The 72,089-nt window shown below is 28.1% G+C and overlaps 5 protein-coding genes across 7 annotated transcripts in view; 1 reads left to right on the top strand and 4 right to left on the bottom strand.

The window, feature by feature from the left end:
• Positions 1-16,395: 16,395 nt before the first annotated feature.
• LOC111316052 (uncharacterized) lies at positions 16,396-17,696 on the bottom strand. Its single transcript, XM_022918061.2, has one exon. The coding sequence runs from the start codon at positions 17,503-17,505 to the stop codon at positions 16,507-16,509; it is 999 nt and encodes a 332-aa protein (XP_022773796.1). The 5' UTR covers positions 17,506-17,696; the 3' UTR covers positions 16,396-16,506.
• Positions 17,697-47,576: 29,880 nt separating this feature from the next.
• LOC111316832 (Pectin lyase-like superfamily protein) lies at positions 47,577-52,171 on the top strand. 2 transcript variants are annotated; one of them, XM_022919001.2, is made up of 5 exons: positions 47,577-48,462; positions 49,500-49,620; positions 50,240-50,414; positions 50,859-50,929; positions 51,050-52,171. In XM_022919001.2, exons 1-5 carry the CDS (start codon positions 48,013-48,015, stop codon positions 51,676-51,678), a joined length of 1,446 nt encoding a protein of 481 aa, XP_022774736.2. In that variant the 5' UTR covers positions 47,577-48,012; the 3' UTR covers positions 51,679-52,171. The 2 variants fall into 2 exon arrangements, with proteins under 2 accessions (XP_022774736.2, XP_022774737.2); XM_022919002.2 differs by lacking the exons at positions 50,240-50,414; positions 50,859-50,929 and having other exon boundaries at positions 47,878-48,462.
• Positions 52,172-52,506: 335 nt separating this feature from the next.
• On the bottom strand, positions 52,507-53,457 carry LOC111316833 (photosystem I reaction center subunit N, chloroplastic-like). Its single transcript, XM_022919003.2, has 3 exons — positions 53,073-53,457; positions 52,843-52,968; positions 52,507-52,740 (listed from the first exon to the last, which is right to left on the bottom strand). The coding sequence occupies exons 1-3, from the start codon at positions 53,376-53,378 to the stop codon at positions 52,651-52,653; spliced, it is 522 nt and encodes a 173-aa protein (XP_022774738.1). The 5' UTR covers positions 53,379-53,457; the 3' UTR covers positions 52,507-52,650.
• Positions 53,458-55,415: 1,958 nt separating this feature from the next.
• MYB69 (myb domain protein 69) lies at positions 55,416-56,675 on the bottom strand. The gene is made up of 2 exons (XM_022918335.2): positions 56,504-56,675; positions 55,416-56,403 (listed from the first exon to the last, which is right to left on the bottom strand). The coding sequence occupies exons 1-2, from the start codon at positions 56,658-56,660 to the stop codon at positions 55,652-55,654; spliced, it is 909 nt and encodes a 302-aa protein (XP_022774070.2). The 5' UTR covers positions 56,661-56,675; the 3' UTR covers positions 55,416-55,651.
• A 14,979-nt stretch (positions 56,676-71,654) lies between these two features.
• Positions 71,655-72,089, bottom strand: part of LOC111316831 (GDP-mannose transporter GONST1-like) — a 10,603-nt gene continuing 10,168 nt past the window's right edge. For both annotated transcript variants that reach the window (XM_022918998.2, XM_022918999.2), the window contains one exon: positions 71,655-72,089. This exon is cut by the window's right edge and continues 18 nt beyond it. In XM_022918998.2, the coding sequence (XP_022774733.2) occupies positions 72,049-72,089 (41 nt within the window). In that variant the 3' untranslated portion in view covers positions 71,655-72,048.

The raw sequence follows: 72,089 nt of genomic DNA, 5'->3' as shown, positions 1-72,089 counted from the left end.
CAACATGATAATTAAGAAAGATAGACACTAAATTGAGAGGGCCATACATAATGAAGGCTTTTTTTGGTGAGGCATTGATTTTGGCAAAAATGGATGGAAGTGATTTACCTACTCTGATAAATTCAGATGCTATAAAAAAATATTTTGCTTAAAAAAAAGAAAAAAAAAAGAAAAAAATGAGAAAAAATGACATATTTAAGCTAAAAACCTGCAAAAGGTAGCTTAAACGTGGAGGAGAAGCATCATCAAGAGAAAATAACATAGGGGCAAATATAATTTGTTGAGCTCTGAAGAATCAAGGAAGTCATCTAATTCAATTTTGGAAAAAAAATCTAGGAATATTTGGTTCATGATTATCTACTAATCATTACTTGGATACCTTTGTTTCTACCCAAACACTTTGTTGTTATGTACTTATTATCAATTTAACAAAATATGTTTAACACCTATCCATTATTTTATCTCATTTGATATCTTTGTTCACCTTACAAATGAATATGAGAAATGTATGACTGCATTTTGTTTGTCTTGAACTTAAAATAATGAAAAAATAAACACGAAAAATTTTAGTATACTTTTTAAAAGTTGACAAAGACAGATGAAAAAGGATGAGAAAAGCATGTTACAAATTTTTGCAAAAGAAAAATGTTGTTAAGGAAGAATACAATGGTAGATGATAAGAATAGATTAGTCATATGGTGATTGTTAGGAATTTTGATAAAAGAAGTAAAAGGCAAGAAATTTCGAGAGCCTTTTTACCATAATTAGAAATGAATAATTTTGATTACATTACACGCATTACATTTAGAGCATTTAGTACATGCATCTATGAACAGTTATAATAAGAACAAGGATTTTTCATTCCCTAGTAAAAATAAAATTATGGTCTTCGAGTAAAAATAATAATCAAACTAAAGATTTCAAAAGCAAGGAGTTTGCTTATTCAAAGATGAAAAATTAATTTCGAGAAAAGATAATTTTTAAAGTTATGGAGCCTCTGCTTATAAAAGCTTTATCTAAGATGAATTTTTAAAGCTATTGAGCATTTGCTCAGGGAGCCTTTTCTAAAATGAATTTTTAAAGTTGTGAAGCCTCTGTTTAAAGGAGTCTTTTCCAAGATACATTTTTAAAGTTGTTAAGCCTCTGCTTAGAGAAGCATTCATTATCAAAATCCGTAAGTCCTTCAAGTAGAACATTTATATTTTCAAAAGTCGTTAAGCCTTTACATAAATGAGCCTTTTTAAATTTTCAAAAGTTGTCAAGCCTCTGCTAAAAAAACCCTTTTTAAATTTCTAAAAAAAAATCAAAAAAGGGATTTTATGCTTAATGTTTCTTCTTTTTGAATAAAATAGTTCTCTGTTTGTCTCTCCTTATTCTTGATTCTCAAAAATATGTAAAAGGAGGCAGCTGTAGACATCATTTTATTTATTTTTTTCTTTTTCTGGTAGCTTTTCTGTCAACTGTTAATAGTTGCACTGTCAGCAGCTCTGACAGCCATCTGTAGCTGCACTGTCAATAGCTTTGACAACCACCAGTAGCTGTTCTAACAGCTAGTGATCGCCCTAATCCTAGCTTTTTTTTTTTGCTCTATAAATAAAGCAATGAATCCAGTAACAAAAAAAAAGGAGAGAAGGCCTGTAAAAAAATAGATAAAAAAATTGTAAGATTCTAAAAGAAAAAAAAAGCTTTCTGTGAAAAAAGGGAGGAATCAGACACCAAAAAAATATACATAATCCTTGGAATGGGATCTCAGCGTAAAAAAAATCCTTTTGGCCAAATCTTCTAGGCTAGATTTACACAGTTCAAGCCATTTTTTTGTAAAATTAAGCTCAGATTTGTGTTTAGGGAGGTCGAAAGGAAGATTTTTTATGATTTTGGGTTTTTTTGGCGATCAATAGACAACAGTCGATGACCACCGATAATGGACAGCATGGCATAGCAATCATTAGACTCTTGGTTTCTAGAGAGAAAAGAGAGCATCTAAGAGGAAAAGAGAGAAAAAAAAAAGAAGAAAACTAAGAAAAAAATTGATTTGGCCTTTAAATAGGGCTTCACAATGACGTCTTTTGGGCAGAAGAAAAACATCATTGTTTTAACATTAAAGGATCCGCGGGTTGATCAGAAACCCAAACCAGGGTCCGCTACTCGACTCAGTAACTCATTCTCCCTTTGACTCCTAATCAATCTAGCTGAACTGGCCCAAATCAAACCAAACTGGTATCAATCCAAAAAATTGACTAGACCAGCCTAGATTGACATTGATTGAACCGTTGACTGGTGTGGTTCAAGTAAAAAAAATTTTTAAATTTTTTATTTTATTATTTTAAAATTTATTATTAGTATTTATGCATATTAAAAAGTTTAAATTTGTTAGAATAAATTTTTGTTAAAAAAATAAAAATAAATAATGAAATACATAATTAAAATTTTTTATAATTTTGTTAATTTTTAAAATAAACTTTATAAAATAATAAGAAAAAATAAGAAAAAATGTAAGAAAAAAAGAAAATTTTATTCGACGATAAGATTCAAAGGTGCTCTGAGTAGCGATACTTATGAAATCTCTAGATGAAAAGATTTTTTTTAAATACTACCAGTGTATTAGAGTATTTATAAAAAATTTTCAATACAATAAAACTTTTTCTTTTTTTATAAAAATAGTAAAGTAAAAAAATTAACTAATTTTTTAAAAATAAAATAAAAAATAAGAAAAAAAAATTATCTAAAGATGAGATTCTTAAGGTATTCAAAGTAGTAATGCTTTACGAAATCCTTAGGTGAGGAGATTTTTTTTAAATATTACTAGTGTATTGCAATATTTATAAAAATCTTCAATATGATAAAATTTTCTCTTTTCTTCAAAAACAATAAAAATAATAATTTAATAAATAAGGCTAATAAAATTCCTAAAGAAATAATAAAATGTAAGCATTAACATATTAGCATTTTTTTTGCATTACATGCACAACATGGTCTTTACAAAAAATAAATTTGAATATCCAAGGATGAGATTCTAAGGTATTCCGAGAAGTAATACTTAATAAATCTCTAGGTGAGAAAAAGTTCTTCTAATGTTACCAACGTATTGAAACATTTTAAGAATTATTTCAATACAAAGGTTCTAATTTATTTTTCTTGAATAAAAAATGAAACAATAAATAATAAAAGGTATTAAAAAAAGAAAAAAAACTAAAATTTTAATAAACAAAGGAAATTAAAAAAATTATTTTTAAACACAAAAAATAAGACTATTTTGATAAAAATCAATGGATAACATGTAATTAATCATTACCGTTTTAAATGGGTATTGTGGGGGTTGTTAATCATTTCCTACACGTAACTAACTCTCAGGCCCAAATTGGTTTACAAACCCCAAAATTGTCCTTTTTAATAAATTTTAAGATTTTATTAAAAGGATGTGTTTTAATAGGTGACCAATCGCACCTAACTAAAAAATATTGGTGGTGACTCTCTTTTTTTTTATTTTTTTTTTAATTCGTCAGGCAGACACAAAATTGTTAAAACACCATATAAAAATAAAAAAGCTGTACCATAGAGAAATGGCTATGACGTTACAGTTTAAGGGTAAAATAAGACAATGCCCAAAATAGATACTGCCAATATAACTGGTGTAGGTAACATAACTCGAAGTGAAAGATGTTACACTTCAGAAATGTTAAAAAAAGTAAAAAATAAAAACCAAAGGTGGAGAAAGAGAAGAGCAAAATGATGATGTAGTGATTCTTAATAAAAATGTCAAAAGCCAACGAAAAAAAAAAAAGCGTGTGAGTTTTTAAAGCTAGTAAAGCATAGTGAATATTCTATTGTAAAGTAGTTAAATAAAGTGCCAGCTCGAATATCATTGTTGAGACTGTTGTTGAACTCTGAACCTTATAGTAATGCATTGTTAAAGGTGTTAAATTAAGCTTATGTGACACATAATGTATCTGTGGAGTATGTGAGCCATTTAGCTAAAAATTTGATGGTGCTTCACTATGTAGCTTTCAGCAACGATGAGATTCCTCTGAAGGAAAAAAAAATACCAAAGCTCTACAAATCACTATCAAATGTATGAGCCATATCATAAGCAAAGTCTTCATTAACAATAGCTCTACAATCAACGTCATGCTTATAATGAAATTAGTGAGATTGCCCATTGATATATCCCACTTAAAAAGTAACCATATGATTGTTTGAGCCTTTGACGGGACTAGACGAAAAGTCTTAGAAGGTGTTAAAATACCTTTGCAACTTGGGCTATGCATGTTTAACATACAACTTCAGGTGATGGATATCTCTTCATCATATAATTGCTTGTTAAGGAGGCCATAGATCCATTTGGTAGGTGTTATTCCCTTTCCTTTACATCAAAATGTTAAATTCAACATGAAAGGTCAACTTGTAATTATCTTTGGGAAAGAAGTTTTGCTGGTGACCTAACTTATGAATGCCCTATATATAAAAGTTGTTGAAAAGGCATTGAAGTGCTCTTATAAGTCCTTCGAGGTTGTTAATACTAGCTACTGAAAAAAAAGACCTAAAATATGTCTACCTTGTTTACAATTGCCTCTAAGATCATGGTCAATCATGTCATTAAAATGGGTTGGTATCATAAGGTTGGACTAGGTAAAAACTTACAAGGAATAAGAGAGCCTTCAATGATCATAGACAATAGTAAGAGTTATGGTTTGGGGTATGAACCAAAAAGGTATGAGGAAAAAAAGATGCTGGCAAAGAAAAGAAAAATAGAATGGCAACTCTAAGAGGTTAGACACAAGAAACCATGCCAATGGTTATTCTTCATTTTTACAACATTTGTAGGCTCAAAAGGTACATGTACATGACTCAAATGAAGCTTTGAAGGAAGAGCTTGAATTAAGTATGGAGAAAGCCTTTGCTAAACTATTCATCCAAGCAATAGGCAAAGAAAATGAAAAAGGCCAAGATCAAGAAATATTGGTTCACCTGTATCACCTGTATCCTCCAAGCCATAAGTTAAAAATTAAAGTGTCATTAAGATGCTTGCTGTCATTGAAACCAGTTCAATGTTTCCAAATAAATATGAAGATAATAATGATAATAATCAAAACTTTGATTTTGAAATCCCAATTCATGTTAATGAACATGATAAAGAAGATGAATTTTAAATATTACACTTTACCCTCTAATCTAATGACTCTAATTGAACAAGAGAATAGACCTATTAAACCTCATCAGAAAATCATTAATTTGATAAGTTTATGTAACGATAAGAATAAAAAAAAGTTAAACTTAACATATTAATTCATTTAACTGATAGAAAAAGGTTAAAAGATCTGCTCTAAGACTTAGTAGATATTTTTGCTTAGTCTTATCAAGATAAGCTAAGGCTCAGCACTAAGATAATAGAACATAGGCTACCTTAAAGTCAAAATGTAGACTAGTCCAACAAAAATTAAGATAAATGAAACTTGAAATACTATTGAAGATTAAGGAAAAAGTAGAGAAATAGTTTGACGTAGGTTTCTTACAAGTGACCAAATATTTAAAATAGATAGCCAATATAGTGCCTATCCCTAAGAAAGATAAGAAAGTTTGTTGGTTATCATGACTTGAATAGAGCTAACCTAAAAGATAATTTTCATTTGCCTCACATTGATACTTTAATATATAATATGACTAGGTATTCCATGTTTTCTTTTATAGATGGCTTCTTAAGTTACAACTAAATAAAGATGACCTGAGATGATATGGGGAAAATTACTTTTATAACCATGCGAAGAACTTTTTGTTACAAGATCATGTCTTTTAGATTGAAAAATACTATGGTTACTTATCAAATAGCCATGATAATACTTTTTCATAACATGATACATAATGAGATAAAAGAGTATATGAATGATATGATTACGAAGTCTTGTGAAAGAAAGTCTCATGTTGCCAACCTCAAAAATTATTTAAAAGTTTGAAAAAGTTTTAACTCAAGCTAAATCCATTTAAACGTACATTCGAGGTTAAGTCAGGGAAACTACTAGGCTTTGTGGTTAGTAAAAAAGGAATTGAAGTAAATCCAAACAATATACGTGCTATCCAAAACTTGTCTCCTCCAATTACACCAAAAGAAGTTCGAGGTTTCATGGACAAATTGAATTACATCTCTCACTTCTTCTCTTAGCTTGCCTTTAAAAATGATCTTTCGTTAAGTTTCTTCATAAGAATAATCTTGGTGAATGGAATGAAAAATGCTAAGAAGTTTTTAATAAAGTCAAATGGTACTTGTCAAATATTTTGGTGTTATTGCCACATATTCAAATGAGGCCATTAATCTTATATTTTTGATAGTATGCAAAAAGTCAATAGGATATGAGTTAGGGTAACAAGATGAAATCAACAAGAAAAAATAAGCCATTTACTATTGAGTAAAAAGTTCACAGAATACAAGTCTAAGTATTTTTTATTAGAGATATGTGTTATGCATTAGCTTGGACAGCTCAAAAACTCAAATAGTATATGTTCTATCATACCATTTGGTTTATAGCAAAATTAGACTTAATCAAGTATATAATCGAAAAGCTTTCATTGTCTAGAAAGATTGTAAGATGGCTAGGTACACTCTCAGAATAAAACATTGTATATGTGAGCTAAAAAGCCATCAAAAGAAGTTCAATAGTCAAATTAATCATAGATCATGCTATTGAAAATAATGAGCCAATGATGCTTGATTTTTTTTATGAAAATTTAATAGCTATCTCTCAACTTTATGAGGAAGAGCATAGTGATAAATCTTGGAGAATGTACTTAGATGGAGCTATTAATTCATTGAAACATAGAATTGGGGTAACTATGATATGCCTGAGCAACATTATTACCCCATTACGGTGAGATTGAACTTCAATTTCACTAATAATGTTGTTAAATATGAGGCCTGCATTATGGGCTTCCAAACCACCAAACAGAAAAATTAGAATGTTTAAGGTGTATGATAGTTCAGCTCTATTCATTTACCAATTGAAAGAAAAATGGGAGACAAAAGACTCAAAGCTTATTCCATATCAAAAATACATCTCAAAGCTGATTAGGCAATTTGAAGCAATCTAGTTTAAGCACTTGCCTCAAGAAGAAAATTAGATTGTTGATATTTTAGTTACTTTGGCCATAATTTTTAGGATTAATACCAATACTAAGATTTAATCAATCAAATTCGATGTCAAGGTTTGCCTACGAATTGCTCTAATATTAAAGAAAAAAATGTTAGGAAGGCATGCTACTACGATATCTTACAATATGTTAAAAATCAATAATATCTAGACTAAGCAACCGAGAACAATAAGAGAGTTATCAAGAGGTTGGCGATAGGTTTTTTCTTGAAGAGGGATTTTTTTATAAAAGAGGCCATGATCAAGTGTTATTGAGATGCGTAAATGTAATTGAAGCAAAAAATATTCTTGATAAGGCATATAATGAAATATGTAAGAAAATAGCAATGTACATACGATGGTGAGACAGATCATGAGAGCTGGATACTATTAGTTGATAATTAAAAATGACTACATCGATTATACTTGAAAAAATAATAAGTGCCAAATCTATCCTAACAAGATCCATGCTCTGTCTACTATATTATAAAATTTGGCACCACTATAACCGTTCTCTATGTGAGGCATAAATGTTAGTGATCTTATCACCTCGAAAGCTTTAAACGGACATAGATTCATTTTTGTAATGAAAGATTACTTCACAAAATGACTAGAGACAGCCTCATATGGTGAGATAATCTATAGATATAAACTCCTAAAAAAGATCATTTTTTATAATGCCAATAACCTAAATAATAAGATGATGAAGGATATGTGGTCTTAGTTTAAAATCAAGCACCATAACTCAACACTATACTATTTAAAGATGAATAAGGTAGCCAAAGCCACAAACAAGAATATTAAGAGGATTTTGAAAACGATGATTGAAACCTATAGAGATTGGCATAAAAAGTTACTTTTTGCCTTGCATGCTTATCAAATATGAGTACGTATTTCTATTGGTGTAACCCTATTTTTCTTAGTTTATAAAATGGAAGTTGTATGGCCAATAAAAATGAAAATCCCATTTTTTAGAGTCTTAAGAGAGTTAGGTTAAAAGAAGCTAAATGGATCCAAAAACACTGAGCAAATTAATGTTATTGAAGAAAAGAGGCTCATAGCATTGTGCCATGGTTAGCTATATCAAAAAAAGATGATGAGAGCTCATGATAAGAAGGTCTAACCTTGTCATTTTTTAGAAAAGAAGTTTGTTTTGAAAGGAATTCTCCTAAGTTAGCATGATTATAGAGAAAAGTGGACACCAAATTAAAAAAGTCCTTATGTTGTAAAAAAGGCTTTTTCAAGTAGAGCACTAATCTTAGCAGAGATGGATGGAGATGATTTGACCAATCCTATAAATTCTAATGTTGTAAAGAAATACTTTGCTTAAAAAAAAACAAAATAAAAAAATAAAAAAGACTCAAATCGAAAACCTAAAAAGACAGTTTGAGTAAAAAAGGTGGTTTACTTTGCTTAAAAAAGAACAAAACAAAAAAATAAAAAAAGAACTCAAATCAAAAACCTAAAAAGACAGTTTGAGTAAAAAATGTGGTTTATCTAAGTTTGAAGAAATCCCTAGAATAAAACTATTTTATTATTCTATATTTTTCTTATGACAATACTAAAATTGCTTAAAAATATATAGGCTAAAGATTAAATATTCTCAACCTTAAAACCTAATATTTTCATACATTAAAATAACTAATCAAATAAGTAATTTACTTTCTACACATAATAGAAAAATATCTAATATATTTGGTGTAATTATCTAAATCACTTCTTATTCTAAAAATAAGGGACTTAACTAAAATAAATAAAGTCAATCGATCAAGTAATAATGAAGATTAGATTTTCACACTCCTCCTCAAGTTTAGTGGTATATGTCAATCATGCCTAGCTTGGACTTCAGATTTTTGAAGTTGTTTCAAGAAAAAGCTTTAGTGAGTATGTCTGCAATTTGGAGGCATGTGAAAGTATAAAATAATCTAACAGTTCCTTGCTTTATCTTTTCTTTGATGAAATGATGATCAATCTCCACATATTTAGTCCTATCATGATGAACAAGATTCTTTGCTATTCTTATGGTAGCTTTGTTATTGCAGAATATCTTCATGGATTCTTCTGCAAAAACCTTTAAGTCCCTTAGCAACCTTTTCAGCCAAATTCCTTCACATTTGCCATAAGACATAGTTCTAAACTTAGCTTTCACATTACTTCTACCACTACAGATTGCTTTCTGCTTCGCTAAGTACCAAATTTCTCACACATAGGTACAATGACCAGTAGTTGATTTTCGATCAGTAAAAGATTCACCCAATCAGCTTTAATGTAAATTTTAAAATTTTGACATGATGTTTTCTTAAAAAATAACCCTTTACCAGGACTCTTCTTTAGGTACTGTAAGATTTAATACACAGCCCTTAAGTATTCCTCGATTGGGTTGTTCATGAATCTACTTGCCATGCTAACTAAAAAAATTGATATCTTATCTTGTATAAAAAAGGTAGATGAATTTCTCAACAAGTTTTTGATATCTAGCCTTATCTATTGGTGGACTTCTTTCTTCTATTCCTACCTTATTCATTATGTCCACAAGGGTGTTAGCAGGTTTGCTTCTAAGCATTCCAATTTCCTTTAGTAAGTCTATAACATACTTACATTGTGAAATAGAGATGCCATTCCTTGAATAAGCTACCTATATGCCAAGAAAATATTTAAAGTGTCCCAAATCTTTGATTTCAAATTCTTTGGCTAAGAGGTTTTTTAGGTTGCTAATTTCTTCCACATAGTCTCTAGTAAAAATAATGTCATCCATATAGACAATAAGAATGGTTATTTTTCCTTTAGGTGAATGTTTGACAAATATGGTGTGATCAATCTGGCATCGTGAAAAATCATACCATTTTTCCACCTTTGTTAGTCTATCAAACCATGAACGTGGGGATTATTTAAGACCATATAAAGACTTTTGAAGTTTACATACCTTTTTTGAATTGTCCTAGTTTTTTAATCCTAAAGGAATTTCCATGTAAACTCTTTCTTCTAGGTTGCCATTAAGAAATGCATTTTTGACATCTAGTTGGTGGAATGGCCAATCTAGTTTTGCCACCAATGATAATAACACCCTAATTGAATTAAGTTTAGAAATTGGAGCAAATGTCTCTTCATAATCAACACCATAAGATTGAGTAAATCTTTTTGCAATAAAGTGAGTTTTGAATCTGTAAATATTTCCATTAGCATTATGCTTGATAGTAAAAATCCATTTGTACCTAACTGGATTTTTTTCTTTGGGTAATTCTGAAATCTATCATGTTTTATTCTTTTTAGGGTACTGATTTATTCTAAAACAGCCATATTTCATTTTAGTTGCATGAATGCTTCATAAATATTATTGAAAATCTACATATTATTTAGTGTGGTAACAAAAGCTCGATAACTAGTTGATAAACCTTCATAAAAAACTACATTACAAATTGGATGTTAAGTACATAATCTCATACATTTTCTTAGAGCAATCGATTGACCAAGATCATCAAAAGATTCAATTGAATTAGATTTAGTAAAAGTGTTACCTGTATTGGTTTCAATTATCTTTGGAATCCATTCATATTCTTGGTTTTTCTTTGAAGGTGTACATTATCCTAGATTTTTTTTAGTTTTAGTCTTCTCGAATAGGCAATCAATTCTTTATTTATTTTCCCTTACGTGGATTTCAGGCTTAGAAGATCTGGTTGGATGTTTTGGACTAGAAACAAGCTTGGGGATTTTGGTTGGATGTTTTGGACTTGAAAGGAAATTGGAGAAGTGTTTGGTAGTTTAGTAATAGGATTTTTCCAAAATTAATATTTTCATGTGATTGGATTCTCCCCCTGAATAGCAGTTATAGGAAAGTAAGGTTGATTTTGAAAAAAGGTAACATTCATGGAATGATAGAATTTTTTTGTTACTAGTGAGTAACACTTGTATCCTTTTTTATTTGGTAAGTATTTGAGAAATATGCATTTGCTAGATTTGGGATCTAATTTGCCTTGGTTTTTTTGGCTGGTAATAATAAATACAATGCATCCAAATACTTTAATATGAATAGACAAGATAATTTGATGGTGAAGATAGAAACTGAGAAAAGATTAAAAAAGGGGTTTGAAATTTCAAAACTTGAAAAGGCATTCTATTTATAAGATATATAGTGGTAAACACAGCCTTACCCTAAAAATACTTAGGTACATAGGTAGCCATTGTAAAGGATCTTACAACTTTCAACAAATGTCAAATCTTTCTTTTAGCAACACCATTTTATTGAGGAGTATCGACATATAAGCTTTGATGAATTATACCATACTTTATTAGATATGACCTAAGGATTGAATTGTAGTATTCTCTCTCATTGTTGGTTTTCAACACTTGGATTTTAGTTTTGAATTGAGTTTGGATCATATTGTAGAAGTTTTGGAATAATTAGCCCACTTATGATTTTTCCTTCATAAGGAATACATAATTAACCCTAGTGTGATCATCAAAAAATGTGACAAACCATCTAAAACCAATAATATTATTTACTCTGGAAAAACCCCAAATGTCATTGTATATCATTGAAAAAGAAGACTGATTAGGATATGTGGTATGGGTTTGTTTGGATAGTTGGCAAACTTCACACTGAAAATTGTTAGGATTTTTATTGAATAATGAGGAAAACAACCTTTTGAGGTACAAAAAGTTTGGATAACCTAATCGATAGTGCCACAACATGATATTACTATTTTTATTATTACTAGAGGATGAAACCACACAAGAGGTCTTTTGATATTGTCTTTCAAATTTTTTAGCTCTTAAGATATAGAGTCCTACACACATCTTAGCTTGCTAATCATCTTTTTAGAGTCCAAGTCCTAAAATTCACACATAGTTGGAAGAAATTTAGTAACACATTTAAGGTTTTTTCTAAGTTTGCTTATAGATAGTATATTACAACTTAGATTTAGGACAAACAAAACAGAATCAAGTGGTATCTCTTTAGAAGTAATAACAAAACATGTACTGGTCACTTATGAAAATGACCCATCAGTAATTCGAACTGTGAAGTTTTCATGACATGGATTGTATTTAGTGAATACAAATGCATCCCCAATCATATGGTTTGAAGCTCGTAAATCCACAATTGATGAATTTTATTTCTTTAGTTTTACACTCAAGACACTTAGAAAATTACCTTTTTGTGCTAAAAACCTATTCCAATAATGCTAGCTATGGGGTTAGAGGTAACTTCCAATGTCAGGCTCTCTCTTCCATCGACCATGTTGAACTTCAAGTGAAATTTTTCAAAGGTTCAGATCATGCTCTGATACCATGAAGAAATCTCTAGAATAAAACCATTTTATTCTTCTATATTTTTCTTATTACAATATTATAATTGTATAAAAATATATAGGCTAAAGACTAAATATTCTCAACCTTAAAACCTAAGATTTTATGCATTAAAACAGCTAATCAAATAAGTAATTTACTTTTTACACATAATAGAAAAATATCTAATAGATTTGGTGTAATTAATCAAATCACTCCTTATTCTAAAAATAAAAGACTTAACTAAAATGGATAAAGTCAATCAATCAAGTAATAATGAAGATTAGATTTCCACAAAGTTGAAAACCTAAAAGGGTGACATAGGTAAAGAAAGTATAACATCAATTGAAAATTGGCTAGCATGAAGGGTAGTGTAGTATAATGAGTTATGAGGATCATGTGGTAAAGTTATTGAGAAAGAATCAAAGATATGTTGTGATGATAATCTAATTATTTATTTTGGGAGCTTTTGTCTTAAGTATCCATCTTTGTAATTTTTCTCGTTTACATTGTCTAGTTACTAGAATTGTCCCCTTATTTCTTTTCAAAGAAAAGATATTTCATTTTTCATTTCACTCATTCTCTTTTTCTCTTAATGCTAATATTTCATTTTCCATTCAATCCCTTCTTTTTTTTCTCTTAATGCTTTACAATGAATAGAAGAAATATGTACATGCATTTTATATGTCTTAAAATTAAAATAATGATCGATAAATGAATAATGACATGAATGATCTTTACATTACATTGAAAAAATTGAAAGTAACAAAGGCATAAATGAAATATTCAAGACTTGGTAAGGGCACTAACTTTTGAGATAAAAAGGAAATGTTTCAAAAAAAGAAAGATAAAGGTGTCAACATTGAATGAGAGGGATTGTTAATGATCGATTTGGGTTTTTTTCTCATAATCCAAGACTTGAAAAGCTTGGAAGCCAAAGGAAAAAAGTCTTGTGAATCTATGTACCACAATTGGAAATGCATTGATTGACATATGCATTACATGCATTACGTTTAAAACATCTAGTGCATGCATATAGAAAATAGGGATATTGCAAGATCCAGCATGGAGAATGCAAATATGAGGTTAAGGAAAATGTTCAAAGAAGAAATCTAAATTCTCGATTAAGAAGAAACTTTTGAGGTAAGATTCTAATTTTTGAAAAAAAAAAAGACATTTTAAGAAAATCAACCATGATTAAGAAAGGTTTTTCAAAATTTTAAAGTTGTAAAGCCTTTGTTCTAAAAGATCATTTTTTAATGTTAAAAATTATTTGTAAAACCTTCGGACATAATCTCTAAGTTCTTTGGACATGATCTATAAAACCTGTAGACAGGATCATCAAAACCTCCTAGTATCATCCTTATTTTTTTAAAGTTGTGAACTTTCACTTTGAAAAAGCCTTTAATTTTTAAAGTTATGTGCCTTCACGTTAAAAGAGCCCTTATTTTTTAAAAAAGTTATGTGCCTTTGTGTTAAATGAGCCTTTTTTTTTTTAAGTTGTGAGCATTTGTGTTAAAATAACCCTTAATTTGTAAAGTTATGTGCTTTCATGTTGAAGGAACTCTTAGTTTTCAAGTTATGTGCCTTTATGTTGAAATAGCCCTTAATTTTAATAGTCATGTGCTTTTGTTTTCGATGAACCTTCCTCAAAAAATGGAAAAAATGTTGAATAATTTGGGCTTGAATGTAAGGTATATTTATGTCTTTGCACAATTCCTATTTCATAAAAACTATGCAAATAGGGCTAATTGTAAACACCCAGTTTAGTCTGAAGCCTAAACCAATTGAGCTTATATTCGATTCAAGCCTAGTTATTGAATTTTATATTTTTTATATATTTTTATTTTTGTTCCTTACTTTATCCTTTTATTATTACTTTTATTGTATTATCATATATATTTTAAATCTTATTTATCCTTTCTACTTTATCATTGTTGTTTATCTCTTTAGTTCATTTAATTATTTAATTTCATTTATCTTGTTTCTGAGTTTTAATTATCTAGCTTTTTAAAAAAAAGGAAAAAAAGATAAAATCAAAAATTAAAATTTTTATTTGGTTAAAGTCTTAATAATCTCAGGAATTGAAGATAAAACTTTGAAGATAATGCATGAGTTTTGAAATTCAATCCTATTCTAAAATCTTATCTCTGAAGGATTTTTGACTTTATATAAAGTAAAGGCATATAGTGAAGGAACACATAAAACACAGTAAAGAAGAATGAGAAATTAAACAGAGCAAGAAAAATTAGGATTCTGGTTGCAAGAGTGTATGAAAATTATTTTTTTGAAATTGGAGAGTACTAGAATAAGAACAATGTTGGAAGGTCAAATTTTGCAAAAAAGAACTATTTTTGCAATTTTTTTGGAATTTTTTAGGTTTTTTGAATTTTTTGATTGAATTTTTAGATGAAACTAAAACTTTATGGTGAGATTTTGGTAATGTCCCAAGAATTTGGTCAAAATTTTTAGTTTTCGACAACCATTCCTACAATTTAATGACCAAACGCAAATTCTGGCAAAACTCTATGAGATTTTGATGACAAAACCTACATCCCGATGAAGTTTTGAAGGTCTGGCCTTTGGTTTCTTTTCTAGAGAGAGAAGTAGAAAAAATGAGAGAAAATGAGGAAAAAGATATCTAAAGAGAAAAGAAATTTTTTTAGCTTTAATACACAATTGAAACGACACCCTTTAGTGCTTTATTAGACCAAAGAATTCATAGCTTTAATACACAAAGCCAAGCCGTGATCCAAGCCACATAACAAGCCCCCAAACTGAATTCTATTTTTCAAGCAAAGCTAGTGCCAAGATGAGTTAAGCCGCCAACATTTCTTTGGTAAATTTTTTATTTTTTTAATTTTAATTTATTTGTTTAATTTATTTTATTTAAATTCTAGTTATTTTATTTGATTTTTCTCAAAAATATGTTTAGAATAAATCATGAGTTCCACCATACTATTGAAGGATTTTTGAGGATTTAATATGTGTTTCAAATTATGAATCTTACCAAATTATTGGAGGATTTTATAGTAAAATTTAATTAAAAGTATCTTGAATAAATCTTACCAAACTATTAGAAGATTTAAATCTTAAATTAAATCTTGTCAAACTATTAGAAAATTTAATGATTTTTATAAGGAAAATAAAATTTTCAATCTTATTAAACTATGAGAAAATTTAAATATCTGAATTAAATCTTATCAAATTATTGAAAGATTTATTGAGTTTTGTGAAAAAATAAAACTTTCAATACTACTAAACTATTGGAAGATTTAAATCTTAGAGTTAAATCTTATAAATTATTAAAAGATTTAACGATTTTTTAAGATAAATTTATAAATAAATTTTCAAATAAAAATTTTATCAAACTTTAAGAGGATATGCATCAAAATAAAATATTACCAAACTACCGGAGGATTTTATTGATTGTTTTTAAAACTAATTAACTCATAAAAAATACATTAATAAATTTAACGACCGAACATTTTCAAAGTGGGAAACCAGTTTTCATGATACTCTTGAGGTGAAAAAATATCTTTAAATTGCTATTAAACTATTAGAATAATTTTAAAATTAATTTTCAATAATAAATTTACTCGGAAAGATTATAAACATGTTTTAAGGTTTAGATAACACAAAATCAATTAATATCATCCTTCGGATGTGCATTGTGAGAGTGCTTATACCTTTTTTACATATAACTATATTTTTGGACTTATTCCTAATTTCGTATACTAGAATTTATCTTTGAAAGATATCCAAATCAAGTTTAAATTTCTTTTTAAAATGAGACAAATTCAATTAGGTGACTAATCACACCTAAATAAAAAAATTTTTTAATTAAGACTCCTATGTTATGTCTAACGATAGATTCACAAATTTATACGTTATAACAATTATATTTCATGATTTCATTTATTAATTTTTTATTATATCAATATATTAATTATTAATGGAGTTGATACTTTAAGTAAATGACATTATAGAACGAAAATTGAAATATTAAATTTTTAACTTTTTTATAAATGCCAAATTGTAAAAGATATGTAATCTAAGCACCAAATTACAAGGTAATCCTTTATTTAACAAAAAAAAAGAAGTTCAATTACACATGAAACTGCTCCAGTTGAATATTCTTAGCTTTGAGAGGAACATACTCCCCAAGATAAACCTCGAGATGATCGGCTAAAGAAGACTTATCGATATTTTCATGGTGATAGGACTTGCAGACAAAATAGATCACTGTTTGAGCAACAAGCCCGAACAGAATAACCTTGAACAGCAGCAAAAAGCAAAGGATTCCAATTCCAATTCTGATTTCAGTACTTAACGACCAGGCAAGAACCACACCACTCTCGAACACCAACTGAATCCCAACAAAACATAGAATAAGAACAAGAAACACGGCCACCGCAACTCCCATCTTTCCGTTTATCAACGCCTTACTTTTCTTCAGGGCTTTGATCCCATAAACATCTTCCAACACTGAAACAACGCTCGCCAAATGCCAAACCAAGGAGATGTAAACGAATCCTGCTAAGTATAAGATGAAGAGAACAACAAGAATCGCAACCTCAAGGCTGCCGAGTCCCAGAAAAGCAACCGACAAGAAGAACAAGACACCAGCAATAATGTTGTAAACCAAAACGATGGCGAAACTCCATAGAAAAGTGACAATAAGTCGTTTCCAAACCTTGGGTACCACACTGATGACCTTCTTGAAGGAGATTTCCTTTGCTGTGTAAATGCATGCAATTGTATAAACAACAGCAGAAGTTGAGAGAAGTGAAAAGATGAGAAGGAAAGTGAAATATGCAGCTTTGAAAAGCCAAAAAACAGTCCATTCGGATGATATTATATCAGACAGCTTAGCATATCCAGGAGTTCCAGCTTTGGTATAATTCAGGGTGTCTTGGTCATTCAGGATGTTCATAAAAAGGAGCTGAGAGATTTGGATGTGAGCTAGGAAAATGAAAGAGAGAGGGAGAATAAGGGCTAAAGTTATTTGGCTGAAGATTTTTCTCCATGAAAATATAATCTTCAAGGATTCTTTCAATATGCCAAAGAAACCAAGAAATTGAAGCTCTTCCTGCTCTCTATCCATGATCAAGAAGGTTCTGTTTTTTTTTCCTTTTTTTTTTTTTTTTTGGGGTGCAGAAGAAAATGAATGATGGAGAGGGAAAGCTTGTGGCTTGATAATGGGTTGTTGGATATATTTAATAAATATATAATTGACCTTGAATTATTTCTTAAGTTCTGCCCTCTTCTCTCGAACTAAATTACAAAACTTTTTTGGAGTTTTTTCTTAGATATTACGGGGAAAGCATTTAATGCAATGGGGAATTCATGTGGAAAATTAGTGGCATGATTCACACCCTTGCCACTGTTACAAGAAAATGAAACGGTACCAATCATTTTATTAATTATATTAATGGATATTAAATTATATTAAAATATTTCATTTGATATTTAAATTTTAAAATTTTTAATATAATATTTAAATTATAAATTCATTAATTAATGTAAGACTCATTTATAATGTAATTAGTTTCAAATAATAATATATGATGATGGTATTCTAAATACCATTTTAGTAAACAAATTTATATAATTTAAATGTTATATAATCTGAATGACTCAATTAAGTATTAATATTATCATATTTTACTATCCAAGATATGAAAAAATAAAATAAAAACCCGATTATACCTTTATTTACTTAGAATTTACAATTTTGCCACTTTTCTTGAAATATTTAAAAACCAAAGAAAGTAAAAATGTGTATAGTATCTATGCTAATTTGACACACACACATACATAGGTATATATATAAGTCCATTTGAATGTATAAAAGAGAAAGGATCCATAATTATTGCTTTCGTTTTGTTTTTATTTTTCCTTTTTGACTTTCACTAAATTTAAATAAAAAAACTATGATCCTTTTTTTTGCCAATAAAATTGTGATTCCAATGTATTTTACATAAAATTTAATCTTTTTATAAAATTAATAGTTTATGATTTTTTTAATGCCAAAAGAATCATAAAAAAAATAAAAATATATACTTGAAATTATCAAATCTTGATCATTGTAACTAAAATTTAATATTTATTAATAAATTATGTGATTATTGATAAAAATATATATTTTTTATATTTAAAATTATTAAAAATTAAATTCTGATCATAAAAATTATTATCTAAAAAATAGTTGAGTAATCTATCAACATATTCCATACAACTATTGTCTAAAAAAAATTTTAAGTTTTCAAAACTATATAATTTTGAAACATACAAAAAACAAAATAAAAATATTAACAAGAAAAATAATATTAAGATTAAAAAGGGATATATGGGTATATTGGTAATTGTGGTTGAGAGTGGGCATCCTTGTAGTTGTGAAGAAAACACATCAGTTCATTAAGAAAGCCGAGGGAGGAAAGTTCTTGGGGGATAGTAAAGGTCGACTTGAAGCGTCTCCTTGGGATTTGACTCCGGAGTCAATGCGCTCTCGCTTTTCAGTTTTCCCCCATTCGAAGAAATGAGCCTTATTGCCTAATCGCTGCTCCACCAATCAAGCGCTCAAGGCCAAGGCCTAGGCCTAAACTTATTCAAATTCTCAATGTGTTTTTTGGTCAAAGGTCAACTAAATACCTCGAGCATGAAAATTAATATTAATTAGTTTTAAACATGTGCAATGCACGGATATACAATTACATATAAAAAATTAATTATAATATAACTAATAATTTTTATATAAAAATAAAAATTTTGATATAAAATAAATAAATAATAAATATTAAAGATCAATATATAACTAAATTAAAATTTTAAGAATATTTTATAATAAAATTATTTATCATATTTACATGGAAATACGTATTAAATATCGTAATTAGTATAAAATTTTTAAAGATAATAAGTCATTATCCCAACTTTATTTAAAATTTTTTTGGTAAGTGTATTATTTTATCTCTTTATATATAAAGAATACATTATAACCAAAATTTAATAATTTTGATCTTCAAAAAACTCTTAAAACTATAAAAGCTTGAACTGTACATGAAAACAATTTTCTGCTTATGATTTATTGTATATTTGTATTATTTTAATTCAAAAAATTAGATCAATAAAAGATAATTAAGCAATAAATCAAGTTTTGGACATTGTCATGTTAAAAACCAATAAAATAGCAACAAATGCAATTCAAGCTAATTAAACCAAGAAAGAAATAGAAACCAATCCAAAAAAGAAAAGCAGGATATATAATTGTAATATTAATCAAGACAAAATTGAACAGAAATGATAGTTAATTTGACAATTTTGATCCATTTTGTAATCAAAATGAAAACATTTATATTATTAAATGCGATCATGATAAATGTGATCAGGATTTTAACTCTCATATAATGGAGAGTGACTCATTAGTAACTATTTCTGAAATCACAAAAGCATATTATATGCATAATTGGATATGAATTTTTAATATGCTAAAATTGACTTTATCTTGTGCATTTTGTTAGTTCATTCATACTAAAAGAATTGTTTATTTTTTAGCACACCACATAACTAAGATTGAGTGTGAGATTAACAACCAACATACCTAGTTGGGGTCACTTCTAAGCTTGATTTCTAAACTCATGCTTCTTGATGTTAATGAAAGCTACTTTTTTTTCATAAAAAATTAAGTGAATAAAAAAGAAATAATACCAACTACCAAATATGATAAAAGGAAAGCATCTATGAACACAAAAGCAAAAAAAATTAACTTGATGATCAATATTCAGCATTGTTGTTAGTGTAATGAACAGTAATTGAGAAATTAAAAGAATAATGTAACTTGACAAAAATATAAAAATGAAAAAAAATCAAAATCAAAATAATTTTTTTCTTAAGAAATTATTATAATTGTATGACAAAAATCTACTTAATTATAAATTGATACATTTGGAGATTAGCCTCTTAACATTCTTAGCTTACATGATTCTCTATTTATAATAAGAATTATAAAGTCTCTTATAAATTAATTGAGAGTAATATACGTAGAGTAATTATAATGGATCATTAGAGAATATATTTTGAAATAGTAAATTATGTTAGTAAATATGTGTGACTGCAATTAATACTTATATAGAATGAAATATAAAAAATATGTTTGTAATTAATTGGGCCTTTTATTTTAAGTTTGAATTCTTAGCGTTGTATCATTTATATATTCATTACATAAATTATTTTTTAATTAAATACTAAAATTACGGATATCAAATAGTCAATGCTTTTAAAGTATATTTTTTATTTATGGAGTTCATGTTTAGTGATTAAAATTAAAATTTGAATTTATTTGAAAGTGATTTAAGATAATTGAATTGTAATGCTATTATAAAAGGCAATAATATTTGATATTTATAAGAAAATAAATATACCTAATTTAGTTAAACTAAATATCTTTTAAATTAATAAAATTTATATGAAAACAAATCAAAATAATTAATGCAAGACATATGGCAATTGTTCAAGACCGTCCATATGTCAAAAGAATAGATAATCCCTATTGATTTTTTTTCCTTTTTTGTTAAAAGCTTTGACTTTTATATATTTATATAAAATAAAAAAGTTACGCGCTGGAACATGCTTTCACTTTCACATATTTAATTTAAAAATAATAATATAATAAATTAAAAAACTAATGAATAAATTAAAGGAAATAAAATAAAGAGTATTATAAAGTTTAAATTAGATTATAGTTAAAAATTAAGACCTTCATGTGGCATTTTCTACATGGGGTCTTGCCAACTTCTGTCGCATTGGCTACAAAGGGTAGGGTGTGTAGATTGAGGTATGTTGTCCAGCATGTGGAATTCAAAATGAATCTTGGTTTCATGTTTTCTTTGCATGCTGTTACTGTACTATGTTCTAGAAGGATGTGTGAATATATGTGTTAGTTTTGTGCAAATTACTACATCATTGAATCATGACTTTTGGTATGAAGTTTGGATAATGCTACTTAATATGATGGTCTTGAGCTTTGTATGTATGTTATTTGGATGATTTGGAATAATAAGAACCAATGCTTACATAAAAGGGAGATATGGTATGGCTAGGGTGCTATATAAGTTAGTAAGAAGGTTGGTGTTTGCAATAGCTAGTGCCAGGGGTGGCAACATAAGATGGTAAGACTAGAACATAAAGACAAGCATGGCAACTACCTCCATTAAATGTTTTTAAGCTAAACATTGATGCTTCCTATAATTTTCATGAAAAGGTAATAGGATTACAATTGATTGCTTGAGACTCCAATGGATAGATACTTCTCTAATCGATGGCTTGATTAGATAAGGTAAGTAGCTCACTCCAAGCAAAAGTTAAAGTTTTGCTTTGTTATAAAATATTTTCAAAATATAAAAATTGATTAAGTAATAACTTAATCGAAGAGAAATCATGTTAAGTTAATAAATAACTTATAGCTTGGTTTTTAAGATTAATAATATAATTCTAGACTTGAAATAATCATTTTTAAAAGGCTATTGTTGGTAACTGCCCATAATGGGTGGGTTACATCCCATGAAATTAACTATCCAAGAAACTAAATGCCTTGGGTAGTTTATTTTCATGTCATGAACCTGCCTTCGGCAATTACAAAACTCTTTTAAGGAAAAAAAATGTTGCTCATCTCATTTTCCTATATAATAATGGCATTTAGCCATTAAGAAAAAGTGATGGGAAAAGGTTTCTCACAAAAAAAAATTAAGAAAAAGAAAGAGAGAAAGTAATCGGGCAAGCATTATACAACTCTTAAGAGAAACTCTTGCTTCGGTCTATTGAAGGACTTATACTATGAAAATGAACAATTTTTGTATTATGATCTTGTCTAACAACTAGTAATTTAAGCTAGGCTTTCACTTCTACTTTGGCTAAACAATTATATATGATTATGTTCATATATATTGCACGAATTTATCTTTCATTGGTATTAGAGCCAAGTTGGCTTGTGTTTTGGTTTCTTTGTATGTTCTTCATAAACGAAAACATGATATGTTGTTGCATGCTTGCAAACATCCATAGGAGTTTATATAATTTTTGTATTCTTGGTATAATTAATATTGCTGTGATAATTCTTGAAATATATAAATAAAAAAAAAAGGAAAAGTCATTGATGTTTTGCAATTGTTGGATCAATTATTTTTTGATTTTTAGGTAGGGCATCCAAATGCCTTAAGCAAAATAAAAAAATAATTTATTTTTAAAATAGAAAGCAAGCATTCAAATCCTTATCTAAAGCATTCAAATTCTTTTTGTCTTTAGAAAATATTCTTTAAAAAAGTTTTTTTGTCTATCATTGACTCTGGGATGTCAGATCACACGAATGATCAAGGTGAGTCTTAATCATTTTTTTTGCTTATGTTGACTTATGACTTCATATTTTTTTCTCATATGTTGTTACAAAAAAATCATAACTATTTTTGTAAGGATTCCCATTGTCATGAGGCCACAAGCACAATTTGTAATAGTTATAAGGCTGATGGTGAAATTAACGCAATATCGAATGGATCTCAATGATGATATTGAGAGGTATATCATTAAAGTCAATGGCATGATCCAACAATTGATCTGCTGTGGCTACATGTAAATTAGAAATAATCATATCAAATATGAAATGATGATGGGTACACTTTTGACTCTTAGACAAAGAAATCTTCTTCAAGATATTTAGATATCTTTGGAAAGTGATCCTAAGTATGAACATTAACTAAGGATTTTGTAAAGAAATATGTGAGAATGGGAGCAAAGAAGAGTGTGACCCTTTTAGTCTACCTAAGTCTCCATAATGGAAAACACAAAATTCCTAGATCTCCATGAATGGTAATGTGAATGCAAAACAATTAGAAGAGTTTTTAAAATCTATCCTTATTCTTAGACAAGTTATTCGGAATGATTAGGAACATGTTTAATTAACATTTAGTATGTATATCTTTTTAATTATGAACATGTTTTTGGATTCAAACTATGTTTTGTAAGACTTGCTTGTGTGAAATCAATATATATGTTACTAATTATATGTTGCTAACCTTATGGTTAGTGGGAGTTCTAAGTAATTGATTTATTCTATCTTAGAATTATTGACTTTGCATAATGAAATAAATTAGTGATAATCAAACACATTAAAATGGAATTTTGAAATAAATTAATGATAATCAAACACATTAAAAATAGAATTTGATTGCTAAATAATGACCTTTTGGTTTCACTTTTATGTGAATAATTTTCACTATTTTATTTGTGATATTGTGGTAGAATGAGAAGTGTGCAATGCTAGGTATTAATTAGTGTATATGTCTCTTGAATGTAGAATTATAGTTTGAAATGACTTTTACTTCTAAAAATATTATTATTGAGTTAAACAAGGGTAAAAAGCTAAATAGGGACAATTATGAGATTTGGAGTATGAAAATCTAGTATGTAATTGAAGAACAAGAGGTTCTTATGTTCTAAACAATGCCTTTGATGAACTTGAAAAAGGAAATTCTTCCTAACATAAGAGGGACCGAGAGGTGTATGAGGCCTATAAAAAGAAAAATTCTATTGCATGTATTATGTTGCTTAGTAGTATAAAGAATGATATTATACGCGAGTTTCAGTATCATGGAATAGCCAAAAAGATGTGGAGTGTCTTGAAAGTAAAGTTTGGTTTAACTTTGGTTATCAAACTGAGACAGCTTACTATTAAGCTGGACATATACAAGTGACCTAATCATAATATAAAGTAGTATGTGAGAGAAATGTCAAACATGATAAGCTAGCTGAAAGAAGCTGGTCACACTCTGACAGATGAATAATAAGTTTAAGCTATTATTTATTGCTTTTCACACAGCTGGAAGCATATAAAAATGCATCATACCTATAATGAGAGTATAAAGACTTTCAATGATGTTTCCTATCATCTTCAATGAGAAAAAGATCATATGGAAGCATTTAAGCCTAGTGTTGATTTTATATAGCATTATCTAGTTCAAAAGAAGCTTTAAGCACAAGCCATATGGTGAAAATAAGGAGAAAGCTCCTAAGAGGCCAAAAGGTGGCAAAATCAACAAAGGACAATGTCCAAAGGCTTATCCTAAAAAGAACAAATTGAGAGTCAAGTACTTTAACTATGAAAAAATAGGTCATTTTGCTCGTAAATGCAATGAGATAAAAAAAGTACAAACCCTTAAAGCATTTTTATGTAATGCTAAAATTATTATGTTTGTTTCTAATATTGTTATGATGACTAAATCACATCTTTTGTGATTGTAAACTTAGGGGCTATAGATCATGTAGCATGACACAGGAATGCGTTCATGAATTTTTATTGGATTTCACATAAAACAAAATGGATTTATGTAGGAAAAAATTCACAAATTGAAGTAAGGGAAATTGGCATTTGCAAGCTATGCATGTATGGTGGAAAAACTTTTTTCTTACATGACATACTTTTTGCTCCTGATATTTAATAAAATTTGGTTTCTGTCATTATTCTTTTTAGTTTTGGAATTGTTTTGAATTTCAATAGTGCTAGTTTGAGTTTGTATTTGGATACAACTTATTAAGGATCTGATTATTTGTCAGATGATTTTATTGTATTAGATGGTCAACAAAGAATAGATAGATTAGCAAAAAAAGATTACTAAGGTCTAATGAGAAAGTTAATTTAACATTATGTGAAAGTTGTCTAGCAGGAAAAATGATAAAAAAATCATTTGGTAAGGGAACTAAAGCTAAAGTTCCATTTCACTTGATACATTTCGATATTAATGGCTTAATAATGTTAGGTCATAGAAAGAAGGTCAGTATTTTACATGTTTCGAGTTCGTCTATTTAATTTCTTACCAGTCTGAAGCATTAAAGTGCTTTAAAAAGTATGTGACCTTGGCAGAGGATTTGTTAGACATAAACATTAAGACGTTAAGAATGGACCAAGAATGCAAGTATTTGTTTGATCAATTCAAAAAATTATATGATGAAAAGAGTATGATAGTTAATTGACAATTCCAAAGACTCCATAACAAAATGGCATTATGAAAAGAAAAATTCAGACTATTCTGGAAATTATGAGGTTTACAATGGCCAAAGCAAATTTGCCAATCACCTTGTAAGGTGATGCATTATTAACTACTACCCATATACTCAATAAAGTACTTTTCAAGTCAGTTACTTCTACATTTTATGAATTATGGATTGGGAGAAAATTTTATCTTAGTAATTTGAGACCTTAAGGTTATGCTACTTATGTACAAGAAACCACTCATCTATAAAGCAAGCTAGGCCTTTAAGGTAAAAAGTGTATATTTGTAAGATACTCTGAGCATTCAAAGGGATACATTTTCATAATTGAACAGTCAAGTGGAACTATAATTGAATTTGAATATTATAATGCCACTTTTTTAAAAAATGAATTTCTAAAGAAATGTGAGATAGATTAGGAAATATATCTTTACAAGATTGAAGAACCAAATGATTTGTTAGTTTCAAATCAATTATTGCATGTTTCTAAACAAGGACTAACAACATCCTATCCAAGTGAGAGCATGACTAAAGATGATGAATTTAGTGAATTAGTTTCCTAAAAATCATAATTTAGGCAAAACAATGGTGAAAATATTCCCCGATGTCATTTTGACATAAAAAGGGAAGTGTTCTTCATTACCCCATAAGATAAAAAAGAGCCAAAAAATGTTAAAGGTGTTCTATCATTTTTTGCAAAAGAAAAGTGGATAAAAGCAACAAAAGAAAAGATGGAGTCTATGAGATCAAACTATGTTTGAAAATTGGTTGATCTTCTTAAAAGAAGCACAGTGATTTGGAACAAATGGGTTCTTAAGATTAAGCACAAGTCAAATAGGTCAATTGAAAGAATAAGGCCTATTTGGTAGCAAAAAAGGATATTCAATAAAAGTGCATTGACTATGAAAAAATTTTCTCCTGTCATAAGATTTACCATGATATGCTTAATTCTAGCCATTATAGCTAGTTTAGATTTGGAGTTACATTAGATTGATGTAAAAATTACCTTTTTAAATAGAAGATTGGAAGAAAAAATCTAAATAAAGCAACCTATAGGTTTCATTGACAAAGATCGAGAGCACAAAGTGTGTAGGCTATTAAAATCGATTTATGGTTTTAAACAATCTTTGAGGTAATGGTATACTATATTTCATCAAGCAATAATTTCATATGATTTTATCATGATTGATAAGGGTTATTGTGTGTATGTCAAAAGGGATAAAGATAAATTTGTGATCTTATCACTTTATGTGGATGATATACTACTGGTTAGCAATGATAAGGAGTTATACTAAAGTAAAAACTTGATTGTCTTCAAATTTTGAAATAAAAAGGTATAGGGAAGTAGCTTACATACTTGGTGTAAAAATCATGAGAGATCGTTCCAAGAAGTTGTTAGCTCTTTCACAAAAGTAATACATTAAGAAAGTTCTAAAACGATTCAATATGTAAGAATGTAGGCTAATAAATACTCTTATAGAAAAAGGTAAAAGCTTTAGCTAGAGAATATATCTTAAAACTCTATAAGAAAAGGAATAAATTGTAAGAATTTCTTATTCTAGTGCTGTTGGAAGCCTTATGCATGCTATAATGTACACAAGGCCAGACATCTACTATGTCGTAAGCTTGGTAAGCAGATATTAACCCAATCCAGGTTAACTCCGCTTGAAAGTCATTAAAAGGATATTAAGATATGTAAAAGGCATTGTGGATTATTCTTTATGCTATCAAGGAAGTGATCTATATTTGGTTGGCTGCATGATGTTGATTAGGAAAGAGAGTTAGTTAAAAAAAATCTACCTCTGACTATATTTTCTTATTGAATAATGGGGCTATTCCATGGAGTAGTAAGAAATAAACTTATATAGCATTATCCATAATGAAAGCTGAATTTGTATAATTTTTAGCAGTAGTTTAAAAGGCTATTTGACTTAAGAGATTCTTGAATCATTTGAGATTTAGAAAAGATAGTCCAACTTAGTATTGTTGAATTGTAATAGTCAAGCTACATTCACATTCATAAAAGATCCCAAATATTATTCTAAGATTAAACATATAGATATCAACTATAACTACGTGAGAGACATGATTACATGAAAAAAAGTCAACATTCAGTACATCTTTACACATAAGATGATTATAGATCCATTTATTAACCCAATACCTTAAGATATGTTTAAAAGCCATAAAAAATCTCTATGATTATGTAGATGTTTATGTACATGTACTGATTGAACAATTCTATATGAACAATGTATGATATTTTCCCATTTGAATTGACTTATATTGAATACAATTAATGCCATTAAAGTTTGGCACTTTGTTTTGATATGCATGTACACACTATAGGTATATGTACATATATGATATGATTTGAAAGGTATGTTGGACAAATGATTGACCTTCTCAGACAAGTAATCACCTAAATGGTTTGGCACTATAGAGATGAGACTAGTTTAAAGTTATGGATTAAGAACCCAAGCTTAAAATTAAATTGTCTTGATAAGAGATCAGAATGAGGTCATTCGATATTGAGATTTGTGACCAAAAGTGAATAAACTCACAATTCACTTTGTTTGTCATAATATTCTAGGTGAAAGTCCTAGTGATTATATGAAATCAAGTAGAGTTACAGACTCAAGTTAGATACTAGGAGTATTTAAACCATCTCTTGTACAGTATTGATATATAAATGATGAAAAATATATATTTTTCGAGAAAATGAAAGTCATACCGTAGCATGTGTTTCTACCACATACACATTATTTGACCAAAAAGGATAACAAAATAATGAATCTGTTACTTGTTGTGTGAGACCATTAAGATTGAAAGATCTCATGTTTAGTACCCTCAAGGATTTTTAATTATTTCTTAAAGTTTTAGTTCAATGTTAGCTATCTTAAATTGTTACCAATGGTCATGGATAATTCGATCTAATAGCATATATCTGGATAGCAGTTGAGTTGAAATTGAGAGATTTTAGAAAAAGAAAAGATCATTCTGGTGTTACATTTAGTTATATTCACAAGTTGATTAATTATGTTTGAAATGTTGAACATAGTTGTGAATAAACAAGCATATCATGTAATAAGATAAAAGAGATAGTGAGAAACTTGAAAAATAACTGAATGAATCTAAGGTACTACATACTTACTCTACTTGTACTTGAAAGTTATTATACATACCTAACAGTTGTATTATAACTAAAAGTGATTATAAACTCTTATATGTACCTAACAGTCATATAGCAATTGAGCTCTTGAAGTATACTGGTCACACAACTTATTTCCTTGTATAAACCCTATGAAAAAAATAAAGAAACCATTTTCGAGATCATGAGAGTTTGGCACCCATTATATGTGAGTATGAGATGTTGGTAACTGCCTATAATAGATGGATTACATCCCATGAAATTAACTATCTTGGGCAATTTATTTTCATGTCATGAAACTACCTTAGACAGTTTATAAAACTCCTTTAAAGAAAAGAAAATGCTGCCCATCTCATTTTGTTATATAATAATGACATTTGGCCATTAAGAGAAAAGTAAAGAAAAAAAAGGTTTTTCCCCAAAAAAATTTAAGAAGAAAAAAGAAAAAGCAATCAGGCTAGCATTATACAATTCTTAAAAGGAATCGGGTAGGCTTCGATGTGTTGAAGGGCTTATGCTATAGAAATGAACAATTTTTGTATTGTAGACTACTACGACTGGATATATGTTCAATCGATTTCAAACCCTAAGACTGTTATTGTTTGATAGTCTTCTAGAAAATTGTATGAGATTATAGTAATTAATTGCAAGCAAAGAGGAGTCAATTACCTTATAAAGGTCAAATGTGAAGCCTTCCTGGAAATTGAAAGAAGTCAACTACTATATAAAATAGTCAACTACTCATATGTCAAATGCATATTATAAGATGAAAGGAGTTGATTGTTCTAAAGAGAAGTCAACTACCTTACTTCAAGAGGTATTTTGAAAATTGAAAATGCAAAAAGGTAATCAATTGTATTCTAGATGAAATCAACTACTCTGTGTGAAAAGTTACAATTTCTAGAAACCCAAAAAATGGTTTCTCTTTATACGAAAAGACTAATTATTCAAATAAACAAATATGTTTGTAATATTTTTTATAGATATATTTCTAATAAAAAAAGAAGTGATATTTGATTAAAATAATACAATAAAAAAGTTACAACCTTAAGATTCAAGTGAGTTCATTGATATACAACATAATTGAGTAATAAGTCTCTTCTTTCTCCCAATCCTTTCTCAATTAAATAAAAGTTTTTTTAGCATTATTTGCTGTAAAAAACCTTATTGAAGACAAGATATTTCTATTCTTATCAACGAGTATTTAGTAGTTTGTTTTTAGTAGTGCAAAATAAAAACAAACAAGGCTTCATTATAGCTTTGAGGCATTTTGGTTCACCCTTTTTGCATACTATAACTAGTTGTGACAAAATTAACTTTAAGGAAAGTGACATTTGCAGCACACTTTGAAGTCATTTTGTTCATAATTAAATGTCCAAATTGTTTAACTCCAACTACACAACAAGAAGGCTACAAAAAGTTCATAAGGTATCAAGACATTCAAGTATCCACAAGTTGTTTTTTTTTTATAGCATTGTACACACTTTTTATTTAACATGCTATGGGGTTTGAAAACAATCGTGATAAAGGTTTACCTCAAATAGTAATGAAAAGTGACTATTTACTGACTATAAAGGAGGTTAATAGTATGAAAGATTTTTTTTAGGAGGGTAGGAATTTAATTGCAACTATTAAGGATATTGCTATGGGTTTTCAATGCTATGGGTTTCAACATGTGTAAAATGACTAACAATGTTGCACATGATTTAGTTAAACTTGTATGTTAGGTAGTGGAAGAATGTTTTTGGTGAAAATCTATTTCTTTTCTTTATGTATTTTTTATATCAATTATAATTAATGAAATTGTGTTGTTTCTAATCAACACAAAAAGTAAATGAAACAAGAAAATAAAGAAAACAAAAAAAAAAAGGTGAAGAACACTAAGTGAAAGTTTGAAGAATAGCTACCTTTTTGTCAAAAACTAATTTTTTAGGGCATCATTTTCCTTTTTATCTACTCATACAATAACGTAGCTTACCACCAAAATTTTTTTTTCATCTTTGAAAACTCGTTTACTAAAACAAATAAAAAGCATTTCAAGTTAAAAAGAAAACCTAGTAAAAATTATTATAAAAAAATCCAAGTATCATTCATTAAGTATAATTAACTTACCAATATTTGACTCGTTTTCAATTTGATCACTGTAACACCAAATTAGACCTATTGTCATTCTTTCTTCCTCTTAATTTTCACTAAAAATTTTGGCAAAAAATTCAATTGGTAAATTCTAGACAAATCATGATAAAAAGGAAAAAAAAACATAAACTAAAAATATAACAAATAAGAGAAAATAAAAAAGGGGGCTGAAAAATCTATATTGATTTGGGGAAAAAAAGAATAGGTTTGAAATTTTTTGTGATTTAAAATTTGGCAAGAAAGAAATTTGTTTCATTGTAAAAAAGACAAACAAAAGAAGGCTAATTAAAATAAAAAATTTTTTAAAACCATAGTAAAATAAAAAATCAAAATATTCAAAAAAAAAAAGACAAGTGGCATTTTTAGGTTCACTAGAATTTAAATAACAATATACTTTAAGATTTGAGATAAATAAAATGAAAATTTGTACAAAAACTTAAATGAAAACTTATTTGCTATCATCAACACTACACTATCACATTATATTCATCACCCTAAATGTTGATATTAGTGTTGTATTTAGGGGTTGACAGAAAAATGCAATCTTTGTATTGTCCTTAAGTTGTTGTTTGTGAGGTTGACAACCAATGTTAACTTTGTTGAAAAAGAAGAAGAAAGAAAGAACTTGAATAAGACATTTCTACAAACATTATCCCAAAGTACAATGTCCAAATGAAGAAGAAAATGATTACATTTCAAATTCTTCTTAAAAACACTTGAATCGAAACTAGAAAATGAATGAAAAAGAAAATTGAAATTTGATTTTGAAAGGATGTAAAGTTGTATGAAAAATGAATGTTTGTGCAAGTTATAAGCCCCAATTAGTCTTAGAAACACCTTTTCATCAAAGGATACCTTTTGGATGAATAATCATCTTTTTTAGGAAAAAATATTATGTCTAACGGACATAATTTTTGAGTTTTCAAGAAAGGCATTCAAATGCTCAAAATGAGTATTTAACTACCTTATTTATATTTCCAAATAGAAGAAAAATCCTTATTGGGCATTCAACTCCTAAGACAAAAAATTTAATAAAATGAATATTAATACAAGGCAATCGACTCTCATTAAAGAACGACATTCCATTTAATTTTTCATCTAAAAGCTTATTTCACACTCCTAACAATCATTGTTCAATATATATGTATACTATATGAATTAAAAATATATGCTTTCATTTTAATGAAATAATAAAACACTTTCTTTGTTGACGTATATAACAATCTCCCACTTATTACCAAAGAATACATAAATATGCAATTCTAAAGAACATGAAATTTGGTAGGAATGGCAACAGAGCGGATATCCATCATTTTTTAGATATCCGTATCTGAATCCATTTAATATTTATAATATTTGAATTCTTTTAAATATCCATTTAAGTTTAATATCATTATCCAAATTTGAATCCATTTAAATAAACACTATCCATTTAAAGATCTAAATCTGCTAAAATATTTGTTTATTTAAATTTTTTGTCAAAATATAAAATAAACAAGAATTTAATTTAAATTTTAAGTTCACTATTAATTATTAATAAATAAAAATTATTGTTTAAGATTTGAAACCTTCTACAAACATAAAATTTTATATATTTTACATATGTAAATGGGTAACAGATTTGAATATCCATTACTATTCACTAAAATTATTATTCATATCTACTTCAAAAACATTACGAATAATCCAAATATGTTAATTATCCATTTATAACTATATGACTTTGACATAAATGAATCAAATAATGATGGATATTCATTTATTTATTACCCATTACCATCCATAAAATTTGGTTCTTTTGCAAGGTATATGTTTAAATGTGTCTATGGTTTGAACCTTTATATTCAATATAAGATACAAGAAAACATATTCATACCTTACACTAGTTCATGTGTTCCTCCGAAGGTAGCACAATTCAATATATAGGCTATTGCTAAATCATGTGTTAGCAAGTATTATAAAATAAATTAAAAATAAGCAGCCTTTCAAATCTCTATTTACACAGGAATACTTATCTAGAATGTTCAGTAACCTCATTTTTTTACTTCACACTTTACTAAAAAAAGTTATAAGTGTACTAAGGACTTGTGTCTAACCATATCACTGTGGATTATCAATGCATCTAGATATAGGACCTTATAATAGAATAACTTTATAAATTCACCTCTACTATTCTAAGAAAGATGTATTGTGAATTTCATATATTTCATATATGAATTTTTTAGATAATTCAAGATTGAAATCATGTAATTCTCATGCATAATATATTTTTCCATTAGGAGATTATTTTTTTATTTTAAAGGATTAATTTCCTAAGTGACAACATTGAAATAGAACAAAAATTAATCAAAATTATCTTTTAGTAACTAGAATTAATCTCATACCTCTCATAATTTTAGTAATTTTATCTCCCAAAAAGGGTTTAGTAAAAGCCTCTGCTAGAATTTAATTTGTATAAAGCATTTTACCTACTTATATCACATTATTATTTCTCGTAACATTGTGTTTTGCTACATTTAAATGATCTTTTAATTTTAGTGTTTTGTATTATAACTTGATTTTTCTTACATTTTCTTTTGTTTAAAATACCTTTCTTTCCATTTGTTGAATTTTAAGTAATCATCAACGTCATTGTCAGGAACAACATCTTTAAGCTTCCACTTGATGTATTTCAATAATATAATTCATGTAGAATAAATTTTAATAATAAAAAATAAATTTCAAGTAGTCAACATCTTTTTTTGTATTATAACATTATAGTTATAACTTATCTTCCTTTAAATTTATTGATCAATAAGTCAGAAGGAAGATTTTATTACAACACTTAAAGTTACATTTTAACAAATAACATATGACATGTTACTCTTGAATTTAATCATTTACTAGTACTCATCATTTCTTACTTTCCCAAAGTGAATTTTTAGTTAATATTATAATAAACCATGTCATCTACATTTTTCACTACATTAATTTGTTTGCAAATTAATTGTCTTTATGAAAATTATACAATTTTGTGGAGAATTTATTTTCAACATACATTTCATATAGAATTCTTTGAAACTCTTATCAATCTTAAACTCAACATTTTTTAAAAAATGTTAGTAACATAATTTCATATAAAAAGAGCACGTGCTTGATCATGAAATGATAACTTTGATGAAGCGATACTCATCATAATATAAAGCATTATGATGAAAAAACTTTTACTCATGAAAAATACTTACCATGAAACAATAAATATTACAATATAATTATCAAGTTTAATCATATATCTATAATATCATAATGCTTGTATATCTTCAAGTTAAAAACTTAGTTATGTACTAATTCATAGTTATTAATTAAAAACTATAATCACTAATATCAATATAATTCTTCTTGTCCTATTTGATTTCATAGTTTATAAAACATTAAACATATGCATTTTGCATCAAGCAACTATGAAATATTCTAAAATAATTTTAGAACATTTATTTATTGAGGTTATAATCAATGATTAACAAGATAAAATCACTTAAGAATTCATATTAGCAATAAGATAAAATCACTTAGCAATTTATCACATAATTTATACTATCAAGTATTTATGCAAGAAAATGATATTATATGAAGTATTAATGTCATGTTAAAGTTATATAGAAATTCGTCATCATATTTCTATAACATTATAAGCATATATAATTAGTAAATTTTATTCAAAGAAAAATGGATAATCATTGTCATTGCCTTGGAGTCCATTCACACACCAAATCATTTTTTTTATTTTCACACAAATTTTCATATAAATGTTATTTTTCAACTTTTTCTTTATCATTTTACTTGAATATGATTTTTTGATTAAAATCAAGTCATGGTAAACTGAAGTTTTAACCAATGAAAATTCAAAAAATATATGCATCATCTCTTTCAAAAAGCTTGAATCCATGATTTTAAAACAAATATTAAAATCACTAACATGTAATTAAACATTCAATTATAGATATAAATTTATCTTACTATCATCATATAAATTAGTGTAATAAAATAATTGCATACTTTTGATGTACCCAAGAAGATTTTTATACTTTGTAATGTTTAGCTACCACTTTGCTTCTTTATTATTTAACTTACTCTTGCTTAAGTTCAAATTTTGTAGAAGACAAAAATCAAATAATTAATCTTGTGACATACCCAAACCAATAACAAAGATAGAGGATGACTAATTTCAATTTTTGACCACCACTAAGATAATTATTCAAGATATCTTTATCAATTTTAGTTTTATATCACAAACTTGCTTTGTAACTTTTATGAAAAATTTTCTTTTTCATAGATTTTTGGCTTGATTGCAAAAGTCACCTTTTGGGGAAGACTATTGTCCTTAAATTGTTGAATATGAAGATTGACAGATTAATGCAATCTTTGTATTATCTTTAACTTATTCTTTGTGAAGGCGACAACCAATGTTAACTTTATTGAAAATTTTAGTTTTTTTATTAAAAGAAAAACTGTTTGGATGAAATAGTGGATACCATTATAAGCAAATTTAGAGAACAAATTATACAATGTATAAACCTTCCAAAAAAAAACCTTCACCCTACATTATAATAAGACTATCACATTATACTCTTCAAAATAGTAAGTTCTATAGTTAATTATACAAAATTCATCAATTAAAATGTTGTTATTGATCAAAGAGAAAAACTAAAATATTTAACCAATAAAGGAAAAAGAAAACAAGGTGACAATGAATTACGGGAGAGATGAGGGATAGATTATTGATGTTTGGGTGATTTGAAAATCAGTCCAAAGACTATTATACTAATAAAAATCATCAACAAAATTGAACCAAAGATTATATCTCTTTTTTTATGCCACATAGTGCTTCCATTGCCATTAACATTAGTCTAAATCCTCCAATCTTTGTCTTTAATGTTACTTAAGAACTCATAACATATCACCATTTGACATAGAGTATCACAAAAACAAAATCTATAATTATGAAATTATTTTCATTGATTTTTAAAGTTATGCCCAAAAAAGAAAATCTTTGCAAAAAATATATATTGGAAAATGAGTTTGAAATTAAAATTAAAGGGAAAACTATCTCTTATTTATTTTAAATTTTAATAAATCTATTTTTATTTTTATATAAATCTTTTTATAGCAAAAATAGTGAAATAATTTTAACATGTTCATAGTTATATCTATTTGGATTTTGCTCAGATTATTGAACAAAATTTTTAGATTTTGAGACTTGAAAAATAAAAATATAAATATAATCTTCGAGACACTATCAAACTCCAAATTAAACTATGAAATGAAAAGTGAGGAAAATAATGCCAAACTCATTTAAGTATTAATAGTTTAATTGGAACTTTGACATCACAGTAATGAATTAGTATCAAACTTTTAAAAAAAATTAGGATTACTTAACACTTAACAACAACCATAAGATTAAGTTGATTGTTAAGAAAAGTTTTATGATAATAAATTGGATAAGTTGAATAAAAAAGGGTTAAATATTCATTTGGCACATTTACTATACAATTTCTATCAATTTGATATCTAAAAAATATTAGAAATATTTTGAAAACATGAAAATAATATGATTAAGTAAAGACCTAATCAAAAAAGAAACCATATTAAGCTATTTAATAGCTTAAAGTAATGTTTCATGGTCAATAGTGTTAGCTTTGAATTGATAAGGATTTTGAAATGACAAAACCAAAATTTGCTAAAATTAAATTAAATTGATTTGAACTTAATTTAAATATTTTCCTAGCCCACTAGGAAATCTTCAAGGATATATGAGGTTAGTGAGCTTACAACAATTAATGCTAAGGTAGATTCCCTAACCAAATTTGTAGAGTATTTACATAATAAGGTTACACCTTTAGAGTCAAGTCATAGTCATTCTAGGTTTACTTATACCTATAATTTCTTCGCTATTTGTGATGTATACATGGTAAAACATCTGAGGGAGTCATGTTTGAGCACATACCCAAAAAGTATCCACTATTTAGGATAGACCCTTAGGCAACCTAATAATCTTCATGTTTTTATATACGATCCAAGTTGGAGGAATAACCCTATTTAGTCTATCCAGTCTATGCAAATATCACAACAACCTCAATACACTAGACTACTTTATGCACCAAGTTTTTAGCAATCACCTTTTCAAAAACAACCTTCACAACACCACATACCTATATATCCATCTATGCCAACCCTTAAAAAAAAACCTTCTGTCAATGATCTCTTAGGTATCATGATTAAAACTCATATCTCATTTATACAAACCTAAAACACCATGTTCCAGAACCATAACACCATGTTTCAAAATCAGTCTGCATCCATAAAGAACTTAAAGACCTAGATTGGTCAAGTAGTGACCCTTTTTAGTACCAAACCTTAAGGCACCTTATCCAATAACACATAGATCAACCTTAAGAAAAAAGAGAAGAAGTATGTAAAGCAATCACATTTAGGAGTAAGAGACAATTAGCTAATGGCTAAGGGCCGATAGGTTTTCAGGATGTGGCAAATGAAAAATCTAATGATGATAAGCCTAATAGAGACCTAGTTCATAATAAGGAAAAAGACAAGAAGAAGGATGAAGGTATAGTACTTGCTCCTACTCAATTACCACATATACCTTCCTCTAGTGCTATACCAAGTTCATCTAGGCCTACTCCTCCTAAAGTTAAGCCACCCAGACCTTACATTATTTTCCTTTAGAGGTTTGAAAAGCAGAAGAAAAAAAAGTAATTCTTTAAATTTTCTTGAAGTGTTTAAGAAGCTACATATTAATATCCCATTTGTAAATGCACTTGAAAAGATGCCTACCTATACAAAATTCATGAAGAACATTATCTTTCAAAAAGAGATTGGAGAATTATGAGACAGTTGCATTTACTAGTGAGTGCACATAAGTGATTCAAAGATGATTACCTATAAAGCTTAAAAATCCCAGAGCTTTACTATTCCAAGTACTATAGATAGTATGTTTTTTAATAAAGCCTTATGTGACCTAGGTGCTAGCATTAACTTGATGCCTTAGTCCAATTTTTAAAGATTAGGCATAAGAAAGGCTAAACCCACTTTTGTTACTTTGCAATTGACCGACAAGTCATTGAAATACCCTAAAGGGATTGTGGAGGATGTCTTGGTTAAGGTAGAGAAATTCATTGCACCTATTGACTTTATGGTTCTAAATATTGAGGTGGATTATGATATTTCAATTATTTTAGGGAAACCTTTTTTAGCCACTACTAAGACTTTAATTGATGTGCAAAAAAAGGAATTGACCATGTGAGTTCAAGACCAGAAAGTTACTTTTCATGTTTTTAAGGCTTTGCCATTCCCTGATGATACTGATGAGTACTCGAATGTAAAGGTATTTAGTGATGTGATTCATGTGTTTTACATTTAAAGCACTCTATTTTGCATTTTCAGGACTCCCCTTTAGTCAAGGAAGTATAGGACATGGATTTGAGTGATAATGATAATGATATATTTGTTAGCCTTGAATTGATAAAACATTTTGAAATGACAAAATAAAAATTTGCTAAAATTGAATTAAAATTATTTAAACATTATTTGAATACTTTTTAAATTTTTAATCTAGTCAAAAATATATTTAAATTCATTTGGCATGATTTAAAAATAAGATTAGGTAAAGTAGCATAGAAGGGATAGATCCACTCACAAGAGAATTGATTGATTTTTTAGCCAAAAAGGATTTTCTGGCAAATTTCATAAAAACCAATCAATCCCTTCTTTGCATAGATCGATAAGTTCTAGGCTTTTAAAAATAGTATCGATTCCCTCTTAAAGGGATCGATTCTAGAATTTGAAAAAAGATCGATCACCCAAATTAGGGGATTGATCACCTGAAAAAAGGATCGATTAGTATTAAATATGGATTGATTGGTTATGCCTTTATATGCAAAAATCTGCTTATATCTTTACTAACCTAATCGATTTCCCCCAAGAAGGGGATCAATCCCTTTGTGCCTAGAACGCTTGCAATGGTTATTTTTGTTTGAAATTTTACAGAGGCTCCAAACAATTAATGCAAGCAATAGCTATCTTTTACTTTCAACATATAAATAAAGGTATTCCACCATATTTGAAGTAATTTAGAGCCAAGAAAGTTTATTATTTCCATCTACCATCTTCACTAAGCATTAAAGAGCATATTTGTATGAGAAAAGTGTAAAAATTCTCGTTGTATTATATTTTTTTTTGATATTCTTTTTAATCTTAATTTGTACTTCAAATTAGCAAACATTCAACCTTAAAAAAGTTCTTTGAGTTTGCAAAACACTTCAAAAAGTTGTATTGTAAAGTTGTAAGCTTCAAAGGAAGGATAACCCTTAGGAGATTATGTAAAGTTTTAAAGAGCTACGCTGTAACTTTCAATACATAGTGAATTGAATTCCTTGACAAGTGAGGCAAAGAGAGAGGAAGTAAGTGCCTAAAGGAAGGGCCAAATTTTTATAAATTTTGATATTTGATTTTCTATCTCTATCTCTTGCCTTTAATATTATTAATACTCATATTTGTTTGTGTTTACTTGTTTAGAAAAACTTATTTATGATTTTTGTGCTTGTTGGATCTTGAATTCACAAAAATTTATTATTAACCAATTCACCCCCTCTCGATTTAATTTAAGTCTTTGAGCTAATAATTGGTATCAAAGCTAATACTCTTTTTTATAGGTCTAATAACCTATGATTGATCATAAAAATAGCTCAAAGAAGTCTAGTGATCAATGTGAAACAACCATCCTCAAGCTACAACAAATATAATGGGTAATAAAAAATGTCTCATGGCAAATGAAATGATTGCTACATCTCTTGAAGACAAAGGTCATTCAATTGTAAGACCTCCTCTTTTTGTTGGTGACAACAACTAATATTAAAAGACTAGGATGAAATTGTTTATTCAAGCTAATGACTATGAAGTTTGGAGGGTTATTATAAATGTCCTCAAATTCTAATAAAGATGATGGATAGTAAAGAGGTGGTCAAGCACGAAAGTGAATGGAATGCTAATGATATGAAGATAGCTCAACTCAATGCCAAAGCAACGCATACACTATTTTATGCATTAGGGCCTAGTGAGTATAATAATATTTTTTTTGTGTGAAAATACAAAAAAAATTGGGACAAGTTGGCCATCACTCATAAATGTACTAATTAAGTGAAAGAAACCAAAATTGGCATGCTTATTTATGATTATAAGCTATTCAAGATGAAATTAAAAGAAACCATTAGTGAAATGTAAAACCACTTCACCAACATAATTAATGGTTTGAAGGTTCTTGAAAAGACTTACTCAAATGTAAAAATGATGAAGAAAATTCTAAATAATCTATCAAATAGTTGAAAAGCCAATATGATAGCCATTGAAGAGTCCAAAGATCCTCATATACTCTTTTTGGATGAACTCATATGCTCTTTCCTTACCTATGAAATGAAGCTTAAAAAAGGATAAGAACTAATCAAGAAAGGTCGTATTGTTCTCAAATGAACCTTTTAAGAAGATGAAGAAAATTTTGAACAAGATAAGGTTGATGAAGATGAAGAAATGACCATGTTTGCAAAATGGTTCAATAAGTTCATGAAGATGAACAAGTTCTCAAATAGAAAAAGACTACAAAAGCAAATGATCAAAAAAATATCAAGTAAAAGAGAAAAGATCAAATTGTTTGCTATGAATGCAACAAATAGGGTCATATCAAATTTGATTATCTTTTATGGAAAAAGTAATGGTTGCAACATAAAGTGATAGTGACTTCTTCGATGATGAATCAAATAAAGAGAAAATAGTCAACCTATGTCTCATGGCTCTTAATGAGTCCAAGATAGATGAGCATTGCTCTAAGTCAAATTCAACCCAAAACAATCCATGGTATCTTGATAGTGGATATTCAAAATACATGACCATAGATAAAGCTCAATTCAAGGATTTAAAGGCTAAAAATGTAGGAAATGTTACATTTAGGGATAACTCTAAAGGCCAAATTGAAGAGATTGGCTCATTGGTAACAATTCTTCTACTACTATTGAAAATGTTTACTTGTGAAAGGACTCAAGCATAATTTACTTATTATTAGTCAATTGTGTGATAAAGGATTTAGAGTTGTATTTGAATCCATTTATTGTTAAGTGATTGATATCAAGATTAATAAATTTATTTTTATTGGACATCGTCAAGGAAATATTTATGTGGTGTATTTGGATGATATATCTTCTAAAAATGTTTGTTTTATGTCTCAAAAAAAAATGAAAGATAGATTTGGTATAGAAGACTTAGACATGCAAGTATGTATGTAATTTCAAAACTTTCTCAAAAAGATTTGGTTGTTGGTTTACCAAAATTGAAATATGAAAATGACAAGTTTTATGATGCATGTGCTCAAAGAAAACATAAAAAAATCTCTTTTAAACCTAAAGATTGTATTTCAACTACTATACCTCTTTAACTACTTCATATCAATCTTTTTTGTCTTAGTAGGATAATGAGCCTTGGTGGAAAATAATGTGTTTGTTATTTTTGATGATTTTACTAGATATACATGGTTTCTCTTCTAGCATTCAAAGAATGAAGCTTTGGAAAAATTCATCACTTTTAGCAAATAAATACAAAATGAAAAAGGTTATTCAATTTTTAGCATTAGAAGTGATCATGGAAAAGAATTTGAAAACCTTGGCTTTAATGTGTTTTATAGTGAAAATGGTATTAGTCATAATTTTTTTGCTTTTAGAACTCCTTAACAAAATGGGGCAGTAGAAAAAAGAAATAGAACTTTAGAAGAAATGGCTAGAACAATGCTTTGTGAAAATCATTTACCTATATTTTTTAGGCGGAAGCCATAAATACCTCTTGAAGAAAACTCCATTGAACTTTTTAAAGGAAAAAGGAATAACATAAGTTATTTTTATCCTTTTGGTTGCAAATATTTTGTCTTGAACAATAGAAAAGATAATCTTGAAAAAGTTGATATAAAAAGTGATGAAGGTATTTTCCTAGAATATTTTTTGAATTCAAAAGCCTATAAAGTCATTAATAAAAGAACATTAGTTGTTAAAAAATCTATACATGTTATCTTTAATGACTCTAATCCACTTCCAAGAAAGGTATCACTTGATGATGATGATGTAGGTACAATTCAAGAATAAATTAATGATGCTTCACATGACATTGAGGAGAACACTCAAATAGAGGATGATAAGTTTCTAGAGGAATCATAACAACTAGAAATTGATATTTGTGAGTAATGTTTTAATTGGCATTAAAATTGTTACAATTTATAATTAACCAATTTACCCATTCTTAATTTATTCAAGTTTTTAAGCTAAAAAATAAAAATGATTCTAGACTTAAAGAATCAATGCAAGAAGGCTTACTATAAGAGTAGTCAATTGCCTTAACAAAAGCAGTCGACTGCCATGGTCATGGCTATAGTAGCAGTCGACTGCTATGAATTCCAAAAAGGTACCAAGGTTTCAATACAAAACTTAACAAAAGAACAATCGACTACTACCTTAAGCAATTGATTGCTATTGATAGAATTGGTTGCTCTATCAATTACTTTAAGTTTTGAATATTCTGAAATTTAGAAAAGTCGGCTGCCCTAAAGCAATAATCCATCACCTTATTTTGTGAAATGTTCTGGAAAAAGAAAATATAAAGAGACAATCGATTACCTTTAAGGAGCAATTGATTGAGGTAGTGAAAAATTATAATTTTCTAAATTATGAAAAAATATTTCTATTACAATGAAAAAAAATTATCATTCAAATGAACTAATATAATTTTAATGATTTAAAAAGGGATCTTTTTTATTAAATGAAGTGATATTTGATTGAAACAATACAATTAAAAAGTTACAACCTTAAGATTTAATCTTTATAAATAGAGATTATGAGTGTTTATTTGGTAGTGATTTTTTCAATAAGTTCAAGATATAAACAAATTCAAAAAACTGTTTCTTCTCTCTTTAACTTGTTCAGTATAAAGACTTATTTCTTTGACATCATTTTATTATAAAAAACCCTATTAAAGATAAGGTATTTTCATCTCTCATCAATGAGCTTTTAGTGGTTTGATTTTTCTAGTGTAAGATAAATCATACATAGCCTTTATTGTATCTTGGAGGCATTTCGACATATCCCTTTTGCATACCATAATTGGTAGGGATAAAACATACTTTAAGGAAAGTGGCATATGTAACGCGCCTAGAAACCAATTCATTAGTTTTTTAAAGATTCCAACTTAGGTTCAACCAAGGCTTGTAAGGGAGACTAAAACAGAAGATATGAATATCATCATCAACTAACAAGTTCATGAAATTGCAAGTCTGGAAACTAACAGAGAATAAAAATTGTCAATTAGATACTTGAACTTGTATTCCTTCCAGCAGTTTGACCTTACTATAGTTAAGTTGCTGACATAATATGAATATTCAATAAAATATTGACACATATAAAAAATGTTCAGTCATCACTACATCATCTATTGCCATATTAGAAAAAATAAAAAATAGAAAATTCTTTTTAAATTTTCTAAAAAAATAAAAAATAAAGAATATATATGAAAAACTTTATAAAAAATCTAAAAAACCAAATCCATAATAATTTAAAAAAAAAAAAGGGAAAAATCAGATAGAGAAAAAGGAAAGAGGGAGAGGGAATGAAGGATAGGAGAAAAAGCGAACGGAATGAAGGAAAGGGAAAAGTGAGAAGATAGAAGGGAACATGAGAGAGATGTGGAAAGAGACCAACACTGGTGTCAAACTAGTTAGCATAGGGCAAATTGTATTGATCTTGGTTTATTCACTAAAATTGAGATATGTGCTATATAAATAAACACATATACTTTTGGAAATTAATAAGTATTAATCACAATAATTCTCTTAAAAAGTCTTTCTCATAAATTCTCTCTTACCTAATTTTTTTATATCTACTTAAAATTATAAGATTTGGAGTGTGAAAATTTGTGTACACTCTATTAATTGTTTCATATATAAAATATAAAAATAAAAAAAGTTATTCAAAAAATAGAATAAAAATTATATTATTAAAGGTTCGTGATAAAAAATCTATAAATTCATATTTAAGAATTTAGATAAACTTTGCCTAAAAATTAAAAATATATCCATCATGGCTATCACAATTGTATTAACCAACCCCTTTAACGCGTCGTAGTTTCATGTATATAAATAAATAATAAATGTATAGTAATAAATTATGAGAAAATGCCTAGTAGTTTTAAACATAGTTATCAAAATTGAACCAGATCACTAGTTCAACTAGGTGAACCGATGAATCAATGTTAAAACCGATCTGATTTTATAATTAAATTAGTTTTGCAATTAAATCGCTTTAAATTATTATGAATCGACAATTTACATAATAAATTAGTAAATCAGACTATTAATTTTTTTAAACCGGATTGGTTTAATATCAGCTAATAAGTTTAGATAAAATAATTTAATTAAACCTTTATATTATTATTTCATCTAAATAAGCTCCCCAATTCTTATTTTTTACTATCAACATCCTTGCATCCTTATATAAATGATATATTGGCATATTTTGCGACATGTGGATAATGATAGAATATTGTAAAAAAATTTTATACATGTATAAAAATAAGTAATTTCAAAAAAAAAAATGATCTAACAAAAAATTTTGTTAATTGATACCATAATTCAAAATAATTATAAAATTAATAATACATAAAATTAATAAAAAGTAAAATGTTAATAAAAATGATTAATTATTTGACCATGATCGAAAATAATTAATAAAAGAAAATGTACATATATAAAATTAATAAAAAAATTTACATTCATATAAAATATATAAAAATGATTTTAATTTCCTTTTTACTAATTTTCATATAAATATAAATATTTCCTTTTTATTAATTTTATATATAGATATTTCTTTTTTATTACATAAAGATTAATTATTATATATTAATAAATAATATTTATATTATAATAAATATAAATAATAATTATTTGTACTTATTTATTAGTTATTATTTATTATATTTATTAAAATATAAATATTATTTCTAACTATTAAACTATAAAATATGATTTTAATAAAATGTTAAGTAATTTTATTTCTAACTAGTAATTAATTGTTCTATGAATTTTATATTTTAAAATTTATAGTTTATGATATACCTTAAAATTTATAGTTTTATGGTTGAGTTATTAAACTAAAATTTTAGTTAAAATTTTGAATTTTAAATTTTTAAAATATTTATATATTCTATAATTTTTTTTATTAAACTAACAATTGACCCATTGATTCAGTGATTAAATTATGGACCCGATAATCTGAAATATTAAATGATTTAATATCCAATTCAATTTTGATAATTATAATTTTAAAGCGACTCTTAATATTTAATATTATAAGGCCACCTTCTTTTCAAAAATACATTATAATGCCATATTAGAAATGTCATTCATCTATTAAATAACATGATAATATCGCTCGAAATACAATAATGTCATGTCAACATATTATTAAAAATTATCAATTGAATGATTAAAAAAGTATTTATTAAAATTAAATTAAAATTTTTAATAGTTTAATAATTTTAAAAATATGATTATAATTAAGTGACTAATAAAGTAATTTAATCTAATATTTAATATTATCATTTAAAAAAAAAAACAATATCTCGGGTTCTCAATATTCTCGGATTCAATATATTGGACAATTAAGTGGAGGATTATTGATAATCGAGGAGATTCACTAGTATGTCTGGACAATTAAAGAATGCATAGAGGCGAAAAATATTGAACATGATTCTTCTGTGTCTTTGGCAATTGAAGGCCCGTTTTCAATGGCTTCCGAATTCAGGGAAAAGGACACTGACAGGTATACCCACATAGCCGAAAGTCACACTGTTAAAAGGCCCGACCCTGCTTTGCATGGCTACCTTTGATTTTGCGGTTATAAATTAAAAGTAAAAAGTAAAAAAAAAAATGTAGAAAAGGAAGGAAGAGGGGTGCAAAAGGAATAATTTGGAAGTATCTTTTTTGCTGTTCCAGAAAAAGGCAATTTTAAGGCATATTTCTTGAGGTGGCAAATGGCGAGTCGGGTTGATTTTCAGTTTGATCATTTTTTTAGGTCGGATTATTTTGGGTAGAAAAAAATTTGGAGTGAATTTGGGTCAAAAAAAATTAATTTGAATTATTTTGAATTGGATCAAATTTTATTTAAATTATTTTAAATTTAGATTTATTCGAATTGAATCGTATCAATCTCCAATAATTTTAGTTTCAAATTTAACTCTCAAATTATTAAAGTTTAATTCATTTTAAGTTTAATCTTTATATCATTCAAATTTAATTTATTAATTTTTAAAATTAAATAATATAATTAAATTATATAAAATTTAAAATGGCAAAAATTAAATGAATTCAGAACCATCTGTTAACAACATAAAAAAATGTTAAATATAAAATTAATTTTGTTCATGATAAAAATTATTAATGATTTTTTATTTATTGATATCTAATATTTAATTTTAATGTTTCATATTATTACTCTTTAATAATGAATAGAAAATTATCAAATAACTAAATAATTTAAAAAAAAAAAAAAAAAAACTCACCATAACCACTACAAAAAAGTAAGATAATATCAAAAGGAGTTCTCTTTGCTCACTACATATTTGGTATATGTATCCTTTGAAATCGCTAGTTTTGAGGGTACTAAATTTTTTTTTATTTAGAATTATTTGCTTATGAGTTAATTTACGTACGTCAGTTTGATTCTGTAACTTTTGTAACATTTTGGTGTTAATAAAATTTGAGTTGGGTTTCAGATTTTTTTTTTTTTCTTTTTGCCTGTAGGATAGAGGTAGGTGTTGAATTTTTTTTTTTTCATTTTAATTAGATGGTTTTGTGTGTTGTAACTAGATTTATTTAAATATTTTAAGTTTATGATTTCTTTTGGTTTTTAAAAATTATTATTTATCTATTTCATTACCTTTTATTATATCGTTAGTAAAAAAAAAAAAGACTTCGAATTTTTTAAACATAATTAACAAATAATAATAAAGAAAAGATATTAACAAGATAATTTAAAATTATTAAATTTTACATATTATATTTATTTAAATTAATATTTAAAAAAAATAAAATTATACTCAATTTAATTTTTGATAAACTTGACTAAGTATTCCGTGTCAAGCTTATTTCAGATTTCGGTAATTTGAATTTTAATTATTTCAAATTTGAATCAATTTAATTTAAAATTAAATCATATCCCAGTTAATTTAAATTCAAATTCCATTAAGGTTCAAGTGGAACAAATTTAAATTATTGACTTATTTTAGTCAAATGAAATTGGTAAACCTTGCTAAACCAGTTTTACACGTTTGGATCAAATTTGTCCGCACTAGGTACTTGGGAAAACTTGGTAATACCCTCTTACTCGTAGAGGGCCGGCCTTGAGGCGAGAAATCAATTCTAAATTACGGTCCCACGTGTTCGATCATGATTTACTCTTAAAAATCATACATGAAACCTCTGTATGCATCGTAAACACACAGCAATATATCCTCCTAAAATATTTCTTTTTAATTTTTTATATATATCCAAAAAGGAAAAACCAACTTTCAAAGAATCCCGTGACGACCGGCCTCGTCATTTTCACATCTTCTTTAACGGACTAGCAAGAATAGACTAAAATTAAACGTGGCGGCTATCTATTGGTCACATAGATAAAAAATTTTCTTCTTGTTTTTTCGGTGATTCGAACTCTTATACCGAACAAACCGGATCGTAGAAAATTTTATTTCAGGTTTCCAAACCGGACCCACAATTTGGGACAAACTTCATATTTTAAGGTGGGTTGCAAAAACACGCATGATGACTCCGTACGCTGCGCCCGGCATTCAGCTTTCTCTTCACCTTCGTCTTTCTCACGTATGCAGAAAAACAGCCCACTGTTTTATTCTTCAGTCATTAAGACAGACATATCTTTTTAGCACTTTTTTTTTTTCTTTTTAAATCTTTCTTCGTGCATGTAAATCTTATCAAAATTCAATTAAATTAATTTCTTTTTTTATTATAAAATTTTCTTTATTTTGTTTTCTTGTATTAATGTTGATGATGCATGGAAGGTAAAGATATATATTTTTTCTTTAAAAATGAAAAGCAATCAAGGTGATCAATATCCATTTAAATTTTTTTCTCAAAGTCTTTAATTCTTTCAATTACAGCAATCAAAATTCAATTTTTTTTCTTCTTCTTAAACAAAAATGGAATCTGAGAAACCAAATTTTGGTGCGGTAATGGTTTACTTCAAAAAACCGTCATGGGCTTTCCTTGTTCTTCTCTTTACAGTAATAGCAGTTCTCTCTCTCCAAATCACCACGAAAGCTATTATTCCTTTTCAACTCTTTCCCGTTCTCCGATCATCTAATCCCGACGTTGCATCGGGCTTCGACCCCGGAAGTTGCGCCGGATTTTTGGGGGAGTTGCCGGAAAGAAAACATGTTATGTCGATAAAGGACTTCGGGGCAATTGGCGATGGGAAAACCTCAAATACGGCTGCGTTTAGGAAGGCGTTAGTTTACATGCAGCGTTTTGGTGAGAAAGGCGGGGCTCAGCTTAATGTGCCGAAAGGGAAGTGGCTAACAGGAAGCTTTAATCTTACCAGTAATTTCACGTTGTTTCTTGAACAGGGAGCCGTTATTTTAGGCTCTCAGGTTAGCAATGCCCTGTTTTTGTCTCAGTTTTTACTATTATTATCTTTTTGTTTAATTTTCTGTTCATATTGGATTCTCTGTAATTATGATTTGAACATGATATCTACTAGTTGAAAGCTTAAGTTTTAATTGCTCCACGCTTTGTAGTCTCTGTTTTTTTGTCTGTTTCAACTTGTTTAATTTTTTGGGTTTAGGTTGGAATTTGAAGGATTAAGTTGGCTGATTAATGGGCATTGAATATAAGTTTCTTTCTTTCTTTTTTTTTTTTTTTGAATTATGAGATTATGTTCTAAAAGAGAAAACAGAGTGGGTTACTCTGTTTTCCCTGTGTGAATTGTTTCTTCTTTTTCTTCCACTTTCTGTACTTTGCTTTTCAATGAAATCTTCTTTCCTTCTTTCAGCCGAAAAATAGGGAAGAAAAAGGAGAGGAGCTTTTTGTGAAAGTTGGGTAGAAAGAGAAGGCAGATTTTCAATTAGTCCTTGTTTGGAACAAAGCTAGGTTTGGTCATGTTGTGTTTATCATGCTCTGACCGTTTCTCATAGCCTTTTTCTTTAGAATAGAAACAAAGTTGGAAGTGTTGATGTGCAACTTCAACTAAAGGGGCCCCACTAAACATATTTTGCTTCTCATTTCAGTTTAAATTGTGCTATTTTCTTGTGTAGATTCCATTGCTTCTATTAAAAGAAAAAAAAATAGAGAATGCCAAGAATGTTTTGAGCAAATCAAAATACATGTATTTGTTTTTTGCTAGCACGTGAATTAGCTTCTTGTCATCTGGTAACAGCTGCTTAGTAAAATAGGCAAACAGTTTCTCTTTCTGATTTATTTAGGTAATGCCATTAATTTCTTTATCAACTTTGTGCCAGGCATAGGTGCAATTTAGTGGTGATAGGTGGCTGATCATATGTCTATGCTCCTAGTCTTTAATTAGTAAATCTTGAAAAAAATGTGTGGGTGCATTTATTTATTTAAATTAGTTACTAAAGCCTGCTGTTTTTTTTTTTTTTCTTTTAATTTTTGTGTTTATGAATAATAGGACCCAGAGGAATGGCCTGTTGTAGAGCCATTGCCTTCTTATGGTAGGGGGAGAGAGAGATTGGGAGGAAGACATATAAGCCTTATTCATGGAGATGGTCTTATCAATGTTGTGATTACAGGTAATTTTATTTTGATTTATTTTAATAACATGGATGGAGACATAGTTATGGCACTTCGATGATTAAAAATGAAAAGCCAAAAAAGAGTTGCTTTGACATATAGGAGTTAAAAGTTAAACCACACTTTTCTCCTAGAGAAGAGAAAATGTTCTTATTTCCTGTGAAATCAAATGCAATTTTTGTAGTTCTAGAGAGTAAACGGAGTCCTCTTGAGTGCTTTTAGTTTATTAAATTTAATACCATTATATACTACCAGGAATAATTCATCGTTTTCCATTGGTAATATTAATAATGTTGTTAGAATTTAATTTTTTTTTTCATTTCTAGGATACAGTGAAAAATGCAATTTTAACCCCTGATAGCATTTATTCGGAGAGTGAAGTAGCTCTACATTTATTCCTGGCATGAATTTTTTTAGTTGAGTTAGCTAAAGATACCAGAAAATTGCATTAAGGATTTACGTATTGCAATTTGATTCATCTAAAAGAAATACTTCATAGTTTTCATTTAGTCGACCATCGGTAGAAGATATGCCATCTTCATTTAATTTATTTAGAAAGTTTTCTGCCCTCTTGATGGATTTATCAAGTATGTGTGATGAATTGTTTTAACTTTGTAGGACAGAATGGCACAATTGATGGTCAAGGTAGAATGTGGTGGGAATTATGGTGGAACAGAACGCTAAAGCACACAAGAGGCCACCTCTTAGAACTAATGAACTCTCATAACATTCTTATCTCTAACTTAACCTTCCTGAATTCACCTTTTTGGACCATTCATCCTATTTACTGCAGGTTTGGCCTCTCTAGCTTGTAGTAGCTCGTTTTGTTTCATTTGTTTATCCATTTATTTTCTTTGCTTGTATTTTTTTAACATGACTATTTAGTTTTATTAAGGTAAAAAGAAGTGTCAACTTCTTTTTCTCCAGCTTGAAGTTGATAAGCATGTCCTGTTACTTTATAGAAGATTAATATCTTAAGATAGCTCAACTAGTGTATCCTCTCTTATTTAGATATTTACGCCCCAAAATTACTCATGGGAGATACTAAAACGAACTTGAGGTTGCAATTTGTGTTCCATTGCTGCTTTGTTTATCTTAAAATTTTATGGATAATACAAGAATCGGATTGAATAAAAGTTGTGATTAATTGGGGTTGGCAACTCCTTTCTCACTGTTTTCTTGAAGATTAAAATTATAAGAAGAAAGTAACAGTTAGTTTGTCTACTTTTTCCTTCAGCAATGTTGTTGTTAAGGACATGACAATATTGGCTCCCCTTAATGCCCCAAATACAGATGGAATAGACCCAGGTACATTAGTGTCATTCTCCATCTTCTTATGTACTTTATTCCGTATTGCATCTATCCTATAACAACCTAAACCTCATAGTGGAGGCATATTTTCAAACATTGTCATCAAAATTTGTGCAGACTCAAGTACAAATGTATGTATTGAAGACTGCTATATTGAGAGTGGAGATGATCTTGTGGCAGTGAAAAGTGGGTGGGACCAGTATGGCATCAGAATGGCGCGACCAAGCTCAAACATAATAGTTAGGAGAATTTCAGGCACTACACCAACTTGTTCTGGTGTTGGCATTGGTAGTGAGATGTCTGGAGGGATTTTTAATGTAACTATTGAAGACATGCATGTTTGGAATTCAGCAGCTGGGGTCCGCATAAAAACTGACACGGGTAGAGGGGGATACATTGCAAATATCACCATAAATAATGTAACCATGGAACGAGTCAAAATACCCATTAGGGTCAGTAGAGGCTCCAATGATCACCCTGACGACGGATGGGATCCTAAAGCTATTCCTAAAATAAAGGGGATTGTCATTAGTAACATCGTTAGTTTGAATTCAACAAAAGCCCCCGTACTTGCTGGTGTCCAGGGAGCATCATTTGAAGGGATATGCTTTAAGAATGTTACGCTACTTGGACTTGCCCCAACTGCAGCATGGCATTGTGAGTTTGTTTCAGGTTGTACCAGTGCTGTGTTTCCATTGCCATGTCCCCAGTTGCAGAACAATGGCTCTTCAGCATGTTGCTTATAGCCTGAAGTTTGTGGTGAGTTGCTGAATGCATATGGAAGTTGTCAGGTTTGGATCGCTTTTCACCTGTGGAAGCTTGGAACAAATTGGACACTTAAGGTGAATAATTTCACAAACAAGATTAGTCTGGGCTTCAGTTGCTCGTGATTTTTCCTCTATTCTCTAAATGGGGAGATATGCAGGCTAGAGGGGCTACGGCTGCATTAGTATCCTGCAATTTTGTCAAATATAAGATCCACTGAGCAGTTGCGCCTGGTTGGGTGTACAGATTTGTATGGTCTTGATCGGATTTTACAAGATGGTTTTAGTTGTGATATTTCACTTTTGATTTTGATGGCACTTTCTAGATTAATGGCATGACTAGGTTCATTCAACCCATGGAAAGAAAACCAACATCTACAGAGTCCTCATAGACACAGAACATGTACAAAGAACTCACATAATTTCTTTTCATTGGTCTAAAGTTACATTACTATTGCTGTTGTCACTCGTTTCATTATTTGTCCTATATCTTGTTTGGGTTGGTTTTTTGAAGATGCAACTTGCAACTGTTGGGATGTAGATTTAATATTGAAGATCACATAATTCACATTGCCTGTATATTCAGCCAGTATAACATTTATTAGAGCAAAATGACAAAATGAAATAAACAGGTATTTGAACTACGATCTGAGGGAAAAAATGGTTAGAAGATCTGTAAGTTGGGACATGCCAGGGGTATCAAACCAAAATATATGAAAACAAGCATCATCATGCATCAAATCTGCAAAACCAAGATTCATCTAGAAACTTTTAACTAGTTTCTGCAGCATTACTCTGATGAAATTTGGATATGGAAATATGGAAGTTAATATAATAGAAACATATAAAGAAAAATAAGAAAACAAATGGATATGAAAGTCTGTTAAAATGGGAAAATTAGATACAAGTTGAGGTAGAGTCGACGGTTTAAGTGAAAAATACATTTGGATCTCTTCACCATTTCCAGAAAACATTGGAACCACACTTGTATTTGTCCTTTCCTTCACACTCCAAGTCCAAATCATCAGAGATGAATGGTACTTTCTGCATCCACAAAACCAACAGCACAACAAAAAATTCTCAACAAAATATCATCGTGAAATCGTCATCTAAAACTTGCAAAAAAAGCAGATGTTGGATTTGAACCTTTTGCTTTGCAAGATCCTGGCAACCGGTAAAGTTTTCAGGGAACTTGCAGCTGCCAAATTCAACTGTGTAAGCTCTGGCAAAGTTTGCTCCACTTGTGGCCAACCTCTTCTTGTCATTCAATTCCTGCAGCAATGTTCACCAGCTTAATCAGGTTAATCGATGTTACTCTACAGCTACAAAAATTCCTAGCATACTGATTGTTGTTTTTGTTTTCATAGCAAACACACCTTGTTAGCTTTGCTCTTTTCAAGGTAATCATCAATGACCCCAGCGTCTGCAGAAGCAGCAGCAGCAGTTGTGAAAAGAGTAGCTGCCAAATAGAGCATAGCAGCTCTTCTTCCTTCACTAACACTTGATTCTTTGGAATCAGAAACTTTAGTCTGCTGGGCTCTGATCACAGGCAACTTGTGACCACCAGACCGAACTGGGGAAGCAGCTGAAGAAACTGAAGCAAGCTTGGCATTAAGCTCAGACGATCCATTGCCTGAGATAGCATAGTTGCATGCCAAAACGCTGGAGTTCATGGCTGCCATTGCTGCAAAAGGGACTTTGTTTACTACAAAAAAAGAAGCTTAATTGGCTTTTTCAAAGAGTCTTAGAGTATAATAGATTTGTGATTGAGCATATCTGATAAAGAGTGATGTGGCAAAAGGAGACGATGAATTGGATAAGAGATTGTGGCTTAGAGTGTGGATAAGGTGAGATTGCCTTACTCCTATTGGCAAACTTTTCTCTTCATGCTATTTTTGATGCAACTATAGTCGTGTGGCAGGCTTGAATTTTGGGTCCATTTTGGAATCTAAATTTACGCTTGGCATCAAAATTTTACTTCTCCAATGGCATTGCATCAAGGCAAGGAAACTTGAATTGAATAGGGGAATCATATTAACTTACGATATTGTATTGAATTAAATGAACCGTCGTTCACCACAACCTCATCCTCGACATATTGACTAGTTTGCTTGTTTCTTACTCTTGAATTTCGAAAATTAAATATATAATAGTAAATTCAACTAGACGTCATCGTTTAATTATATAAAGATGACATATTTTATATGAATTAAGAATAAATTAAAAGTATTGAAGGATCTTTTGTTTAGCAAATTTTACTATAAAAAACAAAAGTATTTTTTTATGTGATTTTAAGAATAAGAGTTTGAAAATGACAGATGAATTTTTCCAATCTCACTACATTAAAATGATTTTTAAAAAAATCTAATGTTGTGCAATGGATGAAACATTATATCAAATAAAAAAATATTGATTACACAATAGAATATAAAAAAATAATTAAATGTTTGATGTATGTTAAGATATGCACAAAGTGAAATATTACTTTCGTGTTATATAAACATTAGGTTAGTAGATATATAACTCAACATATATTAAATTGAGATGGTCTTTAAGACACTATAATATGACATTATACATTGTAAATAAAATGATAGACCAATGCAAGTAAGATTACCGACATGGCATTAAATTAATCCAGAAATAATTGTTATACATGTATGATAAAAGTAAAGTTTCTTGGAATTTAAAAAAAAGAAAACAAAATTATATTAAAATTCTACTAATTTAGCTAAATATATAATATTAGAGATAATAAGTAAGTAATTAATTAAAATTTTCTTTAAGGCCTAAGTTGATGATTTTACAAAATATATTGTGATAGTGAAGTTACAATATTAAAGGATAAAAGCCAAGTATTTGAAAATCTAAACATATTGATTAAAAGCATAATATGTGTAAAAATTTAGCAAGTGGTGTGTGCTATATACATTGTTAAGACGAAGGAAAAACAAATCATTAGATAAAGGAATTGTAAAATAACGTCTAGAACTTCCAAAGGGATAGATTCAAACTCATTTATCTAAGTAACATATGATGAAATTTCGAACTCAATGTTTAATTGATCATTAGTCTTGAATTTTAACGAATTCAAATACATCATTTGAATGTAATTACAAACACTTAAATAAATTAAAATATCTCAAGGAAGTCGAGTGTTTAAAACCTTACGTATAAGAAGAGGTTGAGTCAAAAACTTTTAATGAACTTATATTATGATTGAGTTCATCTATACGAATGAAAGTAATACTGTTTTTAGGAACAAAGGATTTGGTTTTAAAGTACTCATAAAAAGATATAAGACACAAAATCACAAAGGAGCACTTCTAAATAACCTTTTAATAGTAAACGAGTCGATCACTTCTAAATAACCTTTTAGTTAAATGAAATATTATGTATGAATTAGTGCATGACTAAACGTATAAAATTGTTAGTTCCAAGAACTAGGCATGGAGCATTCTTAGCTGTGTTGAATTCTTGCTGTAACTTCTATCTCTGGTTCAGTAATAAAATCATGGCTTGGAAAAAGAGCTGATTCAATTTTTTAAATTAATTTATGTGTGCATATAAGGAAATGCCAGGTTGATGACTTGCTCATGGCATGAGAGAAGCCAAAAGAGCAGTACCTTATACATACATACATACATACATATATACATACATATATATATATATATATATACTGAAGAGAATTTATTTAATACACTAAAAATTAATCATTCCTTAGTAGTTACACATATGAAACATAGCAAACAAATATTAATTGTGATTACTGAAAGAATATTTTTTAAGTTCCATCTAATTAATTTTTAAAACGAAATACTAACAAGACTTTGTAGCCCTCATATTTTCTTTTGCATATAATTAATTCCTAGCTAGCTAGATAAGAATATATATATATATATATATATGTGGAAATTTAAGCATAAAAAGATTAGCCAAAGAGCTTCAGAAACTAAGAGATTCCCACACCAAGAAAGTCTATCAAGGGAACATCCTTGTGCTTCAATGTCGATCCTTCTCCTTGATTTTGCCGAGATACTATATGTAGATTCGAGGGTGCAGATTGGTTATCATTGAACTTCACTACACCTCTCCTGCAGTAGTTTCCACCTTCACTTCCAAAAACATTACCAAAATTTGAGAATGTGAATGAATGATGAAGATGAACAGCCTTGGGTCCAATGAAACTATTGCGGCCTGATGTGTTAACAAGTAGATCGTACTGATCGCTTGTCCTGACATAATCCTTTCTTTCTCCGCCATAATAGCCTGAGGAATCTCTTGAGATTATTGATCCACTCCAAGAAGGTGATGAACTTGATGAAGAAGATAGTAAGGTCACACCTTGTCTCTCAGTGACATGATACCTGCAAAACCCTAACTTAGAACCACACTTTGGTTGAGGCCTCAAAAACCTTTCAAATTTGCCACTAATATTGTTTCCATTGGAATGATCAGGATTCCTTTGTTCATTTCTCTTGCAATAGAAGAACAATTTTGCTCTTTTTCTTCTTGCCATGATAACATGGTAATGATTCTTGACAGCATTATCAGTTCTTCCAGGGAATAGCCTAGCTATAGAAGCCCATTTGTTTCCTTGAATCCGATGAGCAGTGAGGAGCATCTCTTCTTCCTCTTCTGTAAATGGCTTTTTGTTGATATTAGGATCAAGTTGGTTGTACCATCTTAGTCTGCAGCTTTTCCCTACAAACATACCAAGATATTGAATTAAACTATATTTCTTAAAATTACTAGAGCAAATTTGAGAGGGAAATTTGAAGAGAGATCTAAGTTGATATGTCACCTGATCTTCCTTCAAAATGTTGTGCAATGAAATTCCAATTCTTGGGACCATACTGTTCAACAAGCCGCTCTAGTTTCTCATTTTCAGCTGGTCTCCAATGCCCTCTATGGCAACTTTTCTCACTAGTATCACTGCTATTACCTCTAAACTTTCCCATCACAAAAACCAAATAGTCACAACCAATCAATGACACAAGAAAGAATATATCATCACTGGTTTAAGAAAACATAAGAAGAAGATATTATCTCAAAGAGAGAATTAAAAAAGAAAAGTAGGTTTCTTTTTTAGGGTTACAGATGAGAAGTCACTTTTTTTATGTATGCAAGATAGAGCGTGCTATTTATATATACATAAACAATTAACAACTGATGACTCTGAGTGTGAGGCCATTGACTCATTGTCTATTAATTAATATTTTCAATTAATATTATTTTAATTCCACCCCATTTTCGTCTCTCTCTCTCTCTCGTATGACCAATTTTATGCATATAATAGTCTATTACTTCTATCTGAGGTTCTCATCGTTCCAAAACCAGCTTCCATTATTTATATTTGAGCAAGTTTGGAAGTAGCTAGTTTCTTTTATACAGTTTAATTGAGTGATGAAAATGAGAATTAAATTAATTTTGTGTAAGAGGTAGTTGGTGAAATAATTGCAGTTAAAAATTTTAAAATTTAATTCAATTGGTTCAAGCAGTTACTCTTAAGATATGGCATCTAATAGTTTTGATGTTCGAATCTTAACAAACATTTGCAACCCCATTGTATAAAAGAAAACAAAAAGAAATAATTGCTGTCAAAACTGGTTTTGGTGTAAGGTTGCTTTGTTTAAATGGTAAGTTTGTGAGCATAATTCTAGTTGTGCAGCTATATATATATATATGCATATGCAACTTGCACATTAATTATGTATATAATGCTTATTTTTCACCCACAGTGAAGTTGAAATTTCACCTTAGAGGCCAATAACTTCATGACACTCATAACCAGAAAAGTTCATAACTGAACAGTTAATTCCTTTTAGATTTTTGCATATCTGATGAAGACAACTCAACAGAGTTTGTTCATCACAATGGGAATGGGAAAAAAATCATCATCAAAGCAATATGGGGCTTTTTTGCCTCTTTTTTTTTTTTTCAAAGAAAGTTGAAAAACAATTACATTTACAAAAGCTTTCAACATGGGTTTTATAATGCCTTTCCAATTCCATGAAAAGATGAAATCTATTTATATATTGTGGCTAGTCTCCATATAATCATCACCCGAAATTGAATGAACTTTTGAGAGTTTAATTGGAGAAGTACAGCTAGCATTATTTATGATAGTGCACATTAATATTCTTTTCTGTTTTACGTCATATTCGTTTCTCTTCATTTCTCTTTTAACACATTTATAGTGGGAATGCAGTTTTTCAAGTAGTATCAATCTTTTTTATAAAATAAAAGTGTAACAATTATGCAGAATTTGTAATGTAGCATGGAAGTCTATATGGCATGATGAGCAAAAGGAAATAGTACAATTTATAAAGTACAACTCTTGTTTGCTCACCTAGATGAATGTCAAAAGACAACATATATATGTATAGTTTATTATAGGCTTCATCTCTTGATCTTATTGTTATACTTTTTCCTACTTTTTTTTTTTGTCCTCAAAAATAAAATTGAATATGAAAGATTATGTATGAAATAAAATATGTAATTTTTTAATAAAATATATGATTTTACATTATATAAATTTATTATAATTACTATTATATTTTAATTCTTTATCTATTTTAATCAGTTTTATATTTGTTTAATATTTATATATATACTGATTTTTAATTTTATCTTTTACTTTTGTTTTGTAATAAATTTCACAAAACGAAAAAATAAATCGTAAGATAACTAAGAATTGAATCACAAATATATACGTCAAGCAAACTCACCTTTGATTTTCCCAATTTCTTTATCTCTCTCTTCCTATTTTCCTCTTCCCTCCAACCATCAACTCTGCTCTTCTCTGTCTTTGCTCTCTCCTCACTTTGAATTCTAAACTTTAGTTCTTTTTCATTGAATAAGGGTGCCGTTTCATGCCATCCTATATTGGAAAACTAAATAAATAAATAAGAGCTTGGCAGCTGATTTCCAAAATCTCCACGTTAGAACAATAAAATTTCAAGGTATTAATTGGCATGGGATGATCATTTCAAAAATTATGATGATTTCTACATGATTATTAAATCATTGTATTTGATAAGCATCCGATGATCTTAGATAAAAGTGATGTTAAATCACTAAGTGTAATTAGATCACTGTCTTAAAAGGTGATCTAATTTTCATATAAAAGAACGGGAAACTTTTATGCCTAAAGTGAAATAATATATAAAATTAATAATAGTTAATATTATCCATTTAATATGTAAATTAAAAACTTTCTTACTCTTTATTTTGTAATTATTTTATATTATGAATTTTATATTTTCAAATTAATATTAACAAGTTAAAAAATAAATTATGTTTTTTATTTTTTAAAAATTTTATATATAATATAATTTTGTCTTTTATTATGAATTTAAACATATTAGTTTTATTTTCTAATTCAAAATTTTTTATATAACTTATACTTAAAACCAATTTATCTATTAATTAATATATTTATTAATTTAATTATATTTTATTATAAAATAAATAAAATATTACTGATATTTTATAAATTACTATCTTTAAATGACATTAAAATTATTAACTTGTATAAATATTATAATAAGCATGGTTATTTCATATTTTTAAATAAAATAATGTTTGATTTTTAAGAATATCAAAGTAAGCGACCTTCAATTCTTAAAAATTAACGATTGTTAAACAAATAAAGTAATTTCAAATTATGAGTGATAAAATCGCCTTGATAATAAGATCACTTCAATGATTACATTACCATTGTGATTTTACAAAATATACTAAACTAAACATTACCCATATAACAAAATTAAAAGAAAAAATGATTGTATGAAGTAATTATTCTACGTCACTCCATGTCTCTTCCATTCAAATATGTCATGCAATTCTATTATTAGAAAAAACCAACTATTTATTACACATTACATATGATAATCAAATGATAAATATTTATTTTAACATACTCATTCATGTAATATATAATAAATGATCGACTTTTTTCATTAATATGATTACGTGCCATAATTTGAAAGAAAACATATATATTGGTAGAATTACCGTTTCATATAAATTTTTTTCAAATAAAAGATATTTGGCGAGCAATTTTGAGATCCTATTTCCAAATGTGTCTAAATAAATTTCTTGGGACAACTTTAATTATAAGGCATTGACGATGATATGTAGTATAAGAACAAAGAACATGATTCTTAAGTTAAGAGACCCGGATTTATTGTCCTACAAAACCAATTGAATCCATCTCCTCCCATCTAGTTGTCCTTATAACTTGCTTCTTATTAAAATTTACAAAATTACTATATACTTTTTATTAAATTGATATCTAAAGAATAAAAATTTGCAATTAGATATTTATGCTTGTATTCTTTTGAGTATTTTGCACTATTACCGTTAGTTTAGTTTTTGATTGGTATGAATACCCAATAAAATTATGACATGTGTCAAAAAAATATACTTATCATTACATCATCAAATTGCCATGTCAACGTTAAAAGAAAAGTTTTAAAAATTTTGAAAAAAAATTCAAAAAAATCTGTAAATTTATAAAAAGAAGTCAAAATGTTTCAAAAAAAAATCTAAAAAATTAAAATCTGATTTTTTTTCATTTTAAAATTTTTTAAAAAAAAAATTTTCTTTTAATGCTAATGTAATAATAGATGATGTAGTAATAATTAAACTTTTTTACATGTGACATAATTTTGTTGGATATTCATGTCACGTTAATAATTTAATTAACGGCATTAATCGAAAATATCAAAATATATGACAAAATGAAAGTTCGGATACCTAATCACAATTATTTTTTAAAGGATAAAGTTGATAAAAAAATATATAATACATAAACTATTTTTATTAACACTTTTCTATTTGGCATAACTAATTGTGGCAAAATGATTCATAACCTAAAACCTATATAAAAACGCTGATTTGATAAAAGAAAAGTCATGAATAATTAAAACTTGCAATTGATCTAACTCAAAATAATTTGAATTTGAAAAAAGTTTGAATTTAAACTTGATTTAAACTTAAAAAGCATATTAAAATAGTTATATCTGTATATAAAATTTTAAAAATAACTTGATTAATTCGAATTCACTCCAATTTTGAAGAGACTTAAATTTAAAAGGTCTTTAACCTAAAACAGTCTTGAACTTGAAACAATTTGAATCCAAAACAGTTAAAATCTGACCTGAACTGAATATGCCAGTTTGTCCCCCCTGTACCCGTAACAATAAATAAGTCCTTAAATTATCGTAAAGTTTTTTCTTAAGCCCCTTCTTTTTAATTGTGCCAATTGACCACTCAACCTAGTATCCAATTTGTATGGAAAAGGTAACGTGGCTAACGGGCTAGTTAATTCACATATGTCGGAATAAGACTTGTCATGCATGGGTTTTCCATCTAAATTGAGTTCATTTGATATCAATTAATAAATTGATGGCTTGATTGAAATAAATAAAAGAATAAAGATTTGAAGGAAAATTTTTTCATAATTTGAGGTTTATTTTATCAACCTTCCTTTTCTCCTTTGGCCTTTTGGCTGACGGTGTTAGAGTGCCACTATTGCCATCAATTTATTATGTGCATGTAACTAAACTGATTTAAAAAGAAAAAAATCAGAAACCAAAATTAATTAAACTAGAGATAATTACTGTTGTTTAATTGTGAAGAAGCAAAAGTTTTTTATTCGGATATTAAATTGGAACTTAATTCTTTGAGTAAAACATACATAGGCATTTATCATTTGAATCCAGTACATATGTTCATAATACACAATCTAGTATATAGGTGTAATCAATCGAGTTTGAGTCGATGTAATATTAAATTCGAGTTTCATTCGAAATTCAAGACTCGAAACTCAGTTCGAATTCGAACGATTTTTATTTTTTTAATTCGAACTCGACTCAAGATAGAAATTAAATTACTCAAGCTCTCTTAATTTGGCTCGATTAACATGTAAAAATAAATTTAATTCTTATATTTGACAAAAACTCAATTATTTGTGCTCAATGCTTGAGTTTGAAATATTTTATTAATTAAAATAATTAAAATATATTAAAATCTAAAACTCAATTAGGCTCACGAGCTATTCGAATCAGATATAAAAAATTCAAACTCGGTTCATCGATAAGTTGAGTTACTTGAGTTTGAGCTCGACTCGATAATAACAGAGCTGAATTCGAGTTTTATTACAATCGAACTCAAATAACTTATAAATACGAATATATCACTTACATCCTTTGTTTAACGATCCTGTTAAGTTTGTGCAACCTTGACTTGATCGGAGCTAGATCATAGATAAGATTGTGCAAGTCTTGACTCATCTTAAGATATTATTTTACTTTATTTTTGTTTTAAAATTTAATTAAAAATATTAAAATATATACTAATATAAAGGAAACTAAATAGATAAATCTTATGGGCTAGAATCGGGCACAAACTTCGTACTTAGAGGCGCCAACACCTCTAGAATAGAGGGATAATCGAGACGAGCCGATACATTGCAATGTTCAAGCTCAAGCTCGATTCAAAAATAAAAGCTCAACTCAAATTCGTTCAAGTTTTATTTTTCAAGCTCAAACTTGACTTGAGGGAAAATTCGAGTCAAGCTTAAGCTCACTTCGCTCGGCTCGAATCATATTAGAAAATTTGTAATTTATTCATTCTACACATAACAAAAATCATAATAACAAAACAAAATCCACAAAATCTTCTATGAATCATTCCAAATATATGAAAAAAAAAAGCATAAAATTTCAAAACAATAAAAACAATTTAAAGAAAAAAACAGATTAAAAAAAGAAAAATAAAATCACATGCCATCTTTTTGCATAACCATCCAATCGCATGATAATATTAACAATTTAACAATTTAGATTCAAATATTATAAATACCAAAAAAAAAAAAAAAACTAGAAATACCAGAAATACCCATAAAACAAATCAAAGAGCTAAGGAAAAAAAACAAATATTAGAGATGCTGGAAATAATGGTTGTTCCTATCAGGATTTTGGCTTCACACATGTGATTAATTTGTGTCTTCGCTTCCTACAAGTTATCACCAAACCTCTGAGCATAGTTTGTAGTAAGGAAGGTCTTTCTTGCAAAAGTTAGAATAGAAACATGACAAAGGAGATTTTGAAAAAGTAAAAGAATAGTAAGGGAGAGAGTGAAAGAGGAAGCATTATTTGGGGAGGGAGAATGAGTTAAGAGGTAGCGCCATTCGGAAAGGAGAGGTAGAGAGTGAAAAAGGAAAAGAATAGATTTTAGGTTTTTAGTTTTAGGGTTTTTGTATTTTAAGGGTAAAAATGTAATTAAATTAATAAAAATATATATTAAAATAAAAAAGCTTGAATAAACCCGCAAGCACTCGAATCAAATATTAAAATACTTAAATTCGATTCGTTCAATAAATCAAATAACTCGAGTTCGAGCTCACTCGATAAAAATCAAGTCGAATTTGAATTTTTTTGGAATCGAACCCAAATAATTTACGAGTATAAGTGTAGCATTTACACATTTTCTCTAGAATCAAGTATTTAGGTACAATAGTTTTTTAATAATTTATGCTTTAATAGTGGTATTTTTTATTTATTCAATACATATATATTATGTCAAAAAATGGGAATTTTGAATAAAAATATATTAATTCCCTTGTTAGTCTTTTGTTAACCTTCAATTGTATACTTGAGATGTAAAGAGAAAGAGCCGAAGATAATGAGATAAGGCATCCACAATTAACTTAAAAAGTATATATAGGAAAGTGACGTAAAACAGAAATAAAGTTGAAAAACTAGTGATTATTCAAACAAGTAATCTAATACTCTATTAAGGTTGGTTAAAGCTTCAACATGGTGGGGACAACTTAGAATTTTACGTACACGAGAAACAAAGTTTAAACCAAGCCTAAAAGAAAAGAGAACACATGATGATAATAATAATAATAATAATAATAATAATAATAATAATGTCATTTGGATTTGTTTTTTTATATGTCTAAGTGGACTTATACCAAAATTGGCACATGTACATAAGGGAAAATCACAAAAATGTATATCAACAACCGTATACTTTGAATTTTTTTTTGTTTACAAAGTCTACCTTAAGTTTTGCAAGAAATTGAAATTATTAATTTTTTTTTTTTTTTTTACAAAAGAGATAAGAGATGATTACAAGTAAGATATCTACTAATTTTGAAATACTCATTCTCAAACCCCGATTATTTATTAAGATGCTTGAACCCAATATACGTCTAAATATTTTTTATTTTTCTAACTAAACCCTACCCATATAATATAAATAGTACATGTTAATTATCCGAACCCATTAAAAGGGAAGGAGGATCATATGCATAAAAACTAAAACAAGCTAAAACAAAAGAAGAGCTAAAAATAACGTGAAGAAGTGACAGCCCTCTCTTTATGAAGCAAATAGATGGTGGGATGATCTGTGTCTTTTTCTCATAAAAACCATACGTATATTTTACTGAAAAAAAAAAGTTCTTTTAACTTATTCATCTCAAAGATTAAAACTCCCATCCAATTAAGTCATTAATATTTGTTGCATCCTCAAATTAATCACTAGCTAGAATAAACTATTAATGAAACCCTTTGGGCTAACACATCAAAACCCGCTAACCCTTCAATACAGCCCTGTTTTTGCATGCAAAGACCCATACCTTTCCCATAGTCATTTGATGATACTTCGTTAACAAATAAAATAAAAAGTAATCAAATCTTTAAAAGTAAATGAGCGAGGACATCATGTAATTTATTAATATTTATTTTTAAAGACCTTACTGCTTTTTGTTTTACTCATTAGAGATGTGTTAGTATATAATACTTATATATTATTAGTACATCAAATACTAATTATATTTAAAGAGAGAGAGAGTAAGAATTTACTTACATTAATGTAACTCTTATACTTGTAAACACTTAATTTTATCTGAAACGATTTGATTTTGATCATGTTTATGCTTGATTTAAATATTTTGATTTAAACCAACTAAAGTGTTAAAATCAAATTTGTGAACGAGCTTCATGTCAAGTCAATACATAGGTCAAAGCCTAATCCAATTCAATTTGGACCTAGCCAAAATTTGTTAATTTGGGCTTGAAAGCCAAAAGTCCAATGTGAGTCCCGATTCAATTTGATAAGCCCAATTTCATTTTGTTTAAAATTAATTATTTTAATTAATTAAAAATTTACCCAAAAATTACTAAAGCTGGGTCTGCGAGCTTGGCTAGATGCTCCCCCAAAACGGTTGCCCCATCTTCAACTCTTTCATTTTCAACTCAGCATTTCACCCATTGACCCTTATTATTAAACCATCATACACCACTATCCCAAATTTTGCAAGCTAAATCATCTCAAATGCAGCATTTGCTGCTGCAACTTCAAAAATTAATTCAATTTTTGTGTCCTATTTGACTTCTGTTTCTACAAGAACCCAAAAGGATCACACCACAAGGGGGAAGGCAACAAAAATCCTAAGTGACCAGACCCCATGGAGAGACTAAAAGAAACTCATTGCAAACCACCTAAGCCATGACCCTCCATTCGACCTCTCCCTCCATTCGGCCTCTCCTACTAAAACTAACTAAAGGTATAATCGAACCGAATCGATATAATGAAAAACTCGAGTTCAACTCTCAACTCGAGATTCGATATTCGATTCGAACTCGATCGAGTTTCATTTTTCTGACTTGAACTCGATTCATGATCAAAATTGAATTACTCGAACTCGTTCGATTAATAGTTAAAATAAGTTCGATTCTTATATTCGATAAAAATTCTATTATTTATATTCGAACTCAAATTCGAAATATTTTATTAATTAAAATAATAATAAAAATTAAATATAAAAATTCGATTAAACTCACGAATTATACGAATCAGATATAAAAATACTCGAATTCGATTCGATCGATAAGTCGAGCTACTCGAACTCGAGCTTCTCTCAATAATAATCGAACCGAATTCGAATTTTATTCTTTTCAAATTCGAGTAGCTTGCGAATATTAATATCATTTACACCCCTAAGACCAACCTAGCCGAGAGCCAACTACCAGCACTCCTTCACCGAATAGCCCTCGACCAGAGGCCTTCCATCACCACAGTACTGCCTCTACCAAAAGCTTCACCCACAATGCCACAAACCCCCATCTGTTAACCCTTCCATGACCCAAACCAAGCTTCAAGCTCACTGCCAGTCGGGACAGCAAGAAGACTCTGTCGAAACCTCAACACAGCCTCACCCATACCCGCAACCGAAAGCCATCCCTCGATTCTCCCTGTTCACCACACCCTCTGATCCACAATCAAGCTGCCACCAACTACCAACACCCCAACCCAAAAACACCTCAATCCAACCCCAAAAAACCACACCCAATTGGCCTCCTTAATAACCTATCATCACCAACAGTAACAAAAAATAAAAATAAAAAAACAAAAAGCCACAGTCCTCTCCGTGAGGAACCAATCAAGTAGTGTAAATAAAAAAAAAATCAAGACAAAGAGGATTCGACATTGTAGGATTTAGGGGCTTTGATGGGATTTTCGGTGGAATTTTAGTCTTTATATAGAGGAGGAAAGAGGTGGTGAGGAACAAAAAGGAAAAGAAGGAAAGGGAACCACCATCGGAAGCACGGCAGTAAAGGTAGCAGTCAACAGCGGCGAGGAGCTTTTGGGCAATCTGAACCAATGGAAAGGATGACCACAACGAGGGGAACAACATACTAAAGTTTGGGGTTGTTTAGAGTAGCAAAAATTGGTGCTTTTCGGGGTTGAAGCCATCAGCTTGGATCTCAAATCTAGTATCATATAAGGCGATTTGTGAAAAACAGAGGCTAGATTTAAGAAGAGGGAATCAAAAGAAGTTTAGAGTGAAATTTGTGGGGAAGAGATTAAGCCCGTTGACGGTAGCCGACGGCGAAGCCGGCTGCAGCCCGGTGGAGGCTCCCCAGATTCTGAAAAAACAAAAGGGCTGCTACGCTGTTAAATTGAAAGAGTTCTAACCTTTTTTTTTTTTTTTCAAGAGAAGAGTTAAAATGGTTTAAGAAAAAAAGTTGCCCTATAACTGTTGGACAGAAAAACCAGCTACCCGACCCATTGTAGATCCGACCAATCCAACCAGCAATAGGATTCGGCTCGTGACTAGGGGAAGCCCAACCTGTGTGGATCTTTTTGTGCTATTGATTTGGACCTCATCATTCAAGTGGTTTTGGGCTTAAGTGTGTAGTCTAAATTTGGGTTTTTTTTTTTAAATTATGTTTTATATTTATTTGCTTTAATGTTTGTTAATACGAAGTCGTGTTTTTTTTTTAAAATTATATATGAATAAATAAAAGATATAAAATTTTTAAAAACAATTAATTTGTAGGTTATTATGTTAGTATAAGATTTTATTGTGAAATTTTAATCATCTTTTAGATAATGAGATATTAAAAAATTTCAAACAATGATTTTTTAAAAATTTTTATGTGAAAATATTTTTTTAAAATGTTACTAAAGTATTATTGGAGTATTTAAAATCATATTTAATGTAAAAATATTTTTATTTATTTATTTTTAATTAAAAATTAAATAATAATAATAAAATTTTTAAAAAATAAATAAATAAATAAATAAAAATAACAAAATATAAGGGAATAAAAATTTTTATTTGATGATGAAATTTTAAGATAATTCGAAAAGTGATATGTAAGAATTCTTTTAGGTAAGAAAATATTTTTTTAAATACCATTAGTGTATTAAAATATTTATAATTGAGATTTTTTTTAATGGAAGAGTTAAAATGATTTTAGAAATGCTTTTATAACTATTTAGAAAAAAAAAAAAAAAAAAGGACCCCATCCATTGTAGATTTGACCAATCCAAGACACAACTTGGATCCGGCCCGTGACCAAGGGAAGCTCAACCCGCGCGAAACTTCTTTGTGCTGTTGATTCGGACCTCATCATTCAAGTGGTTTTGGGCTTAAGTACATAGCCTTAATTTGGGTTTTTTTTGTTTATTTAGTTATGTTTTATATTTATTTGCTTTAATGCTTGTTGTCTTTTTAAAAAAAAAATTACATATGAATAAATAAAATTTAAAAATTTTTAAAAATAAATTTATTTATAGATTATTATGTTAGTTTAAGATTTTATTGTGAAATTTTAATAATTTTTTGAATTATGAGATATTAAAAATTTTTAAATAGTGATTCTTTAAAAATTTCTAAGTAAGAATATTTTTCTAAAATATCATCAAAATATTGTAATATTTAGAAATATATTAAATATTTTTAAGAATATTTTTCTAAAATATCACCAAAATACTGCGATATTTAGAAACATATTAAATATAAAAATATTTTCATTTATTTATTTTTTAATTAAATAATAATAAAAAAATAATTTTTTTTAAAAAAATAAATAAAACAAAAATAACAAAATATGAAGGAAAAGAAATTTTTATTCAATTATGAGATTTTAGAGTAATCCAAATAATAATACTTAAGAAATCTTTAGTGAGAATATATTTTTTAAATATTAACAGCATATTAAAGTATTTATAAAAAAATTTTTAATACAATAAAAAATTATTTTTTGTTCTAAAAATATAATAATAATAATGAAAATAAAAAGAAAGAAATAAACAAATCTTTCTAAAAAAAAGAGGAATAAATAAAAAAATGCGTATAATATTTTATTTTTTGCATTGCATGCATATCACTGGATTTTTGAAAAGTAAACACGAGTTTTCGAGGATGAGATCCTAAAAAATTTTGAATAATAATTTTTTGAAAATCTTTAGGTGAGAAGATTTATCTAAAATACTGTCAAAATATTGGAGTATTTAGAATAATTTTAATAAAATTTTTCTTTTACTTTTTATTTAATAAAAAATTAAGAAATGAATTTTTATAAAAAATTGAAAATAAAATATTACTTGAGCTAATTATAAGTATTATTTTATACATTTAAAATATTAATTTTAAAGATAAATATGAACTGCTGATGATATAATTTTTTAGAAGTCTTAGTAGTAATTCTTGATAAATCTTTATGTGAGAAAGTTTTATTTTAATATTACCAGAGTATTAGAATATTTTTAGGAATTTTTCTATACACAGGATTTTCATTTATCTTTCAAGCAAAAGATTAAAAAAAAACAAAAAAAAAGATTTTTGTTACAATAAGATAAATCAATAAAATCATTTTAAAATATCGAAATTAAGATCTTTTAGTCAAAATTGAAAGATAACACATAGTTAATTAATATTATTTTTAAACCGACACTATAGGAGTACTAATCTTTTCTCACATGTAACTATATTCTCAAACTAAACTTTGATTTTCGTAAATAAAAAATTATCCTTTTAATAGATTTAATTAGTGTAAACTTTTATTAAAAAAATAAAATTTTTATATGATCAATCATACCTAGTAAAAAAAAATTATGACGACTCTTCTTTTTTTAAAATTTTTAAATTCATCTAGCAATTCCAAAATTATTACGAAAATATTTTTTTGGACCTTGGATTAAAGTTAAATTTATGACTTATTAGAATCAAAATAATTTTTTAAATTTAATAATTTTGATTCAGATATCCAAAAAAAAAAAAAGAATATACTAATATAAGTAGATCTTTCTTCATGTATATGCATATTAAGAAGAATCTTACTTAAATTACTTAGACTCGAAAATGAGTGTCAACACCAATATGTTCAATTTATTTTTAATTTTTTTATGAGGATTTGATCTCAATATATCTATATTTGTTACATATTGATCATATAAATTAATTGTTTTTTAATTGGAATATTAGATTAGGAAGCTCTTACGAACGTCCTTTATTGCAACATGTTCTTTTGTTGCCTTTATTCATTTAAAATAATTCTTTTGTTAACTTAAATATTTATTAGAAGCTCTTACGAACGTCCTTTATTTCAATTTAAAGAAAAAATTATTTTTTTTAAGTATTGTAGAGGTTTTATATAGATATTTCCATCGATGGATATATATATATATATATATTAATAAGTGGTTGATTCAATTAATTAAGAGTTATTTTTTTCGATAAAAAATTTTTAGATTCGAATTTTACAAATGGTTATTTATTAGGATCATCTCGAATGTACGACCTGCAGTCACTTATTTTAGACTATTAGGTACGTTATATCTTATTTTAATTTAAAAGATTGAGTAACTTATTTGCTTCAGATTTTTTTTTACCAAAATATATATAATTTATATATATATGGCCTATATTTTAATTCATTATTTGCTTGTTAAAAGTCTTCAATGGTAGTATACTTGCATTGGTAGTATATTTTAATTGGGCTTTCAAGTCTATTAAGATCAATTTCTATGACTTTAAAAAGAAATCATATACCAAAAGGTGCTGAAGAAATGAATCAAGTGTTTCTTTTACGGAGAAACTAACCCAAAATTTGTTTGTAAAAAATGGCTCAGCTTTGAGGAAATCTTGCTTGGCTCGAGATAACTGAAGTTTCTTTCAAACAACACCTTGTTGCTTAGTTGGTTAGAGGTCCATTGATTTTCTACTACTTATTTCCATGCTTAAACTAAGGCTTTGTTTGATAAACCATTGAAATTTTTCATAGCATTAAAAATCAAAACTTTCAACACTTTTAATTATTCATACGTTTGATAATACATTTTAAAATTCACTTAAAATTTTTTTTTCGATCAAAAAGTATTGAATAAGATAAATAAGTATAATAGACCTACTTATCATTTAATGCAAAAAATATTAAGTAAATTTTTCTTTAATTTTTTTTTTAGAATTATTATCCCTTAAAACCACTACTTCATTTTCCGAATTTAACTTTAATATAAATTTACAAGAAATTATATATTTACTAAACATATAAATAAAAATGAAAGAAGTCTATCTTATAACTAATTAAGAAAGTGCAAAGGCAATAAAGAAAAATTTTAACTTTGATATTATGTTAAGCATCAAACTTAAAATCAATTGATTGTAAGTAGAAATGTCGAACTTGAATATAAAACTAAAAAAGTTATATATTTATTAAATATATGATAACATCATTTTAACAAATTCCCATTTCGTGTAGGAGAAGATGAAAGAAACCTACCACCTGATAAATTAAAAAAGGGCAAAAGAAAGAAATCATGATTTTGATACTAAGTTAAGCATTCAATTTAAAACCAATTGACAGAAAAATAATATTATCCCACTTCTAATAAATATTTAAGTTAAATCATTTCACATACAATCAATTGATTTTAAATTAAATACTTAATATGATATCAGAGTCAGGATTTCTTTCTGTTACTCTTAATTTATTACGCGAAAAACTTATTATATCTTCACTTACATGTGATAAGAACCTGTTAGTATGATGTTATCTCATATCTAATAAATATTTAATTTTTTATAATTTTATATTTAAGTTAAGTTCATCAACTTATAATTAATTGATTTTAAGTTGAATTCTTGACAAGAATAAGTACAATAAAATAACTAGTCAATAAAATGTTGAGTTTGTAAAATTTGAATAGATTTAAAATTAAGTTTTGCTATCAACACTCGCCCTTTTCTTATTTTTTAAATCCAATATAACTCTTATATCTATCTTGATTTTGGAATACAAAAACTTTCTCTCATTTTAAACTTTTATGTACTAAAAAGAGATTTCATAGCTAAAAGTGTACATATAACTTCTTGGTATGAGATTTTGAAATTATAGAATCATCGCCCATGAAATAACCCAACTACAATTTTGACAACTAAGATTTTGCAATATTGCAGTGGATAATTCCTAACTTTCTCAACTTCACATTGCCTAATAATAAGATTGATTAAGATTATATCTAAAAAACCTTGAAATTAATATACTATCTGTTCTTAAATATAGTGAAAATAATGCATTAAATATGGAAATTTTCTTTTAAATAATGTAAAAGCTATTCGTTAATTTTAAAAAATCTCTACTTTAGAACATGAATTCCATCAAAATAAAAACAAATAAACAAAACATTCTTGAGTGACTACTATTTTTCCCTATATATTGAAGTTTGAGAAAAAGGCACAGATAAATTTACATTAAGAATATGTAAAATACAAGGGGACAAACAATAAGTAAGGTCCCCAATACAACATAAAAATAAGCGGCATCTGTTACAACGAAAACAGATGCCAAACTCAAAGAAACTCCCCCAGGCCAAGATTTGGCATCAATCTACACTTGATTGGAACCAATTGTCCACCCCATTTTCTGTCTTCCATGAAAGCTGGTCAACAGATTCCTACTGCTGACAATGCTCGCAAGTTGTGAGGTGCAAGTTACACAAAAACTCAGGATGCAACCAGTGTATAAATGCTACTAAAACTCAGGATTGAGATCTCTCTTGCATTTTGGCTCTCGCAAAAA

This window comes from Durio zibethinus, chromosome 24, assembly GCF_047325235.1.
Source record: "Durio zibethinus cultivar Kanyao isolate XHJ-2024 chromosome 24, ASM4732523v1, whole genome shotgun sequence".
NCBI classification, from domain to species: domain Eukaryota; kingdom Viridiplantae; phylum Streptophyta; class Magnoliopsida; order Malvales; family Malvaceae; genus Durio; species Durio zibethinus.
Note: the sequence above shows the minus strand (reverse complement) of the source record. Positions and strands in the feature narration are given on the sequence as shown.

What these genes read in the sequence shown, in the direction of transcription:
- LOC111316833 (XM_022919003.2), bottom strand. Translation starts at nt 53,378, where the DNA reads ATGGCAGCCATGAACTCCAGCGTTTTGGCATGCAACTATGCTATCTCA. An exon ending in AAAAGAGCAAAGCTAACAAG is followed by an intron (nt 52,969 to 53,072) that starts GTGTGTTTGCTA and finishes ACATTGCTGCAG; the next exon opens with GAATTGAATGACAAGAAGAG. An exon ending in AGGATCTTGCAAAGCAAAAG is followed by an intron (nt 52,741 to 52,842) that starts GTTCAAATCCAA and finishes TTGTGGATGCAG; the next exon opens with AAAGTACCATTCATCTCTGA.
- LOC111316052 (XM_022918061.2), bottom strand. Translation starts at nt 17,505, where the DNA reads ATGGATAGAGAGCAGGAAGAGCTTCAATTTCTTGGTTTCTTTGGCATA.
- LOC111316832 (XM_022919001.2), top strand. Translation starts at nt 48,013, where the DNA reads ATGGAATCTGAGAAACCAAATTTTGGTGCGGTAATGGTTTACTTCAAA. An exon ending in TATCAATGTTGTGATTACAG is followed by an intron (nt 49,621 to 50,239) that starts GTAATTTTATTT and finishes TTAACTTTGTAG; the next exon opens with GACAGAATGGCACAATTGAT. An exon ending in ATTCATCCTATTTACTGCAG is followed by an intron (nt 50,415 to 50,858) that starts GTTTGGCCTCTC and finishes TTTTTCCTTCAG; the next exon opens with CAATGTTGTTGTTAAGGACA.
- MYB69 (XM_022918335.2), bottom strand. Translation starts at nt 56,660, where the DNA reads ATGGGAAAGTTTAGAGGTAATAGCAGTGATACTAGTGAGAAAAGTTGC. An exon ending in ACATTTTGAAGGAAGATCAG is followed by an intron (nt 56,404 to 56,503) that starts GTGACATATCAA and finishes GTATGTTTGTAG; the next exon opens with GGAAAAGCTGCAGACTAAGA.